This window comes from Barbus barbus (genome assembly GCF_936440315.1).
Source record: "Barbus barbus genome assembly, chromosome: 38".
In the NCBI taxonomy this organism is placed as follows: Eukaryota; Metazoa; Chordata; class Actinopteri; order Cypriniformes; family Cyprinidae; genus Barbus; species Barbus barbus.
This window is the reverse complement of record NC_136716.1, coordinates 6,551,646-6,608,235: the sequence shown is the minus strand read 5'-3', so window position 1 is coordinate 6,608,235 and position 56,590 is coordinate 6,551,646. Positions and strand designations below refer to the sequence as shown.

Below are 56,590 nucleotides of genomic sequence, written 5' to 3'. Positions count from 1 at the left end.
CACATCCAGTGAGCCATTATTGACACCTTTTCATATTTACATTTCACAGTGCAACAAAATAAGAGTGGGGTGTGTTGCATGTTTTAGCAATTCGAATGATGCTGACAAAAGGACCTCTAGTGGATATATGGGTAACTGCATCTCAATCAAGTTTTTGCTATGGAAAACGTGGGCTATTAAAAGAAATAGCTCACCCAAAAATGAAAAATCTCTGGAAATGTACTCACTCTTAGGCCAGCCAAGATGTAGATGAGTTTGTTTACTCATTGGAATATATTATGAGAAATTTATTATAACATCACTTGCTCACCAATGGATCTTCTGCAGTGAATGGGTGCCGTTTGAAATATGGACATTTTTCTTACAAAAACGGATGGATTCGTTACAGGTGGCCTTTATTCACCCCCCGGAGCCGTGTGAGGCACATTTTATTATGGATGTGCGCACTTTATTTTATGTGTTTTGGACTGTTGTGTTCAACAGAATCAGCCACCCACTGCAGTGATAACGCTTGGAATAGCCAGGAAACATTTTAATATAACTCCGTAATGAAAGAAGAAAGTCATATACACCTAGGATGCCTCGAGGCTAATTTTAATTTTTGGGTGAACTAACCCTTTAAATACATATTAATGATGGTATTGTTTGTTTAACACATAGCTTTTAATTTCACAAGATGTTAATTGATGGACTGGAGTGATGTGGATTATTGTGATGTTTTTATCAGCTGTTTGGACTCTCATTCTGACGGCACCCATTCACTGCAGAGAATTCATTGGCGAGAAAGTGATGTAAATCTGTTCTGATGAAGAAACAAACTCATCTACATCTTGGATGGCCTGATGGTCAGTATATTTTCAGCAAATTTTCATTTTTTAGGGCAAACTAAAGACGTATAAAAATAGTCAGTCAATCTCTTTAGTTCACTTGTCTCACAAGCAGTTACTTAAAAAAAACACAAGGGATATTACTTGTATTTTATGTCGGAGAATAAAATGTGACTAAATCTTAAGCTTGTGTGAAACACAGACATTATTTTAGGCATTTAACTAAAAACTCTTGACTTCAGGACGATGTAACCGGAAGTGCTAAAATGTTAACTCGTTCTGGTTTTTGAGCAACAAAAATATTTCATCCACACAGCGCTCTATTTAGCCAGAGCCATACTGTTTAAAAATAAGACCTTTTACAGAAACAAATGCAGTACTGGTATAATCTTGGTGAGGTAGTTATTCAAGAATAATGGACATCTCTTTAACTACTGTGAATTCCTTAATTATTATAAGATCCCTGTAACAGGTAAAAAGTTGGCGGTCGTATTTGATGCCATTCCTAGTGGCCTTATTCAACTTTTGTCTGGCAATATATCTTCTGAGTCTATCTCCTTATATAATAATCACTTAAGTATTAATGGTGTGAGAATTATAGATAATAAATGTAATAACTTTCATATTTAAAAAATTATGCAGAACCACAGAAGCTATTGACTGACGCCCTCTAGCGGCCGCTTTGGTTCACTGCGTCCTCGCGGCATTGGAAAGGTCTGTGCGTCCTTCATGCGCATCTCAGCCTCACCTGGAATAACATTTCCAGTTAATGAATCTTATTAATTCGACCTCATAGTTGTTTCATATGAAGCGCTGGGTGTTGAAAGAAACGTGAATCATCCTAAAATGATTTGTCTGATCCGGTGAATGCTGAGATCATGATGAGGTCAGTATAGAGGAGGGGTGCAGACGTCTCTCTTCTTTAACAGCTCAAGGAGAAAGCCTCAGTTCATCTGCACTGTAATGGCGTTTTCACATCGACTGTCTTCACCTGCCATGCCTCGTCTCTGAATGCGGTTGTGTGTGTATTTGTGGCGCAAGGGAGGGGTCCAGTGGGATGGAGCAGAGTTTTATGCAGTCCGCGATGGCTATGGGTGCACAGTCCAAGAAAGGCTTCTCCAGGAGCATCGCCGTGGAGAGAAGAAACCTCATCACGGTTTGTAGGTGAGTGAGAAGCCTTCAGAAGTCACGTAACGTTATGTTTGTGTGTTGCGATGTTTATGGCCTTCAGCGGAGTCATGCGTCCGAAAATATCATTTGCTCTTTCATTTCATTTAGAAAACGCGGCACTTATGTACTGTGTATGGAAAGGCTTGCAGAAAACAAATGTGACGTTTTCACCATCATCTCAAAGAAATCTGTAGGTTTATGTTGTTTAGGTCTATGTCGGACATACATCGTAAACACCGGATTGCTAAAGCTCTTTAGTTCCGTTTACTTCGTTATGTGAATCTATAAGCTAATTTTTAATTATTAACGGTGTTTTGTCAAGTTTCTGTACACAAATTATTTTTGAGACCGGATATTTCACGCAATGTGATTTATCTCCGTTCCCCGGATGATATCGTTGCTATGACGACAACCTTCCTCCAGCAAGGGCAGCAGGGCTGACGGGGGCTGCTGGGAATGTGCTGTGCTGTACAGAGAATAGGGGTCACAATGATCCAACAATAAAAATTAGTACTTATTATTAATATACTGACGAAAATCATTGATGTTTTGGATTCACTTTATATTAGGTCAGTCATTTAAATGAATCACTTGAATTTGATACAAAACCTTTATTGTACACATACCTGTTTTTACATTGTACTTATATAAAAAAAAAATACATGCATGTAATTAAAATTTGTAATTTTATTTCTGTAATTACACATATAATTACACTAAAAGCAAAGGGCTTTTCAGTACAACATGCACACTGTCAGTACTCTTTCTGTGACACAAGTACAAGATAGATAAGGCACCTAATATAAAGTTTGACCAAGGTTTTTCTCTCCAGCTTCTGGCTCTCATGTCCTACTCTGCCTATTGTACTGCTGTGGAGGGCTGTACTGAAAGAGTCATTGTTGTGATCAGAACAATTGATGATGAAGTCACTGCTGGCAGGAATAACATTGCTCCATGTATGACTATGCTATATTATGCGTTAAATGAAATTATAATTTGTGTAGTTGTGTGGAGACTGTAAATTATACTGTATATCTTCTTTCTAAAATGATGGCAACAGAATACAATAAATATTATTAATTAAATATGATTATGTTTGGAAGTCACTTTTCCAGCATATTTCTGCCCCAGACACTGGATAATGTTCCAGCATTCCCATGACCATAAGCAGAAGATAGACTGATGTTTATAATTAAGTATTTAAACAAAGAAATACAAAATATACGTTTTTATAAACCATGGAGTTAATTGGAATTAAAGGGGTCATGAACCGAGAAACCAAAATTCCCTTGATCTTTTGACATATAAGAGGTCATTGTATAAAAAGCATCCTGCAATTTTCAGAACTCAAAACTTTCTTGTTAGTCTAAAAACAGCTTATATTGAAGCCAGTCTGCCAAAAATCCAGCTTGTGGGAATGTACAACTCTATGAGGTAATAAAAGAAGATCGACGCCTGCTTCTACAGCGCTGCCTGTTTAATCCCACCCACTGATTCACGCATGTAGTGTAGGTCTACGCAGAAACCAAACGATAAAGATGGGGCTGAAGACAGCAAGATGTTGTGCAGTGCCAAGCTGTGGAAAAAAACAGTCTTTGCCTTCGTTTACAAACAAGGAACAATTCGATGTGGGATTTTAGATAAGATTGAAACTAAAAGACGATGCTGTGTCGACTATATTGGGTTCGACAGTAACACACAAGTGTGAGTAACTGTCTTTGCTTTGTCTGTTAAACAGATCGATTGATTTGAGTATTTATGTGTTTTAACCTAAATCACATCAGCATCCCTCTGTGAAGGACGTAGGCTGTTAAACATACAATCCACCACGCCTATTCAAACAGAGCATTCTGATAAGGAGGGTTAAAAACAGGACAGGAAATAGCCTATTAATTCAAAATTATGATGTTTTTTGATGTAAAAATCTTGATAACATAAGTGGACCTCAGAGAATAGTACAAAATAAAAAACAGAGGCAGTTCATGACCCCTTTAAAAGAACCATCATGCTTATAAAGTAGTAACTAATTTTTGTAATTGTATCGATTAAATAATTAACTCTTATGAAATTTGTTCACTCCATTTACTTCATATTTTCCAATATTAGGTGCTTCATAACCCAGCGTTAATGCAGGTGGAACTACCTTTCAAAACGTGATACATTACGTAACTCAGATTTGATTCTAAAAAGCCCATTTAATATATTTTGACTAAAACTATTTATAGCAAGAAAGCAGGTGACATTCGGTCATACAAAGCATTATAAAGATGATTATTATGTTTAACAACATGACAAAATAATATCATGTTGTCTAATACAGTAAAACTCATAAATAATACATTATGTACTGTAATGTTTGTCACTCAGTTGGAAGCAGTTATATTCATGACCTTTCTAAAGATTAAGTAAGTACAGTAGTAAGATGTTAAGTAGATTAAAAAGATTCAGTTAATGCATTGATCCACACAGTTCAACGGAACACACTCATCATATTATCATTGGCTATTACCTCACCAGTGCTTCTAGCAACAGCTTTTAAGGAGTAGACTTAGTGTATTAAATATTTCAAATTTTTTTTATTTTATATCTTATCTTTGTATCTGAAATTGCTTTTATTAAATACAGGTGCATCTCAATAAATTAGAATGTCATGAAAAAGTTCATTTTTTTCTTGTAAGTTATTTCAAAAAGTGAAACTTTCATATATTTTAGATTCATTGCATGTAAAGTAAAACATTTCAAACGATTTTTTGTTTTTAATTTTGATGATTGATGATGAAAGTCAAAAATTAGTATCTCAAAATATTAGAATATTTACATTTGAGTTTCAATTAATGACCATCCCTACAGTATAAATACGGTATCTCTTTTTCTTTGAAACCACAATAATGGAGAAGGCTGCTGACTTGGCAATGATCCAGAAGATGAACATTGACGCCCTCCACAAAGAGGGTAAGTCACAGAGGGTCATTACTGAAAGGTGTGGCTGTTTACAGAGTGCTGTATCAAAGCATATTAAATGCAAAGTTGACTGGAAGGAATAATTTGGGTAGGAAAAGGTGCACAAGCAACAGGGATGACTGCAAGCTTGAGAATACTGTCAAGCAAAGCTGATTCAAACACTTGGGAGTGCTTCACAAGGAGTGGACTGAAGCTGGAGTCAGTGCATCAAGAGTCACCACGCTCAGACGTCTTCAGGAAAAGGGCTACCAAGCCACTTCTGAACCAGAGACAACGTCAGAAGCATCTTACCTGGGCTGTAGAGAAAAATAACTGGACTGTTGCTCAGTGGTCCAAAGTCCTCTTTTCAGATAATAGTAAATTTTGCATTTCATTTGGAAATCAAGGTCCCAGAGTCTGGAGGAAGAGTGGAGAGGCACAGAATCCATGTTGCTTGAAGTCCAGTGTGAAGTTTCCACAGTCAGTGATGATTTGGGCTGCCATGTCATCTGCTGGTGTTGGTCCACTGTGTTTTCTGAAGTCCACAGTCAACGCAGCCATCTACCAGGAAATTTTAGAGCACTTCATGCTTCCTTCTGCTGACAAGCTTTATGGAGATGATGATTTCATTTTCCAGCAGGACTTGGCACCTGCCCACACTGCCAAAGATACCAAAAGCTGGTTCAATGACCATGGTGTTACTGTGCTTGATTGGCCAGCAAACTCGCCTGACCTGAACCCCATAGAGAATCTATGGGGTATTGTCAAGAGGAAGATGAGAGACACCAGACCCAACAATGCAATGACCTGAAGCCCGCTATCAAAGCAGCCTGGGCTTCCATTACACCTGAGCAGTGCCACAAACTGATCACCTCCATGCCACACCGCATTGAGGCAGTAATTAAAGCAAAAGGAGCCCCATTGATACATTGATACATTTTTAAATGTACTAAATTACAACTTCATCATACAAATATGTAATTACAAATATATTGAAGTACATGACAGTCAAGTTTCGATAGATATGAGATTAAACACAACAGTACTATATTTTAAAGACAATAGAGACAATAAAAATATAAGTCCTACTTAATTGGGTCAAAAACACACTTAAGTTCAACTAATATGATGTAATAAAAATGTACTATAAAATATTTTTACTACAATATAACTGCATGTTATTTACATATATTGTAAATAACATGCAGTTAAGTGTCTGAAAATATTACAATCTGTTTGCACTTTTTAGTAGTATGCTAATGTGCACTTCTGTCACGGTTCAGGGTGCCTTCTCGGCTCCTGTTGCTGTCTGTGTTGTCCTGTCATGTTCGGCAGCAGGAGTGCACGGATCACGAGCTGACTCTCCCCCACCTGTCGCTTATTCCCCCACTCCCATATATGTCCCTGCTTTTCTGTTCCTCGTTGTGAGTAGATTGTTTTGTCCTTGCACGTGTTCTGTGTACGAGTGCACGCATCATTGTCTTACCCTCTGTTCCCCTGTGCTGCAGGACTCGTAGCATGGAGATCCGGCAGCTTGTGTGGTCCGCAGACACTGCCGGCCAGCTCTGGAATCTCCGCTCCCCTAAGCAGCAGTTAAATGTTGTTTATGTTATTTTGTGTTTTGTGGCGAGAATAAAGAATCTCCTTTCTCTCAACTCTGCATCTGAGTCCTCTATCTCCCAGACCCTGACAACTTCTTTTTCACTTGAGATTTCAATTACAGTCCACAATACGTACAATACACAGTTGAATTTAATAAGAAGACACTTTCTTGATGAAATCAACTGGAAAATCAAGTAGCGAAAAAACCCATATGGAATCAATGGTGCTCTCTAGGTATTGAAGCAAAATGGAAACCAGGTAATTTTTTCCATATTGAAGTACATTGTATTGTTTGTGTTTGCATGGCAGGTTTTCAGTGAAGACACTGCTAGAGAAGTACACAGCAGAGCCCATCGATGACTCATCTGAAGAGTTCATTAACTTTGCTGCTATTCTGGAACACATCCTCAGCCACCGCTTTAAAGGTAAGAAAGTATTGCATTTTAACTTTATAAGAACATTAGGGACATATTTAAGCCAGTGATGTAAATGAAGGTGATCTCCCACATCATGTCTTTTGCAGGCTCTGGCAGCTGGTTTGATGGTCAGCGTAGTTTTTGGGACTTCATCCGTCTGGCCTGCAGTAAAGTGCCCAATAACTGCATAAGCAGCATTGAGAACATGGAGAACATCAACTCCTCACGAGCAAAGGTGGGAACACAAATATCTGTACATAAAATAGTTAAAGTAGAATGGGTAAATAATTCCATAATCATGATTGCTTCAATTTAATACACAAACAAAAAAATCCATTGTACATTTTTGTGCCACACTTATTTAAGAAAGAAGTACATTGGAGTACATTAAGTAAGGTTCGTTCACAAAGGGATATTTCACTCAAAAATGAAAAATCTGTCTTCCAAAGACAGATTTTCCAAATCTGTATGACTTACTTTTTTCTGTGAAACATGAAACGAGATATATTGAGAAATGTCTCAAAATGGATCTTTTTTTTTTTGCCCACATATTGGAAGTCAGCTTTACAAAAACTGTTAGGTTTCCAACTTTCTTCAAAATATCCTTTTTATAAATATCTTTAATATATTTTTTTTGTTTTACATAAGAAAGTCAAACATGTATTCATGTATTCAAACAGGTTTAGAATGACATGAAGGTGAATAAAAAATGACAGAATAAACTATTTTTGGATGATTTTTTTAGGAATCTATTCATTTATTTATGTGATGTTTTGAGATAAAAGAGCCTGATGTACATACAAAAACATAATGTAACATGCAGAACTCCAACTAGTCTCTTATTTATTGAATTAAAGCTAAAAAATGTTATGAATTGTAAGTTATGAACTTACAATTGAGAGAAAAAGAGATTCCCATGAAATACTAAAATATGATTGTTTTTGGCACCACCATTATAATTGGACTTTTTAAATTAATTAAATACCACGACAAAGTACTGCAAGTTTTTGTTAGGGTAGTATTTTCTACCTTACTGTATTTTATTTTAATGTATAAATACTTTTTTACAAAAAAGTTGTTACAAAAATGTTACAGAAAATTTCATTTTGGTGAATTGTATAATTGTAGGGTTTTCTTAAAAAAATATGATTTTAATATGTTTTATTCTCATTTACAATTAATCGACTCAGCTCTTTTTAAAATAATTCATTAATGTTTCTGCAGTGTATGCATATTGATGTTTTATATGGTTTGTATGATGAAGCTTGCCTTGATTTGTGATTTTTCTGCGTCTCTAGGGCAGAGCATGGCTACGGGTTGCACTGATGGAGAAACGGCTGTCTGAATACATCGCCACAGCTTTGCGAGATAGCCGCACCACCAGGTCAGACTGAAAGAGAAAAACTCAATATTAATCAAACTACCAATATGATCCTTTTATGCAGTCATACCCAGTCATCAATACACATATCCAGAGTAAGCAAGACAATTGAAACAGCCATTGCACTATTGCACTACCGAATACATAAAATGGTGCATCTATAATGTACCTATTTATGTACTGCATGTGTGTTTGTCTACAGGAGGTTCTACGATGAAGGTGCCATAATGTTGAGAGAAGAAGCAACTGTTTTGACCGGAATGCTCATCGGACTTGGAGCGATTGACTTCAGGTTAGAGGATGGGTTATGGAAGGGGTAATAAAACTACATAGCACACAACGTCTCAGGTTACATATGTAACCATGGTTCCCTGAGAGTAGGGAACGAGACACTGCATCCTCTAGGGGTCACTATGGGGAACGCCGTCAGCGTGACCCATGTCTGAAGCATAGATACAAAAACACCACATGTTGGCTGGCGACAGCCTATGACGTCACTACCGGTGCGACCACAGTATAAAGGGGCACCGGGAAAATACATCATTCACTTCTTCATCTGAAGCTTGCGTCCGAAGCATGGCACTGAACCTAGAGGATGCAGTGTCTCGTTCCCTACTCTCAGGGAACCATGGTTACATATGTAACCTAAGACGTTCCCTTTCGAGGCTGTCAGTGACATTATCCCCTTCAGCCAAAGGCCGGAGCTGCATAGCCCAGAACTTACCTGTTAGGGGCCGGGCCTCCTGGACCCAGGGTAGAGCTCAAAGGCTTGGAATCAGAAGAAGAGATTCCTTTAAGGGGATACGACCAAGTGCCTAGGATAGTAACTAAGTCTTGGCCTGTCACCCAGGGGCTACCAAGAGCTCGCTGAAGGAACTGTCTCAACAGATCCTTGGTAGCAACACCCTGTTCAAGTAATATCACTGGGGATACATAGGTAGAGTGGGGCCCAAGGTGAAAGACCGCCCATTCTCTGACTGACTCAAAGTAACCCATACCGTACAGGATTTTAGAAAGACCGCAGAACACTTGGTGTGCGATCTTACCACAACGTGGCTTTCAGAAAGTCAAGTCAAGTCACCTTTATTTATATAGCGCTTTTAACAATACAGATTGTGTCAAAGCATTTAACAGTATCAAATTGGAGGATAGAGTGTCAGTAATGTATAAAAATAAGATTAAACACTCAATTTTCAGTTAAGGCATTTCAGTTCAGAGATGTCATTGTCTAGATCAGTTTAGTTTAAATAGTATCTGCTAAATCAAATTGACGATAATCACTAGAAATTAAGTGTTCCCAGTGCAGATAGAAAGAAAGTGCACAGAGACTACCGTACGCACTTACCATAACAGGGATTTGTAAACACCGTCTTTTCAGATGCTCGGGAGGGTGCAGCATGAATGAATGAATGAATGAATGAATGAATGAATGAATGAATGATGCATTTATATATGAATATATATGCATGCTCATAGGTGACCCTCTATGCTCAGGGAGGCAAAGCTAGCTCTACCAACAAGGAGAGCAACTTAACAGGGAGGCAGGGAGAGGCCTAACAACCTGAAGTTGCTGACTCACAGAGCTGAAATTCTTTTCAGATGCTCGGGAGGGAGCAGCATGCTCATAGGTGACCCTCTATAGTGAGGGGAGCAATGCTAGCTCTACCATGGCAGAGCTCTGGAGAGCGGATAACTTAATTCTCAGCATGAGAGGGAACTCAGATGCTCAGAACGGAGCACATACATAGAGTGAAACCGGGGCCTGACCGACTCAAAGAATGGGCACGAAGCCGCAGCGCGTAACCCATACCGTACAGGATTTTAGAAAGACGGCAAAACACTTGGTGTGCAATCTTACCACAACGTGGCTTTCAGAAAGTGCACAGAGACTAGCGTGCGCACTTACCATAACATGGATTTGAAACACCGTCTTTACAGATGCTTGGGAGGGAGCAGCATGCTCATAGGTTACCCTCTACGCTAAGGGGAGCAAAGCTAGCTCTACCAACAAGGAGAGCAACTTAACAGGGAGGCAGAGAGAGGCCTAACAACCTGAGGCTGCTGAAAGAAGGGAGCAACATGCTCATAGGTGACCCTCTAAGGTGAGAGGAGCAAAGCTAGCTCTACCAACAAGGAGAGCAACTTAACAGGGAGGCAGAGAGAGGCCTAACAACCTGAGGCTGCTGAAAGAAGGGAGCAGCATGCTCATAGGTGACCCTCTAAAGTGAGGGGAGCAATGCTAGCTACAAGGAGAGCACATCAGACGCCCAGAAGGGAGTGGCATGTTCATAGGTGACCCTCTAAGGTGAGGGGAGCAACGCCAGCTCAACCAGCCAGGAGAGCATATGGTGCAGGAAGGGAGCAGCATGTTCATAGGTGACCCTCTATGGTGAGGGGAGCAATGCTAGCTCTACCATGACAGACTCTGGAGAGCGCAGAACTTAACTCTCAGCATGAGAGAGAACTCGGACTCTCAGAAGGGAGCGGCATGCTCAAAAGTGACCCTCTATGGTGAGGGGAGCAAAGCTAGCCCACTGCCTGAAAAACTCCAGAGAAGCTACCACAATAGTGTTTACTTACACCCTAGCACAGGGGTTCAGGGAGATTGCTACTTAAAAAACCCCGGAAGGGGAGCAGTCCCTGAGCTAGCACATAGATATCCTCAGATAGCCATGCACCTTCCTCAAAGGAGGCGTCCCTATGCCAAGAACTGATGTTAAAAGACCCGCAGGTCCAGGCATTGCAGTGCTGGAGACCTGATGACCAAGGAGGCAGGAACCTACGACTGGGCCACACGATCTAGGGGTATGAGGCCGGGAACAGGGCTCTCATCCTAGCCTGGATCTAGTATCGACGAGTGAGGTCATCACTGCACTGAGTCGAAGGAAAGAGGTGAAAACACACAAAACAACAGGTCCCAGAATGCAAAGAGTGGCTACACAATACCAGTGAACTGTATAATTGGATCGTACTCACCCATCCATGGTTCCTGCGCATGAGATCAGTCCCGGAGGCAAAGTCCGAAGAGTCGAGTCCGGACCATCAGTAAGGTAGTTTCTATGAAACATAGAACCTAACCAAAACATCATAAGTCCAGCTTTTTTTTTTTTTATAGAGACTGCAATGTTTTTCAAGCGCAGGTTTCTAGGTTCCCACCTAACCTCGGTCAGGTGGAAATAACGGTGGTTGCAGGGGAATTAGAGAGGGGAAGATGAGGGCAAATGACAGTCCCCCCGAGGGAAGGGAGTGGATGTTCAAGTCTTACTCTAGTCTGGATGAGAGTGTTGAGAACGCCTCGTCTGGATCACCTCCCTCAGGTCTTGCCTACCTCTCTTTGACCTACGCCTCCCTCTAGCCCTACCCGCAGGCGGGGGAAGGGCACGAGTCACGACACTAGCCTTCTGTGCCCATCTCTGATCCCCAGACGGAGATGGGCCAGGACCCCTGCGTTGTTCGGGCTCAGACCTGGACCTTCTTGGAATGAAGGTTTTGAAGGCCGCTGAGCGCACCTTCGCCTCCCTAAACTTCTCGACCACCGTCTCGATGGAGGTACCGAAAAGCTCGGAAGGCGAGACTGGAGCATCGAGAAGAAAGCCCTTCTCTTTCTTCCCAACATCTGCCAGATTTACCCACAGATGTCTCTTCGTTACCACCATGGTAACGTTGGTAACGTTACCCGCCATAGACCTGCCCATAGCAGTGGCGGCCTGCTTAGTGGCATGGAGAGCCAAATCCATGGTGCGGCGCAGCTCAGCTACCTCATCAGGCGACAAGCCCTGACCCTTATCCAGGTCTTTCAGCAGATCAGCCTGGTACGCCTGAAGCACCGCCATCATGTGCAACGAAGCGACAGCCTGACCTGCTGCTGCATATGCCCTGCCATTTAAGCAAGATGTTTCTTGAAGGGGCTTAGATGGCAAGCAGGGAGCCTTGAGAGAGGATGTCTCGCCCATAGAGAGATAGCTGGCTAGCGTCTCTTCTACAGGGGGCATCCGCTCATAACTGCTTTCACTCATCCCCTCAATGTTTGCATAACTAGTATGCTGGAACCTATGAATGTGAGATGAAAACAGCTTTTTCCATTCCCTCTCAACCTCTGCATGGCGATCAGGAAGAAAAGGAAGGCTCACTCGAGCTGGGGGGCTATGGCCAGAAAGATAACGCTCATCGAGACGACCCCGTGGCTGTGGCGCGTTCCATAACCTCCAACAACTCTTCATACGCAGGGCAGGAGGATTGAGAGGGCTCAGTCTCAGCTTCTTCGCCCTCAGACATCTCCTGCTCTTCCTGGGCATAACCCAGCAGAGCACTAGCCGCTGGATCAGATGATGTCAGAGAGATCGTATCATCATCATCCAGCAACTCACTCTCGTTCGCGGCCGATGAGCGAGAGAAGGAAAGCCCCCTCTCTAACTCATCAGCCAGCTCCGAGCGCCTGCGTTCCCCACGATCTTATTCTCCCCCGGCATCAGTGCCTCGGCATCAGTGGATCTTGAACCACGGGAAGCAGACGGCTGCCCCTCCTTCCTCGAAAAGAGAGACAGACGAGAGCGGAGCTTTCTCATGGAAAAAAGCTCACAGTGCACGCAGATTGCCCCCTCTAGGACATCGCGCGTGTGCTCCTCGCCCAAACAAAAGACGCAAAGATTGTGTGTGTCATCAGGTGTCAAATAACGAGGACACATCTCTTAAACGCCTTGCTAGTGCTCGCCATGGTAACAGTAGAAAAACGTTCTTACCAGTAGAATGCACGCTTCAAACAAAAGTCACTGAAGACGAAGAAGAGAATGACGTATTTTCCCGGTGCCCCTTTATACTGTGGTCGCGCCGGTAGTGACGTCATAGGTTGTCGCCGGCCAACATGTGGTGTTTTTGTATGTATGCTTCAGACACAGGCCACGCTGACGGCGTTCCCCATAGCGACCCCTAGAGGATGCAGTTCTAAATTCCCTCGAAAGAGAAGCTACGTTTCAAAACCAACTGAAATGGAACATCATAAGGGATTGATTTGGAATGTTTTACATCGGCAGAAACTCTGCACACCACACTCATGGAATGCGTATGATACTTTAATGCAGGTTTTGGAGCTGAGCTATAATGTATAATGTAATCAATGTTGCGTAATTCTTGCTGTCCTGTGTTTGTGGTCAGTTTCTGTTTGAAAGGGGAGGCTCTGGATGGGAAGTCTGAGGCTGTTATTGACTACACTCCATATCTGAAATTTACTCAAAGGTGAAGAACATTTATTTCCTTGCAGGGAATGGTGTGGGCTTTATTCTATCTCTTTATTCTAGGGCTGTATGATTAATCAAATTTTAATCATATTGTTATTGTTCTCTCAATTAATATGCATAATCATTGGAAATATAGTCCCACTGGTTATTTATTCTTAAAACGTTGTTTTCATTTGACATTTCCATTAACTTGTGCTTGATTGGGGTTGCCAGATATAATGAGTTTAAATCCCCTAATTTCTCTTCCTATTCTTCCCATTGATTTTTGAGAGAAGCATCTTACAGTTTTACCATTTTTTATAATGTAGAGAGTGTTCAGAGTTAGTTATAACCATTATTGTATACTAATGGAATGCTTGATATGTATATGGTTTCCTGAAAGAAATAAACATTTTCTGTTGGTGCTGTATTATAGTTAGTGGTCAACTAATATTGCATCTGATCACATTGGAATATTAATAATATTTTATTATATAAGAAATATAAAATTTTTTTTGAAATGTAGTAAATACAATATTCACTCAATATTCAGAAAAAAAATGAGTTCAGTAAGATGTTGATTTAGTAACTGTTTAGGGCTGCGTTTCCCAAAAGCATTGTAAGCTTAAGTACATCGTAGGCCCATTGAAACCAAAGGAGCTATGATCAACTTAGGCTTACGATGCTTTTGGGAAACACAGCCCAGACAGATTCAGCAAGTTTTTTGTTAAACTGATTCAACTGATGACTCATAAGTCATTTTGACCTGGTCAGTGATGGTCAAATTGACCAAAATCAAGTATCCCACTGAGTGCTGCTGCTCTGTTGCCAGAGCAATGAGATGTTGTGTTGTGTGTGGTTCAGTTATGATTATCTTAGTGACGATGAGGACGGTCAGAGTGTGGACAGCAGTAACAGTGATGACAGTGTTGAGCATCCGTACATCCCTCTGGTCACTGATGAGGAGAGCTGGAGGAACAAGTGCCGCAAGATGGAGCAGAGGTTCAAGATCGTCAATGCGCAAAAGGTTAAATACACACACACACACACACACACACGCACGCACACACACAGAACAATACAAGATTTACTTTAGTGGGTATGTAACGTAATGAACTGTAATGAATGTGTTATGTGCTGAAGAGTGTACATTTGTATTATTTGTGCTCAGGGGTACCTTGAGGAGCTGGTAAGACTGCGGGAATCTCAGCTGAAGAATGTGGAGATGGAGAATAAGAAACTAACAGCTGGACTAGAAGAACTGCAGCTGCAGAGCCAGAAAGAAAAGACAGAACTGGAGAACGTCATACTGGAGCTGCAAGAACAACTGTGAGAGGAACACATCCACACACCACTGATTCTTAAGATATGGGAACTTGGGAAGTTTATGGAATTATTTTAGATTCATTTGTTCAGACATAGTCATTTGGTGAAACATTCTGCTTCCATTTTTCCTATGAATAATTCAATATCAAAACTGTCAGATTCAAAAACATGTACTGTCAAAAGAAATATGAAAAAAACAAACATGAATGAACGTATAGATATTTTCACAGAGAATAGAGATTTCATATTCATTTATGCCGAGTTCACACTGCACGATTTTAGCCCCGGTTTTCACTCACCAACAGGTTTTGGGAAATCGCTGACAAATGCCTGAAATCAGAGGCAAATCGGTGCTTGTTCACGTGAGTGACAGTCACGCAGTGTGAATTATCAAAGATATGATCTGAGAGAATTGCTGATGCGTCGCCGACGCCCGTGAAATATTTGGCATGCTAAATATCTGGACCTGTCGGGGCTTCAAAATCCTGCTGTGTGAAATGAGTTCTGACTGAAAAATACATTGGCGATGACCTACAGCGAATGAAAGAGCAAGATACAGCGCAGCGGGAAGTTCGGGAAGGACCTTTTTTGTGTTTTTTTTATTATTATTATTAAGCAATTAGCCATGTAAAAACAACGTGGCAATATCGGTACATTTTTGCCGCTCAAAAGTTGGAGATCAGTAAGATTTTTAATGTTTTTTAAAGAAGTTTCTTCTGCACATCAAGGCTGTATCTGTTCGATCAAAAATACAGAAAAAAAAACAGTTATTTTGTGAAATATTATTGCAATTTAAAATAACAGTTGTCTATTTTAATATACTTTAAAATATAATTTTCAGCATCATTACTCCAGTCTTCAGTGTCACATGATCCTTCAGAAATCATTCTAATATGCTGATTTATAATCAATGTTGGAAATCGTTGTGCTGCTGCATATTTTTTTGAGGACCTGTGATATTTTTTCTCTAAGTAATAAAAAGTTAAAAAGAACAGCATTTATTAAAAAAAATAAAAAAATAAGTTGTGTTACAATATACAGTGCTATTCAAAAGTTTGGGGTCAGTAAATTTCTTTTTTTTATTTTATTAACAACAATTTACAAACCTGAATAACAACTTAACAACATGATATCACGTATCAATTCAACTTTCCCCCCACCTATCCCTCCATTACCTCCCTTGCGGTCTCTTTAAAATGGGTACCTAAAGAATAGAAAGTAAACATAAAACCAAAGCCACAGGAATCATAAAACACAAATTCCAGCAGTTAAGAATGCAAAATAAAAAAATACAGCGTTAAGCATTCATTCTGAGTCCTGATCATTGTTTTGTGCAATATACTTGGAGATCTTCTCAGCAGCTATAGTCCAGATCTTTAATGTAGACATTTGTGCCAAATTCACTCGAGCTGTGGATAATTCAAGCATTATAATGTCCCGAAGTTGTATCAACCACTTGCACATATCCAGGCTATGTGGTGGAAGCCAGTGTTGCGCTAACAGTTTTTTTGGCAGATGTTAAGCCGGCCAGCCAAACAGTTCTTTGTAGCTTAGAGAGATTCAACAGAGAGTCGTCACTCAATAATAATATAGAGGGGTTCACCGGTATAGGATAGTCAATCATTTTTGATAAGATATTACACACCTCACTCCAAAAGTTTTTTACTTTTTGACATTCCCACATCATATGAAAAAAGGATCCGAGTTGTTGGTCAGGACATTTATCACAGAAGGGACTAAAGGAGGAGTCGATACGATGTCTTTTGAGTGGAGTCCAATAAGTTCTGTGACACAAATTATAATGAATCATTTGGTGATTGGGGTTTTTAGATGAAGTAAAAATGTTCTGCCATACTCTTTCCCAGTCCGTAACACCGTCCTCTTGTTGACAGTCTCTTTCCCAAGTACGCTGTATAACTAAGCGTTTTGTTGTAGCCTCCAAGGCCTTTCTGTACATCCATGAGGTGAAATGGCTAGAAGTGGACAGATCAAACCAAGCAATGATTGGATGCCTGGGAAGACCCAGGGAACCCCGTAGGCCTTCATGGCTGACCTTAGGCGCAAATATAAGAACAGAGATGAAGGTTCAGTTCCATACCGCTCACACAGTTCTTGAAAACTCAACATGCAATTAGAACTTGAAATATCTTTTAATGTATAAATGCCTTTCTGCATCCAATCTCTTGAGAAAAATGGTGCACCACCAGAATGAATATCATTATTATACCAAATAGGTGTATGGGTGTGCCACGTTTCGGGGAAGTCGTGGCCTAATGGTTAGAGAGTTGGACTCGTGATCCAAAGGTTGCGGGTTCGAGTCTCCGGCCGGCAGGAATTGTAGGTGGGGGGAGTGAATGTCCAGCGCTCTCTCCACCCTCAATACCACGACTGAGGTGCCCTTGAGCAAGGCACCGAACCCCCAACTGCTCCCCGGGCGCTGCAGCATAAAATGGCTGCCCACTGCTCCGGGTGTGTGTTCACGGTGTGTGTGTGTTCACTGCTGTGTGTGTGCACGCGTGATGGGTTAAATGCAGAGCACGAATTCCGAGTATGGGTCACCATACTTGGCTGAATGTCACTTCACTTTTTTTTTTTCACTTATGTGTAAGTTGAATGCATTTTTCCATCAGTTTAAAATTGACTATTGTATTGGCAATAATTGGACCAAAAGCATCCATACATTGTTTGTTGTTTAGCCCAGAGAACAGTATATCTTGTAACCTATATTTATCTGCTAACCTCATTTCAATTTCTCTCCAAGGAACCCTAGAGAGCGGGTTAAGCCAAACATTGATGCATTTTATTTGAAAAGCCCTATGATATAATTCAAAGTTTGGAAGAGCTAATCCCCCCTTATCTTTTCTACGCTACAGAGTTTCAAATTTCAATCTAGGTTGTTTCCCATTCCAGATGAATTTACGAATCATAGAATTAAGTTTGTGCCAAAACGTTTTAGGAGCAGGTAACGGGATCAAAGAACTAAGAAAATTGATTCGTGGCAAAACATCCATTTTAACACTCGCTATTCTGGCATGTAGTGATAAAGGTATCGAGGTCCATTTTTGGAGATCTTGCTCCACCCTAGATAGAGTTTGGGGATAGTTGGCATCTGGAATAGCCTGCAGGGATAGTTGAACTACAATGCCTAAGTAAATAATGGAAGTTTGTATGGGAACATTACATGGTAGTCTAACTTTTTTAGCCATGCAATTAAGTGGAAGCAAAGAGGATTTATCCCAATTGATTTTATACCCGGAAAGCATACTGAACTTTCCAAATACCTTCAGTATCCGGGGAAATGAAGCTTGTAGGTCCAAAATAAACAGTAAAATGTCATCCGCATAGAGAGAGATATGATGTTTGTAAAACTTAACTGAAATTGAACAAATGTTTTCTTGTCGTATCAGCTGGGCGAGTGGCTCGAGCGACAGTGCAAATAGCATGGGGGATAACGGGCACCCTTGTCTGGTGCCACGTTTTAAATGAAAAGGTAAAGAATGCACACCATTGGTTATAACAGAAGCCGTTGGGTTTTTATATAATACCTTTATCATATTCACAAAATTTGTTCCAATGCCAAAAGCCTCCAAGATAGACCAGAGGTAATCCCACTCCAGTCTGTCAAATGCCTTCTCCGCGTCCAAGGAGAGAACTGCAGCTGGAGTGGGACAAGCTCGGGATTCATGTATGACATGCAGTAATCTCCGGATGTTATCTGCCGCCAATCTACCTGGCATGAAGCCGGTCTGATCTGGATGAACCAATTTGTTTATATAATGTTGTAATCGCAAGGCCAAAATTCTAGCATACATTTTAATATCCGTATTTAACAAGCTAATGGGTCTGTAATTTGCACAGTTTGAGTGATCTTTCCCTTTTTTGGGTATCAACGATATAAGTGCTGTGTTCAACTGTGGGTGAAAGGCCCCAGCTTCTATTGCCGCGTGAATGGCCGTCAGGAAGACAGGACTGAGTAAATCAAAATATTTAAGGAATAACTCTACAGGGATCCCGTCTAGACCTGGCGCCTTGCGTTTGTTAGCACCTTGTAACGCCTCTTTAAGTTCCTCCAAGGTAACCGGCTGTCCTAACTGTTCTGCTTCTTCGTGACTAAGACGAGGTAAAGTAAGAGACTGCAAGAAAGTACTACAACTTGAACTAGAGGAATTAAGCTCAGATATATAGAGTTTAGAAAAGAAGTCAGAAAATGCAGTTTATTTCTTTGCTATTCCTAACCAGTCCTTTGGATGGGTGATTGATTATATCAATGCATGCTTTCGCTTGACTTTGTTTCAATCTGAGGGCTAAAAGTTTGCTAGGTCTAGCACCATTAAAGTGATAGTTCTGCCTAGTTCTATGAAGTACAAATTCTGCTTTCCTTCTCAGAAGATCATTCAGTTCACCCTTAAGGGTTTGAAGCATCTTAAATACCGAATTGGAAAATGAAGATTTTAACGAACATTCAAGTGATTTACATTCTTTTTCTAAATAGTAAATTCTCTGATTTTGCATCTTTTTTAAATTAGTAGCAAAGGCTATAGAAAAATCTTTGATAAAACCTTTCGTGGCTTCCCACACAAATATAGGGTCTTTAACCGATCCAATATTAAATGAAAGAAATTCCGACAGACCAGCCTTGAAGTCTACATCGAACTGGTTATTCTGTAAAAGAGAGGTGTTAAAACGCCACCGTTGGGATCTTTCAACAAAGAAATTACAATTGAAATCTGCCATTATAGGATTATGATCTGCAAGAATAGCTGGAAGTATCATCGTCTGATCAAAAGAAATCAAAAGTTCCTTGGAGCACAGTAGGTAGTCTATTGTTGAATATGAGAGATGTCGTGTCGAGAAAAGTGTATAATCTCTACTCAAGGGGTTCCCAGATCTCCAAACATCGACCAAATTCAGCGCTTTTACAAAGTTATTAAGTGCAGCGGAAGAATTAATCTGGACTTGATTGCAGGAGGAAGATCTATCCAATACTGGATCTGTCACCGCATTCATATCCCCCCCAATAATCAGAGAATAATTTATCAACAAAATCAAATGGTTAGTAATTTGCGGAAAAAAGGTAGCCTCAAATATTGTGGGGGCATACAAATGCTATTTTCTTCCCCTTAATATTTGTGCACACATAGGCAAGTCTACCAGATTGATCTTGGCTCTCACTATCAATCTTGAGGTTACATCTACGAGAGATCAAAACAATAGTACCTTTAGTTTTAGTATTGTCAGTAGAGAAAGCTGCCACTCTATAAAATTTGTTCTGTAACCTCTGAACATCTGCTTTCTTTAGATGGGTTTCCTGAATTAAAGCGATATCAACCGCTTTCCTGCGCAAGTAGATCAAAAGTTTGGCTCTTTTGTTTGGGCTATTAAGTCCTCTGATATTAAGCGATATAACTTTGAGCTTATCCATAACCTATTAGAAAAATGATGTGAATATTAAGAAGTTTTGCACAACCAAAATGTATCTGCCTGACCTGTGACAAAACCAAAATAATGCAACAGATACATAGAAATAACATGAACAAATACCCCCTATCCGAGACCGCAAAATCCCCCAACATTATAAGGGCCCGTGGGAACATCCACCTTCGTTCCTCAGAAAGTCAACGTCAACCACCCTCAAACTAACTAAAATCTCAGGACTCAAACCCTCTGAAACAAAACGTTACATTATTTAAACTTTACGTTACGACAGAGGGGCTTACTCCTAACCCGATCGTGGACTCTTTACTCATCCATAGACTCTGGAGGCGGCGATGGTCCATGAAAGGCCAGTTTACGTCTGGTACCCGATGCATGGCTATTACGGGCTTCCTCTAAGAATTCTTCCGCTTTTTTAACTGATTCGAATGAGTGTTGATTTCCACAGAACTGACACGAAGAATGGCAGGGTAAATGAGGAAGTTTGGAATTCCCAGTGCATGCAACTCTTTTTGAATACTTCCGAAGGCCTGTCGTCTACGGGAGGTGAACCCGCTGTAGTCGGCGAAGAAACGCAACAGGTGATCCTGATCACGAATCGGTTCGGTTTTCATCACTTCCCTGGCTCCCTGAAGGATCGCTTGCCGGTCCTGGTACCGTAACACGCAAAAGATTAAAGTGCGGGATTTACCAGAGCCGTAAATTCTGTGAGCTCGGTCGACCTCAATCGGACCCTTCTTCTTGAGCGCTGGTATCCAGGTGGGGAAACATCTTTTGAAGGAAACCTATTGGGTCATCCCCGTCTCGGCCCTGCTGGAGCCCCACCAGACGCACATTATTACGGCGAGACCTGTCCTCTAGTTCCGCAATTTTCGAGGTGAGGTTTTGCTGCTCTGTTGTACATGTTTAAATCTTTCTTCATCTGTCGCGTCTCACCCTGGACCTTGTCAACCTTTGATATCAAGTCTCGTACCGTGTTCGTTTGAGATTGTACTTCTTGGCGGAGCTCTATCAGAGATGATTTAACATCCTCCATGGCCACTCTTATAGCTTTCTGAACCGTTGTTTCAAGCGAGATTTGCTGTTTTGAAAGCGCCTCCGCAATGGCGTCGGTCACATTAGCTTCGGTACTCGCTAGCTTCATCTTTTTCTTCCCTGAAGGGGTTGTGGAAGGCGAAAAGTCCTGTTTTCTGTTTCCTTGCATTGAGCTGACACTATTGCAAGTAAAAGATACTGACGGTCAAGTATTAATAAACTAGTTAAATTGCAAAAGGGAGGGGGTTTGGACGGAGCTTCAGTATCTCTCAACCATCGCGTGTATGGGTCACTTGACCACCAAAAGAAATTAAAATGAGTGTTAAATGAATAAAAAGTCATAGTAAAGACATTGTTAGAAAAGATTTCTATTTTAAACAAATGCTGCACTTTTTAACTTTGTATTCATCAAAGAATCAAAGAAAAATGTATCACATGTTCCAAAAAACAATATGAAGCAGCACAACAGTTTCAACACTCATAATAAATCAGCATATTAGAATAATTTCTGAAGGATCATGTGACACTGAAGACTGGAGTAATGATGCTGAAAATTCAGCGCTGCGTCACTGAAATAAATTATATTTTAAAGTATATTAAAATAGGAAACCAATATTAGAAATTGCAATAAGATTTCACAATATTACCGTTTTTTTTGTATTTTTGATCGAATAAATACAGCCTTGATGAGCAGAAGAGACTCCCTTAAAAAACATAAAAAATCATTGAATGGCAGTGTATATATATATATATATTAGGGCCGGGACTCGATTAAAAAAATTAATCTAATTAATTAGAGGCTTTGTAATTAATTAATCGAAATTAATCGCATTTTAATCGCATATAAATATTTGACCTGAGAACAGTGAGAAGTAAGTTTTTTTATATGGATTTTTAAATTTCCCATCCACAGGGCCAACCAAAGCGGTCTCATCAGCTTCTTTGTCCATGTTCACTGTGGTTTGTTTTTGGCTGTTTCTCAATATGCGTTCTTCAGCGATCTTGCGTCCTTGTGTTCTCGTTCTACGCCATCATTAACCGTCGAAGTTCAGTTCCAATTCTCAGGAACGCAAGTACAGAGGATGCATGAAAGTGCCCGCATATGTTCTTGAAACTGAGGATGCATCGAGTGCAGACTTGAGAGAATCGAGCCGTTAGAAATCCCAGAAAACGCTGTGGGCGGCCAGTGTACGGAAGCCTGTAAGCTTTAAAGTCGCTCTCACAAATACTTAACGGCTCTTCAAGTTGAAAGTAAACATTTATCGTTTTGTTTTGGTTAATTTTAATAAAGTTATAAGACCCGGAGAAAGTCTGCATTTTTATTGGCATATTAAAATGAATCTTAACAATAAAACATATAACGCTGTAAAATAAAACAATACAATTATATGAAAGTAATATCTATAATAGTATGAAATGTTTTAATAAGTTATGACATTTTGTAATATTTATTGTTCATTGGCCGTTTCTTATGCTGAGACTATGCGGCCAGTTAAGCAGGAATGCAGTAAGTTACAAGCAGTTTTGTGGTGCTTGGAATTCTTTATAATTAATTTAAAAACAAATATTGCCACATTGATGGCTCAAGAAGGTGTAACTGTTCAAATAACATTGTTTCATTGTAAAATAAAAATAATTATTTTTATATATTCAAGTGTAATATTTCTGTAAAGGCTAGGGACAGAAAAATGGACATGTCCATAGAATGACACATTTATTTATTTATTAATTAAATTGTGTCATGTTTATCAAAATAAAGTGGAAAAATATAGACCCCATTTTATTGATATTTAAATAGTACAGGCTTATGTTCAATATTCTTGTACACACAGACGCTGTATTAAGCAGTACATAAATTATTGAATGTATAGTCTTTCTGTTACCACATGCAAATATCTAAAACGTATTTGACAAATATATCTAACAGAAATAAAGACAGCAAACACTGCGCAAGAGTCGCGGAAATCAGAAAGTACAACTTCTCCGTTCATAACTCCTCCCTCGACTTCAAGCGGCAAATCTCGCTGATATATTCGGTAAGTTCATTTGAGATGCCAGACGCCTCGTCTTGAATGAGGACGAGAGTAGAAAGCTGCAGTCACCCTTTAATCGTATTTGTGGCAGACGTATAAGTGTCTGGTTGAACTCCATACTGGTAGCGATAGCGCTTTACTATGCGGGCGGAAGTAAAAATACCCTGCTTCGACTCAAAACGGACGTTGAGTGACGTCATGTGAAAAGGGCCTACTCTCATAAGTGTGCGTTCTGTGTTCTCGCGTCCTTCCGAGTTCGTTCTTCCAAGGAAGCTTGGCAAGACCGGTCTCCACGAGAACGCAAGTCCGTTCTTATTTGCGTTCTTGGAATTCTGAACGCTAGTTGGTGCTCCAGTATAATCGGTCCGCCGAAACTCATCCAGTGACGTTCCGCGGTGCAAAAATAAGTGCGATTAAAATGCGTTAAAAAAAATTAACGCGTTATTTTTGTGTAATTAATTAATCTAAATTAACGCGTTAAAGTCCCGGCCCTAATATATATATAAAATAAAAAAATAATAATTAAACATAAAAGGGGGTCTAATCATATTCTTCTATAAAGGACATAAGATTTATTGCATTTTTCTTTTTCATCACTTTGAGGGCTTTTGTATAAGAAATAAACTCATTATAAAATGCACAAAACGTTGGTTTCACTTTCAAGTAGTTAGATTTGTGTATATACATTTTTCCCAGCAGAAGTATGTTGTTAACAAGGAAGTCATCTTTGTAACTATTTGATCGGGGAGGAGACCACATCAGCGTGATCTTGCAATATTTCCTTATCACTTCTTGTGTGTGTTTGGTTGTGATACGTAGTTTGCGGACCAGACAGAGTTGTCGGCGATTCTTCCTATTATAAAGTCATGCAGTGTGTAACCTCTTGTCGCTGATCCATCGTTCAATGTGAACACAGCAGCAACTGAATGCTACCCCAGATAGTTGTGCAGTGTGAAAACAACGGTGATCCAACGACTTTTAAAATTATGCTGTGTGAACTCGGCATTAGCTTCATCTATTATGTTAACTATTTTTTTACTATTTGTGCGAAAAAAAATCAGTAATACTTTAGTTTAAAGGGGACATCGGATGCCTATTTTCCACAAGTTGGTATGATTCTTTAGGGTCTTAATGAAAAGTCTATAACATACTTTGGTTAAAATTTCTCAATGGTAGTGTAAAACAACACCCTTTTTACCTTGTCAAAAACAGCTCTGTTCACAGCGACCCGCTTCGGTGCATGTCCCTTTAAATAATAATGAGCTATTACTCACCCCACCCCTCTCTTCCGTTCTTGCGTTAAAGTCACCATTCTTATTCATGCAGTTATAACTGCTCAAAAATTATTTAATCATACACTCAATACAGGAAATGCAGTTCCCTTTCGTACGGTCTCTCTCTGGAAACGCATATGGGGAAAAACTCCTGATTTACACTGTACTGAAGCCTGATTTGTTCTCGTTTGTGTAGCTGCACTTTATAGCACAATAGCACTTTAGCCCGCCAGAAAAGGCGGAGCCGACCACTATATAAATCGGCTCGGAGTGCCATTCATCAGATCATTCTCCTTTAGCGACGAGGATCATCTCTTCGCTGACTCTGTGATCAAGAATCCGAAGAAGAAAGAAGCTCAGCCTGCAGCTCGCCACCGTGGCAGAGGAAAAAGTCAGAAGTTTTCCCCTTTGGCTATCCGACATTTTAAAGAGCAAATTTCTGAGCAAATTTCCTAGCGACGTTGCTTCAAATGTCGCGCCGCGAGTGTGACTCATGCAGGGAACCCTGCACGATGCAGAAGGGCAGTGAGTGCGTCACCTGGGCAGCGCCCATGCAGAGCCGTGTGTTCACTGAGACGGAATGCTCTCACTCAGAGCATGAGTCTCGCTCTTCTCCGCTCACTTATCGCCTTTTTCAATGAAGGCAGCCCCGCTCTCCTGTTCCTCTTCCCTCAACGAGCTTGGAGAAAGAAGCAGTGGAGTCATAGGTCTGTGCAACCGAGTACGTGTGATCCCATGCCGGCTCACTCTCCCAGCAGCACCTTTTTACACGTAAGGACCAGCGCCTCGTTACACCGAGTGGCTCAATTGGAGTAAAATGCTGTCACCAATGATTTCATATCGCTGACAGCATTGCATTTGTGTGTGCGTCCCTGAGGCTGCGCTCACTGAGACAGGCTGCTTTCACTCTCGCTCTTCCCCGCTCACAAATCGCCTTCAATGAAGGCAGCCTGCTCTCCCCTTTCTCTTCACTCAAAGAGCTCGGAGAAGGAAACGGTGAAGTCACGGAGCTGAGCAACCGGGTTTGAGTGATCTCATGCCAGCAAAGAGCCCGCATGCTCATTCTCCCCTGGCACTTTGATCCGTGTTTTATACGTGAGGAAAAAGCACCCCTCATTACATCGAGCGGCTCAATACTTCTAGCCGGATGGGAGTAGAAGACTCCCACTAATGATTTCATATCGCCTCTCTCGCGGTTCGCCTTCTTCAATGAAGATGGCACCGCCCCTCCCGCTCTCACGTTCTCTCCTCCCAGCTGCCTCAGAGGAATAAACAGTGAAGTTGCAGGGCTGAGCAACTGGGTTTGAGTAATCACACGCCAGCACAGCACCCGCGTGCTTCACTCTCCCTGCAGTGCTCTGATCTGCCAGTGTGTTTTACACGTGAGGATACAAGTGAGGATCATAAGCACCCCTCATCTAATGAGCGGGTTGATCTTTTGAGGCGGATTAAAACAGAATACTGTCACCAATGATTATTATCATTGACAGCTTCGGACTAGACTCATCTGTACCACGCCCACTCTGACACTGCACTCACGGGGGCTGGCTGCTCTCATTGCGTGAGCATTGAGTCTAGCAAAGCAAACTTTTGCAGAGAGGAAGAGGAGAGGATTAGTTCTCGGCTCGGCTGGAACTCTCTTAAAAACACCTCTGAACGATGGAGTTTTATTCTCCAGGGGTCACAGCCTGCAGGTGTAGTGCGTACCCGAATAATTTACCTCTATGATGGCGGACCCACATACTCAAAAAAGCAGGCCACATCGCATCAGGAGTATTATTCACACTTCTGTCTCTGACAACAAAGCTCTTGTTCTCCGACAGGAAGTGCAAACACCACTTAAAGGGTGCTTTGGAAGTACTACCGCCAGCGAACAGCAAGTCAGGCTTTTTTAACCGCTACTTCCGCATCCCAAAGAGAGAGGGCGGGTTCAGACCCATTCTAGATCTCAAGACACCTAAAGCGCTCGCTTTTGTGCCAGCCGTTCAAGATGTTACCTGTCAAACAGATCCTCATGCACATTTGCCCCGAGGACTGGTTTTCGACAGTGGACCTGAAAGATGCGTATTTACACATCCATATAGCCCCCCCCATCACAGACCGTTCTTGAGATTCGCATTCGAGGGAGTGGCTTATCAGTATGTATGCAGTCTTTCCGGTTGGGCTGTCTCTGGCCTCGCACACTTTTACGAAGTGCATAGATGCTGCTCTTTTCCCTCTGAGACAGATGGGAATCTGCATATTGAACACGATTGGCTGGTTCTAGCCATATCAGAACGGGAATTGATCGCTCAAAGGATGCAGTTGCTCAGCCACTTAGATCGCCTCGTGTTAGATGACCAACCCCCAGAAGAGTCATTTGTTTCCCATACAGCAGGCTGTCTTTCTGGGAACGATTTTAGACTCTTAAAGGAACTGTATTATGCTGCCGACTGTCATTGAAGGGATAGTTCACCCTAAAATTAAATTTCGGTCATTATTTACTCACTCACGCTATCCCAAATCTGTATTAATTTCTTTCTTGTGCTGAACACAAAAGAGGACAACTTGCAAAATAGTAAAAACCAACATGACAAAGAATCGTGATAAAATCGTGATAAAAAAAAAAAAAAAAAAAACGTGATATGATATTTTGGCCATATCGCCCACCCCTACTCAGAGGGCTTGCAATGCCCTAGGTGTGAGGGTCCACTCCACAAAGGAAATGGCCTCCTCCTGGGCTTGGTCCAGCGGGATTTCTATTGGTGAGATTTGTGCAGCCGCCGGCAGTCTTCGCCATCCACACTTGCCAGATTTTATGACTTAGACATCCCTGCCCTGCAGGCTCAGGTTCTTTGTGTTTAACTGCCATTCTTCCCCCCTTGAGCGAAGCTGGTTATATCTGTGCATCTGACATAACCTCGGTTCCCTGAGTTAAGGGAACGAGCAATGCGTCACTTGCCATGCTATAAGCTGCATGCGAATCGATGACTGTCGCTTCAGTCAAATGATCTGATGAATAGCGTTCCGAGCCGACTTATATAGTGGTCGGCTCCGCCTTTTCTCCGCCAAGCGTGAACAAATCAGGCTTCAGTACAGAGTAAAACAGGAGTTTTTCCCCATTTCCAAGAGGTTTTCTTACCAGTACTACAGACATATCTGAATTTAAATGAGCATGATGCATCATTCCATTGGGTTATTCGAGACGTTTCAGACGCACGCTTCAGCTTCACTTCATCATCAGGCGCGAGTCAAAAGAGCATGGAAACTGTACTCGCAGCGCGTGCACTTCAATTCACACACAAAGGTGCGTGTAGCCTGTATCATTTCATATCAAATCGCGAAAGAAACTACGAGCATTCAATGTCGTGATCAGTTAGGTCACGAAGTTACCAAAAAGGCCATAAAACTGTGCATGCATGCAATATGTTATATTTGAGTTACATTAGGAACATGTCTCTGAAATGGTTTTCAAAACTGTTCTGTCAAAGCATCCTACCACTGTCTCACTCATCTAACACAACCGATTCAACTCGTCAGAAGAGACTGAAATGGGTCCGACCTGAAGTGGGTCAGAAAAGGTAAAGAGATTTGAGAGAAAACACGATGTGTATCAGATCCGCGTCACGTTCAGCAGTGACATCTCTTAAAGAAATAGCAGCCAAAATGACCTAATAACCAGCTGCTGTGATGTCTGTTCATCAAAGAACAAAAGAAAAAAGGAAATCAATAACTTTTATAGTTTTAAGGATTCATCTGTATTTGGTTTAGAATTTAGTATTAATTGGTATCAGTGATACTGGCCTTTAGTCATAAAAATGAAGATGCCATTAAACAAATATTAAAAATATACTGTCTTTATGTTGTTTGTACTTTAATTTGAAGATTGAATGTGAAATTATTGCAATATAAAAGTATAACAAAAAACTTTAATGTTAGGTGGGATTATCGCAATTAATCAAGATTCATTTCAGAAAAATGTGCGATTAATTAGTTAATTTTTTTAATCGATTGACAGCACTAATATATATATATATATATATATATATATATATATATATATATTATTATTATTAATAAAGTTAGAAACGTACATTCAATTACCATTTTAACACAAGAAAAAATAAGGCTCTCCACATGGCTTATCAATCCAAAATCCTGGATAAGATAAAATAGCACAAGCCTCTTTTGATTGATAACTGTCTGGTTAGTTTTCTGCCCTGTTGGTGTGTGTCATGTTTTTTTCACCATTGGACCATCTCCAGCTGTAGCGATCATCATACAATCCTATCCAAACCCAGCCAGTGTAACCTGTGCTCACCAGATTTTGAACGACTTCGTCGTGTTCCTCGTTGTTGTCAAATGTTGCTAAATCATAGAAGTATTTTCTGCAGTAATCTTGCACCTCAGTCCAGTTCTTGAGCTCATTGATGATGTAATAACGATGAGAAAAGCACCATGGAAAAAGATACAGTGAAACTTCTCAGTGTTGTTCTAGTCAATGTAAGGATTGCAAGGAAGTGTTGTTTAATATCTTTTTTAAACTAAAATGTGAAACACAAATTAACATTTTTAAACTTGCCTTCTAACAGTGCTGTAAGAATAATCCTGTGTACAAACTCCATTTTATAAAACTCTAATAATAGATTTAATTTAAAAACACAAAACAATAAACATCAGGTCTTATGAAAAATAATAATGGCAATAATGAAAACATATGCCAGGCAAAAGTAATAATAATAATAATATTACTTGACATATGTTGTTGCTGCTTCCAGTGTGATGCTTTAAAAGCCACACTGATAGACTTGCAAATGTTTCTTTTATTATTTTTTTCCCCTAGAACCAACCACAGTCCGTGATTCTGCCTTAAGGATCCTCCCCTTCTATTTTTTTAGTTTAGTTTATTTGCACAAATATAAAATATATTTAAAAAAAAAAGTACAATCCATATACTGGGAGTGCTGGGAGTGGCAGAAAACCCAAAAGGGCTTATTTAAAGCCTCCAACAATAAAGAAAACAGAAAGAAAACTTCTAAGATCACTTTAACCCTATCATGCCAGAAAATACCAACCCCACCAGTCCATAGTGTAATAGTACACTGCATTTTGAGTTGTCAAATAACCACCCTTTAGCCATAAATCAGCTAGTGAAAAAGTGAAAATTCAAGAAAAAGTATTTGGTCATGTGATCTCTACATGGCAGCCACTGTAACTGGACTACCCTTATATAGAATAACCTTTTCAGGGTAATTGATGTGTATAATAAATTAGCATCAGCAACCTATTTTGACCTGGATACATCTGATTTGACATAAAAGGGATTATGTAAGAGCCATGCGCAACATTTACTTAACAAAATCGGTCCATGAGTTGATTTGCATGAATTTGATTAAATCCTGTTAATCTTAGTAGAATACTGAAGGATCACTAGGGCTACAGGCAGGTGAGGTTTTTTTTCAGGGTTGGAACTAAACTCTGCAGGACCGACGTTGCCTATCCCTGATCTATAGTGTTGAACGCGGCACTAAGATCAAGTAAAACTAGCAATGAGATGCAGCCTTGGTCTGACAAGTCATGACAAGTCATTTGTAATCTTAACAAGTGCGGTTTCTGTGCTATGGTGGGGCCTGAAACCTGACTACTGAAACCTCTATAGCTGGACATACTGTTTTTCCACGCAATTCTAAAAACTTCCAAGTTAGTTTTTCTCCATTTGCGCTCAAGTTTACGAGTTTCTTTCTTGAGAGAATGGGTATAACTGTTGTACCATGGCGCGGTACGTTTTTCTCTAACCTTTTTTTATTTGATGGGGGCAACAGCTTCTAATGTATTAGAGATGATAGTGCCCATGTTGCTAGTCATTTCGTCTAGTTCATGTGTATTTATGGGTACACAGAGCAGTTGAGATAAATCAGGCAGGTTATTTGTGAATCTGTCTTTGGTGGCTGGAACAATAGCTCTGCCCGGACGATAACGCGGAGCCATATAATTAATATCAGTAATACGCAGCATGCAGGATACAAGGAAATGATCAGTAACATCACTTTGAGGTACAATATCTATATCGGTAAGATCAATTCCATGCGATATAATTAAATCTAGAAAATTATTAAAATGATGATTGGGCCCGGTGATGTTTTGCTTGACTCCAAAAGAGTTTATTAGGTCAGTAAACGCAAGTCCTAACGCATCATTTGTGTTAAAATCTCCCGACAATTAGCGCTTTATCAACATTAACCAATAGATCTGAGAGGAAATCTGCAAATTCTTTTAGGAAATCTGTATATGGCCCTGGCGGTCTATACACAGTAGCCAGAGCAAGAGATAGGAGAGATTTCTTTTGCATATCTAACAGTGTAACATTAAGTAGAAGTATTTCGAATGCATTAAACCTCCTGTATCCTGTTTTCTGAGTAACACTGAGAATATCACTATATATTGTTTCAACGCCGCCGCCACGACCAGTCTGACGGGGCTCATGCTTATAACAGTAGCTTAGTGGAGTAGACTCATTTAACTTATAATAAAATATTACTCCAGTAAAAGTATGAATTATTCCTTTTCCTTACTCGAGTGAAAGTACAAAAGTACTTGATTTTTAATGTACTTTAAGTAAAAATTACTTTTTACTAATTTTATATAGGTTACTTATATAATTAAATTTTATATTATGTATTTTATATAATCCTGCTGCTCAAAATACCTGGGTTTTTCTCAAAATAACCACTATGGAGTCAAGAAATATTTTTGTTGTTGCTATGGACTACATTGAAAAGAGTGATGTAGAAGTATTTACTGTGAAGCTTACACTGCATGTACCTGAGAGAAAAAGATTTTACCATAAGTAATCTAATTTTCAGCAGTAAGAAAACAGTTTTCACAGTTATGATATGACTATAAGGCCTGTTGTTAGTGATTACATTTTATTTAAAGCTGCAGTCCGTAACTTTTTTGGGTTAAAAATGATCCAAAATCAATATTTGAGCAAGTACATAACCAGCCAGTGTTCAAAACTATCACCTTACTTTAGCCCAATTCACAATGGTTATCTTATAATAATGTTTTCTAATTTGAGTGGCACGGGTAGGTTTTCGCGGGAAATTCGAGCATGGCACTGCGTCATTACGTCACGTCTGTAAACATAAAGAAGTTGTCCCAGCTAGTAGGCTATCGCATGTGAGGATCCTGTAAAGTGACGGATATTTTATAGCCTTTTATAAATTAAATTATATTCCAGTTTTAAATGTGCTTCTGATTACAGATAGCCTGGGATTACACAAGATTTGTATTTTAAAGACAACCAGTTCAAAGGGAGCATAGTTTGCTTTTTGGGTTAAAAGAATTTCTTAATATGAAATTGGATTGGTATGACAATTAGAGATTAGACTGTACAGAAATTGAAATCTACATGCTAAGACACACTATACTCATTGGGCCTCATTCATGAAACATTCGTAAATATAGGAGTAAATTCCGAGTAATTTCAGCGTAAAACAGACCTTCCCAAAAACTGTCCTCCGGATTCACAAACGCTTCGTAAACGTCCGATTTGATAGTTAAACATGTTTATACTACGGGGCCGTTGAATGCTTGAATCTGATTGGCTGACGAACGTTCTAAGGTGTGCAATTATTTTCAGGGAAACGCACAGCGAACGTAGTTCCAGGCACCGCATGTCCATATCACTTCTCCAAATGATTTGTGTTATTTCAAAGGTCCTTCCTTACAACCTAAAACAGCAAAAGAACCGAAACCCACAACGACACAGGCCAAACAAATAAATATAGTAAGCAAAACGATAAAAACGACAGATCATATCCATATTTTTGCGACAAAATTATGTTTTATTATGTACGGAAATCACATACTCTATCTCTCCCTCAGTTTGCACACACGTTAACAGACGCGCTAATGTTGTTAGCACTACTCGTGACGATTTTATTAGTAATATAGTTTAACAACTTAAAAACAACATGACTTCTCACAAGCGAGGTAACAACAACGGCGCTGTTCGTGAAGAGAGACGCACAGACTCACGTAGGTAATCTATCTCTCTGTGTCCTCTCTCTCCTTAGTTATTAACTCTATTAACTGCATTAGTCTGTTATCAACGGTTCAAGCCTCCGTTACTAGGTTTAAAATGACGTTTTGGAATTAGCAAGGGAGTCGTTGGATGAGATGCGGAAGAAATAATCCTACTCACAATAGCAATTTAAGTAGAAAAACCGGACGAATGCCTTGAAATATATAATCTTAGCAGTGTCTTGAGGTGTGGCAACTGTAGTATAAGCAGAATAATTGACTTCGGTCTGTTGAATTATTAGAAAAATAATGCACACACTCATCACCACCTCGGATGTGCATTATTTTTCTAATAATTCAACGGCTCGTCGTCAATTATTCCTTACGTATGCTAATGAATTCCAATTATTCGTAAATAGGGCGCTCGTGCATGCTCATTCACAATTAGCATAATCCCGCCTATGACTACAGCTACACAAATTTTGTGTCCAGGAACGCAGTGGAATATTCTGGTCTACTTTCTCAAGTTTGGCTCCAGTATATTGCAAAAAAAGACTTATAGGCCATATAGCTAACAATAACTTTTCAATAACATGTGTCCACGAAAGCGTTTTTAGCCACCTGAAAAATGTCAGGTGCTCTTTTGAAAACGGCCAGCTGATGATGGTGCTTGAAAACACCTTGGTGGCACTGCATTTTTCCCATAGACTGTAAAAAAAATTTTTTTCCAGCTGTTGATTTGGTTGCTATGATGTGGAATATCCACGGCAGTAACGTATTACTAGTATCTCATTTTGAAGAATATTACTGAATATAAAAATGCAGTAACCAGTAATATTAACTTCTCTATTGTTGTTCAGTTGTTGTACATGTAGGATTATTGGTCGGTGTAGTATTTGCCCCGCTCCTCCTCCATTGATTGGACGGCTGGGTAAAAAGTGACAGTGACAAGTGCCAAAACTAAACCGGAGCTAAACAGTTTATGAGCTCTCAGCTACAAAAAAAACAGAGCAAACGAGCTTGTAAAGTATTATAATGGCAGTGCATCAAAATCATCAGTTTGCCAAAAAGAACACAGAATGTTTTACACACCATTTACACCTGGTAGGGAGCAGGTGTAAATTTCTTTCGTATCAACTAGCGTTTTGAAAATACGAACATTTTCATGAATCCGAAATGTACATCAGAACAGCTTTACGAACGATTTATACAAAAATTAGTTCTGCTCGTGTTTCATGAATGAGGCCCATTGTCACGCAATGCTGATGTTGTTAACATTAATAATTTGAGAATAAAATATAACAATAGTAATAATTGTCAAGGTTAGATGTGATATGAGCTAACCGATTGTTAGATTTAATTACCATTGGTAGCGCGATTTGATGCTTTTTTCCTCTGTTGGTCAGAACAAACGTGGCAGACTTGTTACTTACTTGTTCAGATGGCAATATACGGTGAAAATTCTTATTTAGGTCATATATTCCAAGACGTAGGCCAGAATCTGTGATTCCTAAGTACAGTGTACACAATGGTGCGGTGACTGACAGACTGACTTTTCAGCAACTGTTATCAACTGTTATTTCGGCTCGTCTTTTTCATTTTAAACTAAAACTGCTTGTACTGTGATTTTGCTCCAAATGTATAAAGCAAATGGCTTTATCAGAGAGGCAGCATTTTACCCCAACTGTGGGAAATGCCCCTTGGTACAAATTTAATTTTAGTTAAAATTATGATGAAAACTTGGTGTATAATTTATGTCATTGTCACTGCAAACCAGGACAACTATTCTAGCTGCATTAACTTCTGATTTACAGAAAAAGTTACACAGTCCTTAAGGTAGGTGTCATTCTATGGTGTGAGCTGAGCGCACGAAGAAGATGAATGAAGGCAAACAGTCTTTTAATAAATCCACACAGAGGGTAAATCCACAGAAGGCAGGCACACACAGAATCCACAATAGACATCTGCAGGCAGGTATGTGACACATAGAACATAGGACATTCAATACCAGACAGGGGATCATCGGACAGATTATAACTAAATACATAGGCAACATGAAGATAATTAAGATACAAGGAGCACATGAGGGAAGAAAACACAACAAAAATCCAGGGGTGTGACAAGGGAGTGTTTTCCCCCACTCTACACATGAATTATCATACATTTTCCAGTAGCCAGCACTAGTCAGTAAGGAAGATTAGTGGATCCAGATACATAATGTGTGTGGACAAAAAATATAAAAACAGACATCAAATCACATAGGGCTAAATGAATAACATTTTGATAAAACTGGCTGCTATAGCAGCGGGGAAGATAAACGTGCATGGGTTATTTTTATTTGTGGGGTTTTTTTTATGTTTGGTTTTGTTTTTTAACAAAACCTACAACCTACACATAATGTCATACTGATGTGGACGAGGCCGCATTCAAGCATTTCTGTGGGCTTAGATTTAGTTCACAAACAACTGACAGTTGTGACCTAAATGTGATTTTCAGTCACAATAATTTATCCTAAAATTCGACATAAGTAACTTACTTTTCGCAGCATCAGCACGTGCATTCTGGAATCCACAGGTCTTGTCAGACTTGTGAATACAGTTCATTGGAGACTGGCTCTGATTGGACCATTTGAATCAGTGATTTGTTGATTCAAGAACAACTGTGGGAAGTCGTGGCCTAATGGTTAGAGAGTCGGACTTGTAATCCGAAGGTTGCGGGTTCGAGTCTCCGGCCGGCAGGAATTGTAGGTGGGGGGAGTGAATGTCCAGCGCTCTCTCCACCCTCAATACCACGACTGAGGTGCCCTTGAGCAAGGCACCGAACCCCCAACTGCTCCCCGGGCGCTGCAGCATAAAATGGCTGCCCACTGCTCCGGGTGTATGTTCACGGTGTGTGTGTGTTCACTGCTGTGTGTGTGCACATTGGATGGGTTAAATGCAGAGCACGAATTCCGAGTATGGGTCACCATACTTGGCTGAATGTCACTTCACTTCACAACAGCTCTAATCAGATCAGTCCAAGTCACAAATGAATCGTTTGGTGTGGTTTGTATGATCGGATTACTTTATCAGAGAATATTTGTTTTGAATGTGACTTTCATTTAAAAGTGGACATTTCAAGCATTCTATACATATATTTCTCATGTCTTTGAGGCAAGTATTGTCTGAGGTTCAGGTTGTTTTATTTACGTGTCTGTGAAGAGAGGTGACAGAGACCCGAGACGGCAGAGAGCTGTCTCTGTTATTTTCTTTATTTTACAAAAGCACATTGTTTTGTCGTTATTATGACTTTACACAAATAAAAGTAGACCCTTTCCAGTTTCAAACGCTAAATTATTCTTATCTGTAAGATCAAAAATGACGGAGTATTTTTAGTTCTTTTCACGGTCATCAAGAAAATGCAAGACAGACCGCACTGGTGCGGGCTTCGACCCCAGAGGGTTAAGTCTTTGTGGTGCTTTTCTTTGCCTTTTGGGACAGCGCCATTCAAGGTGTGCTTCAGAAGATTGATCTGGTTGAACTTCTGGATCAGATGTTTCAGCTCTCTGAACTGGCAGATCATCAAAGAGGTCATCACTGATCCCTTCATATTGCTGTCCTGAAGACCTTGACGGTAACAAGTGGTCCACATGTACTTTAACTAGTCGATGTCCCACTTGCACACAGTCAGAGGTCCTCTGCGCTGCAGAATAGTACGCAAGTTCTAAGCGGCCATGCATTATAATTTTTCGTGATCTCGACATAACAAAAGTTGTTTTGTCGTTACCACGACTTATTTTTCTCGTGATCTCGACATAACAAGAGTTGTTACATAACTGCGCCAAAAGGTGGCAGTATAGAACTATAATTGGGGAGTTGTATCCTGCCTATACGCGTTTGGGACAGAGGACCTTCTTCATGATAGGTTATCTATAATTTGTGCCGTTCATTACTGACATTTAATTAACTTAGAAATGTTAAATACTTGAATAAATATGATAATTTTGCTTGAAATTTGATCTGTTATCGTTACTTTACTGCTGCACGACTCATCTCTCTTTATACGTTTCTCATTTACAACAACGTAGCCCATTTGTAATGTGCATCTTTCTTATTTTTAATCTTTATTGCTAATATGTGTATATTATTTACATATGTGTATAATTTAGTTCAGTGATGTTATACGGTGTTGCAGCCTGTTACATGCTCTAGACTGCATTTTGCTCCAGCTGTATAAACACAGATGCGTAAATGCTGCTGATAATATGCTTAAAATACATTTGTAAATGACTCATTAGTTATCAACAAACACCTTTATAAACCCTCTACAAAGGTAACCTTAATGTAGTGTTACCATGTTATCTTTATAGAAAATGTGCACAGTTTGTAATAAGACAATCACCTTAATGCATTGTTTATTATAAACATGCGGTTATGAATTATAATAAGAAGGTTCTAAATAGAAATTACGACATAACAATGATTTCTGAGACTTTAGCCGCATTCATCGTGGAACTTGATAACTAGCACATTATTAGGAAAGGTGATTTGCAAAGATTCATAAAAAAAATGTATACTCACTTTTTCTGGAGGTGAAGCTGGATCACGAACAGTTGGTACCGATCCATCCTTCAGGAACAACTTTTTAGCAAAACCTGCTTTGTACTAACCCTCGTTTACAAAGCAGTGTGCGTGGTGTAAAATGATTTGCGCAAGCATAAACGCATTTAGGTGGATCGGGGGGGTGGGGGGCATTCTCTTCAAAAACAAAAGTAATCCACTGCGTCTTCAGCAGCTCAGAGGTCGGGAGTGAGTGATGACTGCTATGTTCATTATTGCATCTAACAAAAGAACACCGCAATTGCTTTTGTCTGCACCTGCTCTGGCGTCGAAACCATGGCAGACTGTTTACAGCTCACTCAGGGCGGGTCTATGCTAAAACGCCATTGTAGTAGTGAGTGGGCGGGGCCGAGAGCCGTGGGAGCGGAACGAGGCCGGTGGAGTGAATGATAATGAGCTACACCTGCACCACTCACCGGTCTCGAGTCCCACGGAGGAGCTGTGGTACGGAGGATGACAGTGGAAGACGAGACCGGTGAGTGGTGCAGGTGTAGCTCATTATCATTCACTCCACCAGCCTCGTTCCGCTCCCACGGCTCTCGGCCCTGCCCACTCACTACTACAGCCAGTGTCTGTCTACAGTTGTGGGAGGGGCCTGTGCAAAGTGACGTCAATTTGCCCAGAATCTGTGAACGGCTTGCTCTGAGAATGTGCTTATGATTTGTGGGGATTTTTAAAAAGCACTGGGTGGATTTTTATCATTAAAGGGTGGTTGTGTACACACACTGCCAAGACATATTTAAGTTCATACACCATGTAAAAGTGAATTTTGCATCCGATGTCCCCTTTAAGGACCAATTCTCACTGTTGACTAGTTGCTTATTAGCATGTATATTACTAGCATATTGGCTGTTTATTAGTACTTATAATGCACATATTAATGTCTTATTTTACATGACCATATCCCTACCCCATACCTAAACGTAACAACTACCTTACTAACTATTAATATGCTGCAAATTAGGAGTTTATTGAGGCAAAAGTCATAGTTAATAGTTAGTTAATAGTGAGAATTGCTCCCCAAACTAAAGTGTGATCAAAATTTCTTTACTATTCATGTGAGTGTTTACGTTTCATAATTATGTCATTAAATTGTACTACTACTACATCTCACCAGAGCTTTGCTGAATTCAGAATAGGTAGTTTAGAAAGATCACATTCAGAATGACAGAAAACTTTGATATTTCCTTATTTTTTAATATAAATATCTGATCACATTTAACTAAAAACATGGTTTCTTTTTAAAGATTTCTTTTTAAAGTATTATAATTATTTAATTATATGACGTATTGATTTATTGTCTGAGAACAGATGATTTCAGGGGTTGTGAAGGATGATGTAATACCATACTTGTAATAAAATAAGAGTAAATACACAGAAAAATTGTAACATCTAAATGAACTAAGCCCACTAAAACCGCTTCATATTAGTAATGGCTCCTAAAAACTGTGGCACATACAGTATCGAAGAATCTGTGACATACAGTACACTTACCCACTAAGACCTTACCATGTTTTTGTCTTTAACTGTATCACAGGACAAATCTGATTCCAGGCGAATCACATCCACTCTCTAAGGATTTGTCAATTCCTCTTGTTAACCAATGGCCATCACTGCAAATCTACAACAACCAGGAGGACAGGAAACTGTACCACAGGTGAGAAGAGGCTCTCTTTTAAGTGGACCATTAGCTTACTCAAAATCCCAGGCATTAGCCAAACAATTGACTATTTGAAGTTTGTGTTGCATCTAGAATGTGATACAAATTCAGCGGCAAAATACACTTGTGCTGTGGGTCTGTTGTTGTATTTTAGGGGTAGTTTCCCCAGCCCGGAGCCGCATATAAGCCTAACCACAGATTCTCAGAGGACGGAAAGGAAACAGAATGGAAAAGCCTGGTGCACAGCAGGTACACCTTAAAATCCACCCACAAGTTTAATATGGTACTGTAGCTTTGTATTGACTTAGCTGTCTAGTCCAAGCTGGTATTGGTGGTTGATCAATTGAGCTACAAGCTGTAAGATGGTTAAGCAGGTTTTTGAAGCATGGTAGCTAGTTTGTTGCTGGACCAAGATGGTGTACCAGCATGGGCATTTGCCCAAAGTCTTAACGTTGACAGACGACAGTACCCAGTTACACTTTATTTTTAGATGTCCTTGTTACAGTGTAAATACACATTTAGGTACTGAGTAATATTAATCAACTACATGTACTATATGGTTAGGGTTAGGATTAGGGTTTGGCTTAGGGTTACATGCATGTAATTATCCATAATTTATTGTTATTTTAATAGTAAGTACATGTAACATGCAACAAAGACACCTCAAAATAAAGTGTTACCCAGTACCCTTTCAAAAGGTACACTGTTGTACCTTATATACTCCCTGAAGGGTGCATTTTAGTACCTTAAAGGTACATATTTGTACTTACAGTGTACATATTTGTACCTAAATTGTACATATTAGTACTTTTTGTAAAGGCACTGCCCCAGTGGCAGCTTTTTTTAAGTTATCCTCTTCTCCTCCCTGATGACACCGGTATACCGGTGTGAGGGCTGGACAATAATTTCTTCCCGGCAATCTGTCACTCACAACTGCAATTAGTGAATGACAACACACCAATGATCCAATCAATTCCCAATGGACAAAATCAAGTCCTGCCCACAGCCATTTCATTCTTACATATATAGCATTAGAGAAAAGATAATCTCAGTTTCTGTTTCATGTTGTCTTCAAAGGTATACGTCACCCAAAAATGTTTTGCTTAATTTATTCATATTTTACCGTTTACTCATGTGCCATGCACGTCATTTCAATCCTGTTTGAGTTTCTTTTCTTTGTGGAACATAACAGATGATATTTTGAGAAATATATGTCATCGTTGTTTTTAGTCTATATGATGGAGGTCAGTGTTAACCAAATAATCTGGTTACCAACATTCTTCAAAAGATCTTCTTTTGTGTTCTGCAAAAGAAAGACATGAGAGACAGTAAATGAATTCTTTTTTACTATCCCTTTGAGTTTGTTGTTTTTTATATATCAGCAGGAAAAGCTATTATTGGTGTTTAATAATAATCCCTATTTCTTCCATTTTCATTTCAGAAAAAGACTACACTCCCTCTATGTTAGGTCTGTGTGGTTCTCTGTCCTCTTTACCCAGCTGTAAGTCCCTGCCAAGCCTGAGGTCGACAGAGTGCCTGGTAAACATCAGCGCAGAGCCCAGTCCTGCTCTAACCCCCAGCTAGGGACCACCAAATGAGACCAAGCAGAGAGAAACTGCACTGTCAGCTAAGACATCCTAAGATATTATGGCTCGGCTACAGCCTGTGTAATGCCTGTTACACTAATTCTCATGAAAGTATCATTGATAAGATATAGCGAGACCTCTGTAGTTATGACAAGAGATATTTTCTCACAGATTTATCCCATCAGAGCTTTTCAAATGCGGATATCTCTGAATGTCTTTGCTGTTCAAACCTTTCTCCTGACTTGTTGTGATATCCAGTGAAGGCAAACTGTGGACTATGCACTGACAGACTTAAGACCTGAAACCGGTTTTCACTACAACTTCATGTTTCAAAGCCCAACACAGCTTTCCCACATTGTGTTGCCCTTTAAAATCTCTTATAGGAACATACATACTTACAGAACACATAGAAACAAAACCATAAATTAACCATGAAAATGTGTGAAAGCATAGTATAGTTACAAATGAGTATTTTGACATTATCATCACTTTTTTTGAATTCTCACATTTCAACCATCTAAACATCTCTCCTCTGCCAAACAACATGCAAGAACTAAAAAGATGAACAAGAAGATGTGTATGTCTTTACAGTCTTCTGTACAATTACAGTGGTAATAAAATGAAAGACATTTCTGGAATAGCTGCCTTATTCCTCTTTTCTTGCCTCTTGAAGTAAGTCTGAAGATGGGATCGCTCTGCACATGATGGCAGTATAATATTGCTGAATGACTGACATTGAGTGAAGTAAACATTGGACCAGTGTATATCTGCATACTGTCGTATTGTACTGTATGTTTGACATCTATTTGGCATCTGTTGTTGCATCATTACAATATGTCTGCAATGTGTGGGCCACTGTCATTTTCAGTATATTAGCAGCAGATTTGAAACCTTGCACTGATTTTAATCGCATTGGCATCATATAAAACTGATAAGCTAGATTTCCTCCCTCCAATGTCAGTGTAATTGAAAGTCTACTTGTTTGAGAATGTGTGTGTTGTGTTAGACAGCTGTTCGTCCTCAATTAGCATTAAATTCGTTTTTTCATTCATTGCACATTATTTCTTTGTTTAAAAAGCCATTGGAAACTATGCTGTTTGTCAATCGCAATAAAACTGCCTTTTTTGTCCTTATGTTTTCCACTGAGTCATATTTGTTCACTGTCTTTATTGTTTGTCTCTTCTGTTCCACTGAACAGACCCGCTTTTCTTGTTTTAAGGACTGTAACTTGACAAATGCTTGATTCAAATGCTTAAAAAGCTGTGTAGTTCCCTTAAACAAACATGAAAAACCAGCTTCCAGCTTACCAGTGTCTTTTAAAATATATTTTTATTTTATATGATAAGGCAAATCAATATGGTTATATATAAAACTAGCTTATACATAAAAACGACTTAAAATGCTGCACTGTCTGCCAGGCCAGTAGATGGCGATGTCATTTTGTGCAGAAACACGTAATGGGCATAGGCAAATTTGTGTTTTTGTTGTTATCACATAGACAATTATTGGAATATTTTCAAAAACTTGCAACTTAAAACTCGCTTTTGCGCTTGCGCTTTAAAACGTTTTTGTTTTCAGGCCCGCAAAGAGCCGTTGTTGTGGAAATGAATGGCCAAAACTATTTTTTTTGTTCTTGTTTTTAGTTGAAAATGGTGTTGTCTAAACGCCTTCTTAATGTAAACCATGATCAGTGTTCTTCGTCTAACCATTTGATGTCAAGAGTCAAAAGAAGTCAAAGGAGCCCGTGATATAAAATCTCACAACTGCATAACATTCTGTTGTCTCATGTGGACTCATCTTTCTAATATATTTCAAACTTGTGCCTTCTACAGATGTCACTGTGGAACTCATTACAAATTGACTTGAATTAAAGGTCACCATCACCCAGGGGTCAAGCAAAGAGCAAGTGTCAATAATGGGTCAAAGGTCAGCATCATTTGTTCACTTTGGACTGCTGCAGTAAAATGAGCCTAACAGAGTGTCTAAATGCAAAATGGGTACGGGTAGCTCAAAATATGCTTGCTGAAAAGATGGGACCATTGATTGATTTCACAGCAGAGTGAAGCTAAAGAATGACTTTTGATCTTCAAACTGACTAAATTCTAAAAAATATGTTTGCAAAGGGCAAAAGAAAAGCCCTTCCTGTCAGATGTGGATGGGGTCAAAGGAAGGATATTTTCCTCAAGTGAAACTCAAAATTAAATACTCATCTTGGATCACTTTATCTCACTCTATATCAAAGTTTCAAAAACATCTCTCAATATTTCTATTCCTAAAACTCTCTGCAACCCCAAACCATAAAAAAGCAAATACAGTATATGTAAACCGTAACAAAATATCAATACAAGTGTACAGTGTCAGAACATTGGCCACAAAACAGCTCTTCTGCTGAAATGACTTAAGATAACAATTAATTTACAAATTCAGAAGGTGTTATCTCACACAAACTCCACCCTACGCAAACTACAACTGATGGAAGTTTATCTCCAACAATACATGCTGAAGACACCCACAGGGACGTGACTGTTACACCCGTGGAAGAAATACCACATCTATGCTGTACATAGATATGAAATACAGTACCACATCTATATGAAATATGTCAAATATGTTGCTTTACTTACAGTTAAGTATTAATTAACTCCAGATTCTCTATTTATGGTATCCAGGAGCACCGTAACGGGGGTTAGGATGATTCCAAGGGCCTGACAAGGGAGAGGGGCCGAGAATGCCAATGATAGCTTAACTATAGCATCTATTACACTTGTACACAATAGCATTATTTCAACTTTTGCTCATTTGTCAATAGGAGTACACTTACAGTACATAGATTCATTTAAAACTAAAAGAAAGCAACTAAGCCACACAACTTTATTGATTTCATGAGTTTTGTGTGTGTGTGTGTGTGTGTGCAAATGAGCAGTTCTTTTAATTATTTGAGATGAAACAAAAATGTTTACGTTATTTCTGGATTGATGTCTTATTACCCAGTTACTTTAACGCAGCTATTTGTTTTAGCCAATCAAAATGCGAATTTTAAAGGCACCCGCCCACTTCCTAAAATGAATGAAAGATCCGACACAGAGCGTTTTGACTCGGTGTTGAGCAGCAAGCGCCTCTCTTAACTTTTATAATCGTACTTGAATGCGATTAAATAAGTATCTCTTCTAGTTAAGAAACTAGGTGAGACACATTTAGAATGGATAGATAGCTGGAAATGGATAGTTGGAAAAGGACAAAAACCGCTCGCGACGCCAGAGTCGGTGTTTGTGGAGAGATGAAGACGTCCAGGAGCGGATCAGGTCTCCCTCTCAAAGCTACTGGTCCCTTCACGCTGCACAAACCAGCTTCCGTCATAAATATCACTCCAGGTGAAGTATATTATACACACCAGTAACTATTATGATCTGCTGGATGTCTTTCTTGAAGATCAACAGGAAATGTTATGTGAATGTTTGCAACTGCATTGGTACTTTTAATTTGTTTCTTCATGTGCTATAACGATCTAAACACATACATTATTCCCTTAACCTTAAAAATTGTGTGCGTTTAATCTATATTCAGTTTTCTTCCAAACTTTATTGGTGCATAGCAAGCAACACATCTTCATCATCACCTTCATCATCATTAATATTTTAATTATAAACAGTGGCTGTATATTTACTTTAAACGATTAACTTATACTTGCAAAATGAATGGTTTCATTGACTGTTTCATGCTGTATGTCTCATATACCGTGGGGACTACATTAAAAATCTGGTTTTCCAAAGCAGGAAATAAAGATGCTGTTTTAATACAAAATAATTCATAGAACCAATAATGTTTTATGACATACGGAGAAGAATGATATAGAAATATTTCAGATATTTCAGTAATCAAATAATACAATTTGTGACACTGATCATGTGAACTTCTTTGTACTAAAGGTCACATTTTCTTGCATCCATTGAAGCACAAGATGTTCTTTGAAACATCCCAAGTCATGCTAGAAAACACGATCATCTGGTTTTGTTCTTATCTAAATTCTAAGACATTCTGTAAATAATGTTAATCTTTACAGCTCAAATTGTTATTCATATTATATAATTCATATAAATACTATTATAGTAAATAATAATTAGAAGCATTTTATGATCTAGACCAGTGAATAGAAAATCAACACACATTTATTAAAAATTTTGTCTGTTTTTCCTGTAATCACTTTGATTTCAGGTGTTTTCAAGCTTTCTTGTTTCCTCAGGTGAAAGGACCAAAGCAGAGTGGTGTTTGCAGACTCCGATCCAGCACACAGTATCTCTGGATGCGATTGTGTGGCCGTACTTGCAAGGCCAATGGCCCAAAGAGGATGGCAGACACGGCAGGGAAGACAAATCCACACAGGTGAAAGGATGCAAGATCCATAATAAATTCTAGCCCATATTACCAGATGAGTTCAGCTGACTCACCCAGGACAGATGTTAATATCAGTGTAAACGGGGCCATGCAGTTCCATGGTATGTATACCAAAAGTCTGTGGTACTTTCTTGACATCATCATTGTACCATGGTTTGCTCAAACTAGATTACATCACATCCTATGATTTACTGCAATCCTAATGAATTTAACCCTCAGCTCAGATGTGAAGGGAAGTGGGTGCATCAGCTTTTCTCATTTTTTAAATATCATGTTTTCTGTTCCTCATTACCAAAGCCAAAATTTCACTCTTTCTTTCATATCATCGACTTAAGAGTGTTTGACCCATTTACTTGTGAAATTGCCTTATATTTTAGTCTCTCTAAAAATGGTTTTATTTGCCAGTGTAGCTGGTTAATAGCGAAATGTCTAATGGAAACATTTTCACAAAAAATTGTCAACCTTGTGAGTAAAACAAGGATGTAACCAAATGGGATGAATTTTTATTTCATGCCGACTTTAAAAACAAGATCAAACTGCATGAAAGTAGTCCATATGACTAGTGCAATATTCCAAAGTCATGAGGAACTGATGACAATATGTTCTGAACAAGAGTCTTAAAATGTAGTTTTATGTGATTATGATGTTGATATTTTTCTAAAAGACACCACATACATGGTTAGCTGGAGCTGAAACAACGGCTGTTGGATTTCACAAACGCTCGGCATCATGGGGAAATTCAGAACGTCTCCAGGATGGAAATGACGTGTGTGCAGATTCATCTGTAAGTCTCATTGCACAATAAATAAAACTGAAAATGGCATGAAACTATAGTTCATGTGCGGTTGCATGGACTGTGAGTCATGTAAGATTTGATATATCTACATCACACTACATGCATCTCCATATCTGGGGAAGAAAATGTCTGCTTTTTCTAAGATTTTCAAGCTTAAACAACATCTACAACAGAAGAAAAGGTCAGGCGTTCTGGTTGGCAATCAAGAGAAACTGCACAACCAACATCAGGTACTAAAATACACACATACTGTCATTCTCTTTTATGCTCCCTGGTTCCTTATTTCCAATCCTCATTTCCTTTTTCAACCTAAACAGATCAAATGGAGCTAATTGAAATTGTGGTCAAATTTAATTAAAGAGTATGCTGTAAAAAGTATGCCATTTATGCAATACTGGCATCGCTTGCAGAATGACAAAAATCAAGCTTAATTTAAAAAATAAAGCATATTTGCCCCATAAATACCCCTTACACTCATCAAGGCCGTATGAATATTCTTATCTATACAACAATCATTTGGGGGAGAAATGTTGCAACATATTATAGTAAAATTAGAATATAATTCTGGTTGTATTCTAGTTTAGTGAAGCACATTCTTGGTTGCACCAAAAGCTTCTGTACGCTCATAAAATTCAAATGAGTTTGGTGGTCTGTGGGTGAAGCCTTTAAGTGCACTAAAGTGCCATATTCTGACACATGTACACAAATGTTAGAGGAAGTGTGGAGGATTGCAAAAAGTAACAGGAAGAGTGCTTGTATCAAAAACTTGTCTGCTTTAAACACATGCTGGCCAGCTGCAAACACTTCCTACGGTTATTACGGTTGTTTCACAGTTTTATTACAGTTTCTTGATCTTATTTCATTGTGTATTATGGTTTAGTTTTAGGTAGATATAATGGTATTTTGTTATGCCTGTTGTTTTTGTTAGTTTTTATGCATTACAACATACTGTTGCACCAAATTCTAGACCAACAATCTGTAACATCACACATGTAGCACTTTTATCAGATGTTCTGTAAATATGGTATTTAAGCAAACTTCAAGGTTTTATTAGTCCCATGTATAAGAACGCAGCATACTGCAGTACTCTCTGTCCATGAAATGTATGATACATATCCCTTTGTTGCTATATTTGCCAGTTTTTGTAACATCCTTTATTCATCTCCAGTGCATTTATAATTCAACAGCATAGACTAGACCCACTCAGGTACACACTGGTGAATTTTCAAGGTTCATACCATATAGACTTTGAGATATATATCTATTCAAGAGTTTAGTTTGAGGCTGTAATGCCATTTTGTTGCACACTGGTTCATTTTCATGATTGTGTGAGTTTCAGTTTTGTGTGCCTCTAAATGTAAATGAACAAAAAGCAAACTGTGATAGGCTGCTTGTTGATAAAGCTCTTCCTTTCTGTGTAATTTTGTTAAATATACAAACTAAAACCTGGGTTGGGAGATAATTTAATCAGACCGTGCAACAATAATTGAAAATATAAAAAAAAAAACTTATTTTTTTGAAGAAGTTGTCTTAAAGTGTCTTAAAGTGTTAGCATTAAATGAAGTGTAATGTATGAGATGTGCTAATTTGCAGTTTTAAATGTATTGCATGCTTTTAAAGTGTGTGTGTTTTTGGTTCACTTACATCACGGGCAGGGCCTGACATTAACTTTTTTGCTCACTATCCACTGTGGCTAGTGGTTTTCCAAATTTACTAGCCACTCAGCATTTTCACTGGCCACAATTTTGTTGTTGGGAAATTACGTTTATATGACTAAAGTTACTACATACTAAAATGTATTTAATTGATTTCCATGTTATTTTTGCCTATTTAAAGGGCATTTTTCCCTAACTGTATTAAATGCATGCATCATCTTTAATATCAAATTCTTAAATTGTATTAATAATTTCACTTAATATAATAAGTCAAATGAAATCAGTATTAACAAAGCCTATCTTTCCACTGCAGAAGAAACGGAAGCAGCTGAAGTGGCATTTAGATGCATTTACATGGACAGTTTAATGAAGCTGAAATGTAAAATGAATGCATTTACACTGCAAAATTATAACAGCATAAATAATGTGATGAGCTTGCTGTTTTAAATCAGTTTTTTAAATATACAAATATGAAATGTTGAAAAAAAAAAAAGAGCAAAGATAAGCTACTTTTAAATATGAAAGTAAAACGCCAGTAGGTGGCAGCATATAAACGATTCGATCAAGCATCTGATTCAATTAAGAATGAAGCAAGTGCCTGTATGAATTACAGGCACTTGTTACTGTTAATTATCCATTATCATTTGCCGTTTACACCGAATGTAATAAAATCAGAAGCATTCTCACTCAAATTTCGGTGCATCCCTAATTAGATGTAAAATTCTCTTTCACTTGCCCCTTCAAAAAAATCCACTTGTCCCATACAAGCATTAATGTTGATCTCTGTTAGGCTATATAAAATTCAACACGCCAAAGTGGCTAGTGGCAGTGACCATATTACCCGCCACTGCTGAAATCCACCCACGGGTGGTTGGTGGGTGTTAATGTCAAGGCCTGATTATAGGTAGGAAACATAGGAAACCTAAAATCCTAAATGCCCTTGCAATCAAAACCACTAAAAAACATACATTTCTCACATGCAAAAAAAAATTCTCATCACAACTGAATCATTGTTAATGAATTAATAAAATCAAATAAAAGTTAAGTGTTAATACAAGTTTTGAAAAAAAACCAACAAAAAAAAAACATTGCATTGGAGGACCTTAAAGTAAAAAAAAAAAAAATCTGGGAATAACTAAGGATAGAAAATATTGATAAGAATAAGAAGCCATTGTAATGACACTAATACCAATATGTGTTGTGTTTCTTCTCTCCTCAGTCCCCTGCTCTATTAATCCCATCTACATCATTGACTCGACTACCGTCACGTCTGCGTCAAAGTGAAGAGAGACTAGATCAGGAGCTGGAGAAAGTCTTCACACATCATTCATCACTTCACCACTGTGGAGTATGTCTAAAACTTTTTTTGTTTAACACTTTATCACCATTTTAACTGATTGTGAAGGCTGATATCATGCAAAGTTGTATATTGCATGACTGGAAACCTTCATGTAAATGTTTTTTTTTTTTAAGATATATGAGGTTCCTGATGGCCACAGGGCTCCTATTCCTCACCTGAGCTCCAAGAGTGGATTTCAGATTGGGTCTTCCTGTGTAGCTTCGCACTCTTCTTCTTCCTCATCCACATCTTGCTCTCCACAGCGTCCTCTAGATCTCGAATCTGGTAGGTCTCTTATTTTGAAACTCTGGTTTATACATCACCACCATATTATTCCTGTCAAAAACTTGTCCACGTTTTCTGGAAACAGTTTGGTTTTTGGTGTCCTGTGCCCGGAAATGTACCGTTTTTTTAAGCACTTTTTTAATGCCCTTTAAATACCCTGCGAAAGCTCCTGACCAGCATACCCTGCTGGTTACCAGAGTAATCGTGTAGTGGTTATTTTCACCAACAGAGGGCTGCATTCTACACTGATTAAATTCATGTAATCTTGTTTTACTGTTTGTATGTACTATATAACAGGGCTTGAACAGAATGTGTGATTGATTTGCGTACAATTTTAAAATGTTCCTAAACGTTCCACTCTCACAACACTGTAATCTTAAAGGGACGGTTCACCCAAAAACTCAGCCAAGAATTTTTTTTCCATCATATCTTGCCTTACTTAGATATTTTGAAGAATGTGGGTAACCAAGCCACTGACTTCCGTGGGATTTTGTTTCCCATACTATGGAAGTCAATGGCTACCAGCAACTTTTGGTTACCAACATTCTTCAGAATATCATCTTTTGTGTTCAACAGAAGAAAGAAACTCAGAAACTTGCAGATGTTTGAACAACTTAAGGGTGAGTAAATGATGACAAAATTTTAATTTTTGGGTGAACTGTCCCTTTAACTATTTCACATAGGTGAAAATACACCCCGATATGAATAAATAAATAAAAAAGAAAAGAAAAGGACCATTTTCACATACTGCAATGAGGCATTTCCACCATTTTTTTTCTAAAAATGTTACATACATTTATAATGCTATACTGAGAATCTGAGATATATGAAAAGGGTCCATTACACTAGCAACAATTCAGTTTGCAGAAAGCACATACTTTGTGCTCAAAATGAGCTTAAACTGCAAAATAATAATCCTAATTAAGGATAGTAAAATCCATTTTTTAAAAAGTGCAAACATTTGAAAAGTTAAAAAGGTGTAATTACCATATAAAGTATTTTCACAGTTTGTAGACGCATTAAATGCAATTAGAAAATGTAAAAAAATAAATAATTGTATACACTTTTTTTATCGTATGTTCTGATGTTTTATTAGAATCTTGTTTTTATCTGTTTTCTATTTGCAACTATTTTACCAAGTGTGATTCTTCACCCCCAAAATATAATTATTCATCTATATGAAACCCACAACCATTTAAAAAAACATACACGCATGTATTGTCCCCATTTTAATTCACTGATAATAGCAAGTGAGATTTCAAGTACAGTATATTTTGACTACTGAACTAGTACATGTTCATAAATCTGGTCACCTTCCTCTGTATCTTTAATTTGAACTGACTGTGATACTGCTCTTTCCTCAGTTGAAGAGGTCAACTCGTGTATTGTGATGCTGTCCTCATCACCACGGCCCAATAACAGCTACTGCTTTCAGAGAGATCCACCAGAGGGTTGTGAAAGAATCCGAGTGTGTGAAGAGAACGTGTAAGCAGGCATACCATGCCAGAGTGTTGCTGTGTACATTTATAACGCTATTCTCAATCTGAGTGGTTAACTCAATATTGACATCGTGCATCTCTGTCACCCATCCCCCCCATCCTCTAATTCAGCCTTCCATGTTTGGATCAAGTGTACGTGTCCTCTTGCCCTGACCCCAACAAAGTGAACTTCACCACACACACAAGCTCAGCCTTCTGCCCTGTCAATCTCCCGAAGCCCCTCCTACCTCCAGTGGACTTCCTGATCTGCAGCCTTTCAGTTTCTCCAGGGTCCTGCTGGGTGGGACAGTGATAAATTAGTAAGAAAAGAAAAAACCAGTGAAATCAGCATCTGTGTGGGAGAGATAGAAATCAGTTCTGTGGTGTTTAATGTTGAATTTAGCTAATTGTAATAAGAGAATGCCAGATTTCTTTGTGGCTCAGCGAGAGAGCTGAAAATATCCAGTTGGAATGGCCGACTTGATAGATTTATGGTTTAATAATTTGGCCAGTTTTATAAGGAAAAGTCTGTCATTATAGACCGTAAATGTTGAATAGGGCAGTTTATATATATATATATATATATATATATATATATATATATATATATATATATATATATATATATATATATATATATATATAATTGAATGGTACTATTAAGGTAATGATTGTATTTTAAATCTGCATTTTACCACCTACTTCAAAGAAAAATGGCAAATGTATTATTTTTTAATATATGTACTTTGGTTATATTTTGATTTGATTGAAACGTTTATTGAAGAAAGTATGTGGGTGGATTATTACAGTCATAGACCATTTCAGTAGGTACTGTATATTCATGTTCTTTGGTGAATGTCACAGTCATGCTGGTACATTTACATTCACCCTTTTTATTTTTTCAAAAGTAGAGTTTTTAAAAAAAATCAATTCTAATGAATGTTTACATTGTATACCTTGAACAAATGAATGTTTTTATATTTGTATCGATTAATCTGTACATGAATGTAAGATTAGTTAGCAAATCTGTACTGTTTGCACATTTAAAAAAAAATGTTTTTTGCAAAAGATAAGCTATAGAATGTAAATGGTGACATTATCTGACTTTAAGTATGTCTTTATTCAATACGTTCATTGCGCACATGATGTTTGTTATTTTAAGCTTTGGTTGAAATGCTTTGTTCAGATGAGTTAGTTTGGACTACTTGCCTTCCCGTTGGAAAGTACTTGGGGAAACTACATGCACATTGATGATACATATTGTTTATTCTTTTCTTTCTATAGATCACTTAAATTCTTCCAAGTCTGTAGTATGTTTTGACACCAATAAAGTAGAATTGAGCATGAATGTCTGTTCTGTCTTAATAAATTCCAAGTAGGTGATATTATGAGAAACTGTGATTTTGACTGTCAAGATTATCAAAAGAAAATGATTAGGTGCTAATCTCATGTCAAGTAACGTGATTTATAGTAGCCTATATGCAGTTATATCAAATGTTCAGTTTCATACCTGCTGCTCCTATGTACCTTGTCAGATTTCACATTTTCATGAAACGATATAATTTATTAATCGTTGCCCAGCACTTGTTTTAAAACAATTTAAAATAAGAATTTCCTAAAAAATAATTTCGGATAGCAGATGATTCAATTAAAACTACACATATCTCAGAGCTTTTTGCTAAATAATTTAGTTATATACCGGCAGTTCACCAACACTATGGTTTATTTTGGTTTGGCCACAAGAGTAGGCTATTTGAATGTTACAAGGACGAATATTATGGAATGTTACAAGGACGAATTTTATGGAATGTTACCCGCGGACGCCCTCTGTCGCCAGAACAGTCCTCCCCCAGCGCATCCCTTTACACTCCGCTCCAGAAACACACCACCATCAGATCTCTCTTTAATCCTGCTCTATATATTTCAGGAGTTTGACATGCTGAGTACCGTACTGAAACAAGTGAAAAGCCACCCGGCTGTAAGTATTTCAGGTCTCCTACTGCTGATGCTTCTGTCTGTTAATAATGATGATTCATTCATTCTCAAATTATGCCTCAGAATCGTTTCAGGCGTTGGCTGTGTCGTAAATGCATCCTCATCCGCTGCTTGAGGGGTATATATTTAATACAAATATGTTTGATTTAAAAGGCAAACAGTATGTTGAATGGCTGCAGCGGGGAGTAAACATGGATTTCATGTTATTTCTTTCACGATGATGAGATATTCTGGTCATTCTGTGATATGGTGAGATCTGTGATTGATCAAATGGTTTTCAGTCTATGCACGGTGTACGTGATTTTCCCATAGGCCATATATATATAACAACAGTGTCTGAGCACGTGTGCCGGCTGTAGGTCGCGTTATCTGACATATATGGCTGTGTTGCAGTGCACTGTTCAGCAGCTGTCAAGGACATTGAGGTGAAATCAATTGTGCCTCTTTTAAGCCATTTACATTAACAGCTTTTTATCGAGATTTACAAGACTTAAGTCTAAAATAGTATAGAACATATGTATAGTAGGTATGCGAAGGAATTCGGGCATTTCTGTATTTTGAAAAAGCCCTGTGGTTATACGAATATGATCATACATATTTTGTGTTGTACAGTAGCCTATCTCATACCCAGCTGCTGTAGCACTGCATTTGTAATATACACTAAATATAAAAAAAATTAGCTTTCCGTTTGTATATGAACGGAATCAACATAAAAACCGTTGTTTATTCCCTCAGAGAAGCATGGCGATGTCTCAAAACCTAGTGAACTGCCTACATAGACAGCTTTAAAGGAAACATACCTTTTCCGGTTTGACAAAGTGCAGGTGAAAAAACAACTAGTAGTTATTGCCTTGCTTACCCAGCTGATTGATTACATTGATAATTGCAAACATTTTTTGTATTACAAGGTTAAAATGTTAGATTTAAGATATGCAAATGACTCATTATTTAATGAAACATGCGCTAATTTGCATTTATTCTAGTACAAAAATCTAAACACTGGATTCTTGTTGAATTTTTTTTGACATATTAGTGTCAAAAGTTTTTACGGAGGGAATCTCATTTTTGTTGCTCCATAATTAATAATAGAAAAAAAAACTGTGTTTGCCTGCAGTGTCTCCCCTTAAAAAAAATGTATGTGTGTATGTATGTAGGCCTATATCTCAACCTAAATCACAAAACTTTTGACAGTCTTTTACAGTTTATTTTGATATTAACAGCTTTTTTAAGAGAATTGAATGCTGATATTTGTAAACATGATTATATTATTTTATCGAATACTATTTATCTGAATTAACAAATATGATGATAACACGTTTGACCCCTAAAATATATTTAAGTCTTTTATTTTATGGACTACGTAACAGAGAGGTTATTGGTTGTTCAGCTTTTTTTTGTCATTGTTTAGCCATTTATTTATAATTCTGTCTCTCTTTGAAGTTGATTCCTCTCTTCATCTTCATCGGTGGTGGAGCAGCCATGTCTATGCTTTACCTGGGCCGCCTTGCGCTAAAGAACCCTGACTGCTCGTGAGTACCCTTTTCATGACATTATCAAACAGCCAAAAGTCTTTAGATTCCCATATAATTCAGAGTATGACTGACTGAAATCTGTGCACAGATGGGATCGCAAGAACAACCCAGAGCCTTGGAACAAACTGGGGCCAAATGACCAGTACAAGGTGAAAACAACATTCATGTAGACTTTTTGACCATTCCTGTGTCCATCTTTGTATGTCCATCTACTGTATGTTTAGCTAATATAGTCTGTTAAGCCTATAATATCCTTACAAAAAGTCCCATTTGGTACATTTTGCTAGTGTAATTATATGTAATAATATAATTTAACCCATAACCTATTTCTCACAGCTCTTCACTGTCAACATGGACTACTCTAAACTGAAGAAGGACAGGCCTGACTTCTGAGCAGAGCCCAGTGAATCAGCTGGGTGTGTTAAACGCTGCACTTTCAAGTCTAACACATCATCAGATACCAGACATAATCTGTGAATGTGAACCCCCATTTTAAATTATTAAAGAAACTTAAAGGGAGCACATACACAAGCTGTATGATCTGAATGTATATCTTTTGACAACATTTTGTACAGATATACAAATACTGACACATTAAGGGAAATTGCATCATCAAACCTGTATCAATATAATCTGTGCTGATCTTACTGTTATCCAAATAAACATGACAAACAGCAATAATAGAAGTGTTTTGTGTGTGTGAAGCATCCAGTTAGTTATATAGGAATATATTTCAGGAATATATTTAAATAAGTATAGGCTACATATAAGTCTGATAAGTAACAGCGGGGCCCCCTAGGGAACTGTGCTAACTTCCTTCCTTTTCACAACTTATACTGCAGACTTTAAGTATACAGTTCTGAGTCGTGTTATCTGCAAAAATTCTCAGATGACAGTCATATTAAGCTGTGTGGAAAATGGACAGGAGAATGAGTACAGAGATCTGGCTGACCGCTTTGAGAAGTGGTAATCACCTGCAGATAAATGTAACAAAGACAAAAGAGATTGTGGGGATCAATGTGGAACTTGCAAAATCGTACAAGTACTTGAGTGTTGAATTGGACAAGAAGTTGGAATGGTCTACAAATATGGAGGCTATTTTACAAGAAGGGCCTGAGTCGGCTGTAATTTTTGAGGACGCTCAGGTCTTTCGACGTGTGCAATAGGGTACTCAAGATGTTCTATCAGACTGTTGTTGCGAGTATTATCTTCTTTGCTGTGGGTGTGTTGGGGTGTGGGCATCAAAGCAATGGACACCAACAGACTAAACAATCTCATCAAAAAGGCTGAGTCTGTCGTTGGCTCTGAGCTTGTTACTCTGGAGGAAGTGGTTAGGGACAGAATGCTGGCAAAATTTGTGGCAATTATGGACAATGATTCTCATCCCCTCCATAAAACTTGGAATAAATTTAAGAGTAGCTTTAGCAACAGGCTCATTCAGCCTCGCTGCTTAAAGGGTTAGTTCATCGAAAACGTAGCAAGGACATCGGTAAAATAGTCCATGTGACATCAGCAAAAGAAAACAATATAACATAATTTATTCAACAGTTCTTCTCCTGAGTTACCGTCTTCCGCCATTTTACCCTAGAACGTAATCAACATAATCAGTGTTGTTTACGTTCTGTAGAAAGGGCTCGCTTGCTGAATGTAACAAGAGTAACAACAACGCTGATTATGTTGATTACGTTCTGGGGTACTCTCCAAAATTGCGGAAGACGGTAACTCAGGGAGATGAATTGTTGAATAAATTATGTTATTACTGTTTTCTTTGTGCACAAAAAGTATTCTTGTAGCTTCATAAAATTACGTTTGAACCACACATGGACTGTCACATGGACTATTTTACCAATGTGCTATGTTTCTGGACCTGGGAACATTGCAGTTGTATTGCTGTCTACGGAGGGTTAGACAGCTCTCAGATTTGATAGGTTGAGGTATAGATTGTTTACAGGTGTTCCAAAGATGAACAAAGGTCTTACGGGTTTGGAACGACATGAAGGTGAGTAATTAATGACAGAATTTTAATTTTTGGGTAAACTAACTATTTAACCTGTTACCCTGCGCCCCTATTTTTGAGCATTTTGTAAAAAACGATATAACCAAATAAAAATGTCTGTAGCTCTTGAACCCTAAGGTCTATATTTAAAAATCTGGTGTTGTTTGAAACTAGACACTTGATCCTTTGTTACTCTAGAGTCATAATAACTCAAAATTAGTATAGCAATAGAGTAAAACAAGGTAAAATATACATGAAATTGACTCGCGATATGTTTTAATGAAGCTCACTAAGGGAAAAATGGATGAGACTTTCATGCCAAAGGCCTGAAAACACCATAAAGATAAAGCTGAACATCTGACCATGTTTTGATTCAAATTTGAGGATGATACTCCCAAAAATGTAGTTTCTGTAAGCTTTTATTTAAAAAAAATCTAGGCGTCCTTTCAAAAAAGCCATTTGGAGACCCCAAATAGACACTTTGTAAACAAATGTCCAAATGAGTCAAAACTACATAATACATATATGTATATCAATTCAGAACTGCTCTGCCCACCAAAACACACAATAAAAAACTATTTCTGAACAGCATTTGTAGTGCTGACTCATTTAGTCATTTGGTTA

The 56,590-nt window shown here is 38.7% G+C and overlaps 3 protein-coding genes across 3 annotated transcripts; all 3 read left to right on the top strand.

Annotated features, from left to right (window-relative positions):
• Positions 1 to 1,511: 1,511 nt before the first annotated feature.
• Positions 1,512 to 41,630, top strand: LOC306857352 (RUN domain-containing protein 3A). Its single transcript, XM_079397260.1, has 11 exons — positions 1,512 to 1,991; positions 6,849 to 6,964; positions 7,063 to 7,190; positions 8,254 to 8,339; positions 8,539 to 8,628; positions 13,488 to 13,568; positions 14,414 to 14,576; positions 14,721 to 14,878; positions 38,790 to 38,909; positions 39,067 to 39,161; positions 40,354 to 41,630. Exons 1-11 carry the CDS (start codon positions 1,885 to 1,887, stop codon positions 40,494 to 40,496), a joined length of 1,287 nt encoding a protein of 428 aa, XP_079253386.1. The 5' UTR covers positions 1,512 to 1,884; the 3' UTR covers positions 40,497 to 41,630.
• A 1,920-nt stretch (positions 41,631 to 43,550) lies between these two features.
• fam117ab (family with sequence similarity 117 member Ab) lies at positions 43,551 to 50,862 on the top strand. The gene is made up of 8 exons (XM_079398380.1): positions 43,551 to 43,869; positions 44,739 to 44,878; positions 45,555 to 45,674; positions 45,830 to 45,916; positions 48,561 to 48,689; positions 48,815 to 48,965; positions 50,330 to 50,450; positions 50,576 to 50,862. Exons 1-8 carry the CDS (start codon positions 43,716 to 43,718, stop codon positions 50,754 to 50,756), a joined length of 1,083 nt encoding a protein of 360 aa, XP_079254506.1. The 5' UTR covers positions 43,551 to 43,715; the 3' UTR covers positions 50,757 to 50,862.
• A 1,517-nt stretch (positions 50,863 to 52,379) lies between these two features.
• LOC306858029 (cytochrome c oxidase subunit NDUFA4-like) lies at positions 52,380 to 54,646 on the top strand (the record flags this gene model as incomplete). The annotated part of the gene is made up of 4 exons (XM_079398377.1): positions 52,380 to 52,421; positions 53,879 to 53,967; positions 54,059 to 54,119; positions 54,307 to 54,646. The coding sequence occupies 4 exons, from the start codon at positions 52,380 to 52,382 to the stop codon at positions 54,361 to 54,363; spliced, it is 249 nt and encodes an 82-aa protein (XP_079254503.1). The 3' UTR covers positions 54,364 to 54,646.
• Between the last annotated feature and the right edge of the window lie 1,944 nt (positions 54,647 to 56,590).

Excerpts from the sequence above, each read along its gene's own strand:
- LOC306857352 (XM_079397260.1), top strand. The coding sequence starts at position 1,885 with ATGGAGCAGAGTTTTATGCAGTCCGCGATGGCTATGGGTGCACAGTCC. Across the intron at positions 8,340-8,538 it reads CGAGATAGCCGCACCACCAG|GAGGTTCTACGATGAAGGTG; the intron begins GTCAGACTGAAA and ends GTTTGTCTACAG. Across the intron at positions 14,879-38,789 it reads CTGGAGCTGCAAGAACAACT|GACAAATCTGATTCCAGGCG; the intron begins GTGAGAGGAACA and ends ACTGTATCACAG.
- fam117ab (XM_079398380.1), top strand. The coding sequence starts at position 43,716 with ATGGATAGTTGGAAAAGGACAAAAACCGCTCGCGACGCCAGAGTCGGT. Across the intron at positions 44,879-45,554 it reads GGGAAGACAAATCCACACAG|ACACCACATACATGGTTAGC; the intron begins GTGAAAGGATGC and ends TTTTTCTAAAAG. Across the intron at positions 45,917-48,560 it reads AACTGCACAACCAACATCAG|TCCCCTGCTCTATTAATCCC; the intron begins GTACTAAAATAC and ends TTCTCTCCTCAG.